General features: G+C 39.9%; 1 protein-coding gene and 1 long non-coding RNA gene across 2 annotated transcripts; both read right to left on the bottom strand.

Moving 5' to 3' along the window:
* Positions 1–4,739: 4,739 nt before the first annotated feature.
* Positions 4,740–9,034, bottom strand: LOC124170093. Its single transcript, XR_006867302.1, has 4 exons — positions 8,817–9,034; positions 7,752–7,834; positions 7,568–7,644; positions 4,740–4,784 (listed from the first exon to the last, which is right to left on the bottom strand). It is a non-coding gene; the product is annotated as an uncharacterized LOC124170093 (long non-coding RNA).
* Positions 9,035–15,377: 6,343 nt separating this feature from the next.
* On the bottom strand, positions 15,378–49,781 carry LOC124170023. The gene is made up of 8 exons (XM_046548708.1): positions 49,714–49,781; positions 45,973–46,075; positions 38,962–39,148; positions 34,055–34,193; positions 28,792–28,933; positions 25,131–25,476; positions 20,562–20,759; positions 15,378–15,655 (listed from the first exon to the last, which is right to left on the bottom strand). Exons 1-7 carry the CDS (start codon positions 49,779–49,781, stop codon positions 20,620–20,622), a joined length of 1,125 nt encoding a protein of 374 aa, XP_046404664.1. The 3' UTR covers positions 15,378–15,655; positions 20,562–20,619.
* Positions 49,782–65,104: the final 15,323 nt, after the last annotated feature.

Genomic DNA, 65,104 nt, shown 5'->3' with positions numbered 1-65,104 from the left:
GAACTACTGGACATTAGTATGCGGGACATTGACAGCACCAAGAATGTTGAGGAAAGATGGGATGATATTAAAACGGGAATAGTCAAAGCGGCGGAGAAGTCAATTGGTTACGTTGACAGTAGAAGGATAAAGAAGCCGTGGATAACGGAGGCAATGGTAAATGAAATGGAGGAGAGGAAGAAGTGGAAGAACATGGACACAGAACAGGGCAAAAGAATGTATAGGGAATTGAATAATCGATTACGACGTGAAACTAAGAGGGCAAGGGAGGCTTGGTGGAAAAGACAGTGCGAGGAAATGGAAAAGTTCCAGAAGGATGGAGAAGTAGGCGTGTTGTACGCCAAAGTTAAGTCGCTATCGGGCAGCAAAAGAGGACAAGCCATGTCTAAAATTAAGATGGGAGGATGCTAACCGAGCGAGAAGAGGTACAGGGTAGGTGGAGGGAATACGTGGAGGACCTGTATGACGGAACGAACAGACCAGAGAGATTGATTCTAGAGGAGAAAAGTGCTGCGGAGGAGGATAATCTTGGGCCGGAGATATAAGCTTCAGAAATAGAGAGAACACCCCGTGATATGAAGGCTAGGAAAGCAGTAGGTGTGGACAACATCCCGTGTAAGCTTCTGAAGAATCTAGGGAAGGAAGGTAAGAAAAGGTTTTTCGAACCAGTGCGCAGGATCTATGAGGAGGGATGTTGGCTGGAGGATTTCGTGAAGACGGTTTTAATTCCGCTTCCGAAAAAGAAGAAAGCCGTGGAATGCGGAGATTATAGGACTATCAGCCTAATATCCCATGGGGCGAAAGTAGTGCTGAGGATATTGAACAGATGAATGGAGGCGAGGGCAGACGAATATTTGGGCGAAGATCAGTTTGGTTTCAGAAAAGGGAAGTCAACTCGTGATGCAATAGCAATAATGAGGTCCCTCGTGGAGAGGAACCTAGAATATGACCAGGACGTATATGTGTGTTTCGTGGATTTTGAAAAAGCGTTTGATAGGGTGAACTGGGTAAAGTCAATGGATATTCTCAGGAGAATAGGTGTAGACTGGAGGGATAGACCACTGATTCGTAATCTGTATATGGCCCAGACTGCGCAAGTGAGGATAGCAGATGGAGAATCTGGGTGGGCAAGCATTGGCCGAGGTGTGAGGCAAGACTGTCCTCTATCGCCGCTGCTCTTTAATGTGTATGCTGAAGAGATGGTAAGGGAAGCGTGGGATGAGTTAGAAGCTGGGATAAAAGTGGGAGGAATGATGTTCAAATCAGTGAGATTCGCGGATGACCAGGCGTTGATCAGTCAGTCAGCAAGGGGGCTTCAGGCCCTAGTGGATGCGTTATACGAACGTTGCGAGGAGTATGGGATGAGGATTAATTACAAGAAAACTAAGGTAATGCGGTTTTGTAAAGCATCACGAGCGAGGAATGTGAGACTCAAGATAAAGGTGGGTGGTGATAAACTTGAGCAGGTTGAGTAATTCAACTATTTAGGCAGTACGTTAGAGGAAAACGGATAGAGTAGTAAGGACATCAGGAAGAGAATAGCATTAGCGAAGGAGGCGTTCATGAACAGGAAGGAGCTTCTGAGAGGATCGTTGTGTGAAGGTTTAAAGAAAAGGTTAGTGAAGAGTTTGATTTGGAGTGTAGCTCTCTACGGTGCGGAAACGTGGACACTGAGGAAAGAAGACGAGAGAAGATTGGAGGCATTCGAGATGTGGGTATGAAGAAGAATGGAGAGGGTGAAATGGACAGAGAGGAAAAGGAAGGACGAAGTGCTGGATATGGTTGGCGAGGAGAGGCAGCTTTTAGATTAGATACGCAGGAGACAGAAGGTTTGGATGGAGTTAGTGCTTAGCGGTGAGGGGATATTGAAAATGGTGTTGGAGGGTAGAATGTTGGGGAAACGAGGGAGGGGAAGGAAAAGAATAGGATTTTTAGATATATTGAAAGAGAGTAGGCCTTGCAGTGAATTAAAGAAGACAGTGCTTGAAGGAAAGGGAGGCTCCCAGATCACTTCACGAATACTCGATGGAAACCTACCTTAATCGGTAGAATACTATAATAATAATAATAATAATAATAATGTTTGGCAATGTGGACGGCCTCACAAGGGGGGGTATGTGCCCCCCATCTGTATCCGCCACTTGAAGTATTGCCGAAATATTAGACGGCCTCTCCACAATACCATCGATTCATCTACACTTAAGTTCCCGTCCCGGCAAGACAGCAGTTTCCATTATCTCCTTGAAACTGTCTAAAAGAGGTCTTATGGTATAAATACGGCTGTATGTCACTGTATCTCTCTGTTTGAGGGATTTCTTACAAAATGTAATACTCATAAAATCCAGAGAAAACGATCCCTTGCCATAGCTTCTCAAAATATCGGTATACTGAAAAACTTACTGGTATCATAATATAACCGCAATAAATTTTTTTATAACCATGTTTTTTCATGAATAGAAGAAAAAATTCTTCAAGAAGACGTCAATTCCAAAAAGAAAAGACAGAATCACTTTCAAATAAAAACTTATTCACCAAGAGTCTCGTAAAAAAAACACAAAAAATTCAAAAATCCATAGAAAAAAGAAAAATTGGAGTAACCAGAAACGGAGCACACTATATACAGAAGCTAGGAACCAACTATGAAGAGCGGCCTAGTGGCCGCAAGCGTAAGGGGCTGAGCGTGGTACCGTTAAAACGCATGAGAAAGGACCCAATGCCGTGTCATTCATTAAAGACATCCGCGCGGGTGGCAAGGCGCGGCTGTCGTTCATGAATGACATCCGCATTGAATGGGTTGCCTATGAAATTTGGGTGACAGTATAGTTTTATCGAATCTCCAATTTTCATCGGATCTTCACCAAAATTAGTGTACATAACCTATTTTACATACTAAACAATCCTAGGGGTGGGCGAAAGCGATTCGAGGACAAATAAAAATTTAATAATTCATTACTTATCTTGGTGTCGGATGGGTAACTTATACATTGCAGGAGCCACAGATATATACACGCAGAAGTATATATCTGTGGCAGGAGCCATCATAGATGAGAAATGACGATCGAAAACTGCACATGTTTGGAATTATAAACAAGAAAAAAATATCCCTCGAGCTGGTCCAATACATAACAAAGTGGGAAGTAGAAGTGGGTAAATCACTTTCCGGGCATATGTACGGGCTGGTCGACTAGAAAAAAATATTCCTCGAGCTGGTCCAGTTGGTAGGGTGGGAGACTATAGGAAAGTGATGGTTTGAAGGCGAAATCCGGATTGTACCTCTTGTAAAGTAATACCCTAATTAGTTTGTATCAGAGGGTTTTGATGTAATTTTGAGGGACGAGTTAAAATAATCTCGCTTATGCCGTATTAAGTTCGTCTGTCGGAGTCAGTCGACACATAAATAAGAAAGAATCCGCCGTGTGCTACCCAACCCACCCCTCCGGTCCTACGACCGTACACTAGGAATAAGCCGTCCATTTGCTAGGATTTTACAAAATGTAGAGAGGAAAATTTGCATCCTTTACAAGACACATCATGCCCCGTCTATACCCAAACCTTAGCAACAGTTTGTTTTCGATCGTCTTTTCTCATCTATGATAGCTCCTGCAATGTAAAAGTTACCCATCCGACACCAAGATAAGTAATGAATTATTAAATTTTTATTTGTATTCGAACCGCTTTCGCCCACCCCTAGGATTGATTAGTATGTGAAATAAGTTGTGTATACTAATTTTGGTGAATATCCGACGAAAATTGGAGATTCAATAAAAGTATACCGTAGCCGAAATTTGTGGGTCGTATGAATGTTAATATTGAATTATTGCCAATTGTCTCCAATCTTTGCGAGTGATTAGCATGAAAAAAATCCGAAACATTCAAATAGTTTATGTAGATACGAAGATTAATAGCTTCCTCGTGTGGGTGGTTACATCGATGGGCCGAACTCCCTCCATGTGAAATCTCCACGAAACCTTCACATTCTATTGTCAAGTCAATTCTATGTTCACGGGGAAAAATACTGGCATTCCTATATTATAATCCCGTACCCTTACCTCAAGTAGCGATGTCGAGCTAGTCTTTAGTGTGGGCGCGAAGCAGTTATCAGGCGACGCCTCTTAAATTGGTGGCACGCTGCTTAAGAGGTGCCAACTGTGTAATATATTTATGGCCTGGCCGATCTAGTACCTACTCCAAGGATAGATGGCGTTAGTTGTCACCGGGAAATTCTAACCGGGCTTCTTCCCAATTCTGTTTAAGTTTTCGATTTAATTTTTTTGCATAGATATTTCAGCCTATAACAATTCAAATTACCAGCAATTAAATAAACTGGAGGTAATTTGAATTCTTATAGGCCAAAATATCCATAGCAAAACCACTTCATCATTATTAAGCAGCTAAAGCAGCTTGTTGAGAATTATTTGTCACTTTACTGAGAACTTGAGAATTTAATGAGCATTCATTCATCAATCATTACAAAAGATGATGATAAATCATATTATCGATAAAAATACCCCTAAAGCAATGGAATAACTCTAAAGGCAATTATAGGCAAAGTTGAAAATAGCATGCGCTGCTTTAAAAAATTCAAATAATACAATATTGTCAACACAAAAATTTAATTAACTCAATGATGTGCAGCTACACAGTAACACAATTCATGATAAATAATGAAAAAAGTACAAAAATATGAAAAATATCAATTTTCCTTTTTAGTCTTGCCAGAAATTATAGCTGTTCTTCACTTTTTCCACAATGATGATCCCTGATTGCTAATTCCAGCAAATAACCTGAAAGAAATGAAGGACACGAATGAGACATGGCAATCACCACCATTCTCTCTAAGGTAAAAGTAATATTAAAATCCTAGGAGAAGGGAGAACCAAACTTTTTCTAAAATAACACATTGGTCACCAACTTAGTAATGCCTTTACACTATCATGTTTTTGGTTTAGGAACAATTGGAACAATTTAATTGGGCCTCACTTCATCATTAGGACCTAACATGATGTCTTGGGAGCCCTACTCCCACCTTTTTGGAATGATTTTGTAGGAATACAGAAAAATCAATTTAAGGTTGTCATGAAATTAATACATTTGTAGTAAAAATTTAAAAAGCAGGTGATTTGGTAAAAATTAAAAAACATCAGGAGATACTGTAAATATGAATATTTGCTAACACACACTCAGGAGTTAATACAAAGGAGCTGAAGATAACTCATCTGTCACCTTAAAGACTAGGCCGAATGCGACTAACTCTTAGAATGAAAAATTCAATCGCTGTCATTCAAAGGAAAACTGAGTGTATAAATATTTTTTGTTGAGATAAATTATGTCACCATATGCTTAACAGATCCCTGATAAAAATAAACTTCTCCATTGTGGTGAGGTGTACCCTCCAATGAGGGTAAGGGAAGGATAGGTGTACCCTTCGTATACCCTTCAGCAAGGGTAGACGAAGGGTATTTTAGAACATTGGTGGGTAGGCCCTCTCCTTCCTGGAGGGTACGGGAAGGGTTGGACTAATATAAAAACTAAATTAAACGAATGGGGATGAGTTGTAACAGTGATTTCTAAAGTTATAAGACAGAAAAAAAATTAGCCTTTACATGGTCTTGAATCCAGAACCTACATATTGGAGGATAATGAACAAGTGCTTTAACAACCTCAGCTATCGAGGTACTTGTCAGATGTTGCTTCTCAACGGAACTTATACTACAAAATCTTAAGATGAGATTCGCACCCAGGCCTATGTGGAAGAAAGCTGTGACTTTTTTCTACCTATTTCGTTTCAGAAAATAAGATCGGCATTCAAGTACCGAACATCACTCTCGCGATGTCCCATTGTCAGCCACACCAATATGTTACATCCTAAAAATGTGAAAGAAAGAACTTCTAAATGAGCTTTTTTTCACACAATTATAGAAACTATTGTGTACAGTGGCATAGCCAGGAATTTCGTTTGGGGGGAGGGGGGGTCCAAAACCAGGTGGGGAAAGTTTTGAAAAACAGGATACTAAATAAAGGGTTTTCAACTAATTCAAACACTTTTCATAATCGAAAAACTTCGATAGTTAAAGAAGTACATATTTTTTAAATTCATTATTTTTCAATATTTTGTTTTCTTTTATGAAGGAAAATGATTGTTTTTATATTTCGGGCGGCGGAGGGTCCAAATCCCCCGGGACCCCACCCCTCCCCTATGAAAAAATTGTATAAACCTCTTTCAAATTTTTATACATTCTTATACATTGCCATGGTAATGTATAAAATTTTCAAACAGGTTTATACAATTTTTTCATAGGGGCTGGCTATGCCACTGAATATGTATATTATTGTTTTCCTTAAGGGAGTTTTAAAGATTAGTTGTGTAGCCCATCTATCTTTGCTTTCAAAGACTGCTTACGTTCTTGTACAGAACTCAATACTCTTTAGCAGGTGAAAGTAGCTCAGGAGACACTTTCAGGATATGTTTTCCTCAGTTATAAATGCTAAGTCCCAAGGAAGGGTAAACGAAGGATTTTTTTACCCTTAATGGTGGCTACCTTACCCTTAATGATGGCTAGAGGAAGGTTACACAGATGGTAAGGGAAGGAGTTCCAAGGAAGGGTAGACGAAGGATTTTTCTATCCCTCCCTTACCCTTAATGGTGGGTAGGGCGTGGGTTGTGCAAGGGTAACTACCCACCATGAAGGCTACTACCCTTCCTTTACCCACCATGGTGGAGTTAATTTTTTTCAGGGATATTAGTCATTAGTGTATCATAACCTAAAAGGCGTTAGTGTAAAGGCATTACTCATTTGGTGTCCACTTAATGAAAATGAAACAGGAAGAACTGAATGATAGAATGGTTCATCAAATTGTTGGCACACTCTTTGAGGAAATATCCTTATGAAATACTTCTGACTTCATGAAATTGTAATACTAAACTGAATCAAAAATTTAAACATATGAAACAGTTTGATCAGAAGATCTGAAGGAAGAGTGTCAGAATTAAAAATAACAGAGGACATAACAGAGGTCATACTAAACTGAATCAAAAATTTAAACATATGAAATAGTTTGATCAGAAGATCTGAAGGCAGAGTGTCAGAATTAAAAATAACAGAGGACCAAATGTAGTTGTGAATTGATTTCTCAGCTGCTTACAACAATGAATATGTTACTGTATTCATGAAGTAACAAGTAATGGCAGAATACTTGTATTCATAGAATAGCTGAAGTCATCAATAAGTTTGGTTTAATGCATCAAACTTGTCAAAAATTTATGAAAATTGCATGCAATATTACAAGAGAATGACAAAGAGTTTGAGAATCCACATTCATATAATAGTTGATAATCATTCTGGACAAAATTTTGTATGAAGTGGAATATACATGCAAAAATACATGGTGACTTCATTTCAGGCCTTGGTCAATATACTTCCAAGACTTGATACTAAAAATCCATCAATGAATTCTTTAACTAATCGATAGATACTTTTTAAAATGTGAGCCTCAACATTCGATCAGAAAAGTGTGGAAGGAATGGAGGGATTTAGAAAATTATTACATTTCCTCTTGACTTACTTACCTTTAGCAAAACAGTAGATTCCTAGACCATAGATACGGCATGCCATCAGAGGTAACTGGAATACATCAACCGGCTTGCTGCAAGTAATACAATGGATATATTTTAATTGGTGGCAATGATGACAATTGTTTCAGATCTAAAAGTTAATGTACATATATGGTTCAGTCCCTTTGTAGTAACATACCTTTGTTTCAACAGCAACAGATTGATCATCCTCATATCTCTTTCATGCCATCTAGAGGTAGCCAGAATGCATCAAAGAGCTTGCTGAAAATGAAAATGATTGATGGCAATAATGAAAATATTTAAATGCCCAGCTATTGAGTAGTCATTTATGAGCAATATAATTTCAATTCATACCATCATATATCTTCATAAATGATGGTATGAATTGAAATTTATATATTTCATTCATACCATCCTAATGTGTCATAAGAACCAATTAACTGCAACTACATTTGTCAAACAGCAACTACTCATTTGTAAAATTTTCAGTGGAAAACACTCTAATCCTATATCTAAGGATTATTTCACATCTGTTCAGTTATTTCTAAGCTAAAATTCAATTTACACTCCCAAAATTTACTATACGAAGAATGACTGATGGAAAATAAGAATCACTTTATAAATGGACACTAATTAAGTAACAACAGAAACCCTCCTCCTTTTTCCGGGCTTGGGACCGGAAACACAGGCCCTGAGATATGAATACCTCCACTGCAAAAATAGGTCAACAATCACCCAGCGAATCAAATCTTCATATAATACAGGAGGTCCACAAATCACATGAACAAGTTCTTATACTACAGCGTATATTAATGGAAATACTTCCATGCATCTCCACCGATGGCTCAACAAGTTATCACTCTGCCTCTCCTCCTTTTATAGATAAAATAATTGTGTTCAGTTGCTACATGCAATTAAAACGGTACGTGGAAATTGCTGATGCAATGATCATGTTAACAAGTTACACTCTGTAACATTTCACCAATCTTGCAGAACGAATGTCGGACACATATGAATGACAATTGGTGAAAAATAACGAGGGTATCTTGAAAACGTTGCATCAACAACGTTCACCACCAGCATTTCCAACAACCCCATCAAGTTAATAGACACATTGGAATGATTATCGAATGAAAATCAAAATTCCTTGAAGAAAGAATTACATTATTAGCTAATATGGCTTGAAAACTTAACAGATTATATCAAATAATTATATATATGACTGAATGAAGAAAACACTCACCTGGAAACAGTTCGCGGAAATCGAAAAAACTTGCAATCTTTCGATTGACAACCCCTAACTGCACATTTATCTTGCATTTTGAGGCGTTAAATGTCACTACACTTCCAGAAAATTGTCAATTAACAAACCTTTTCTGCGTTAAAAGCAAAAAAGAACACGGCCCACAACGAGTATGACGACAACAACAACACAGCTTGACACAGCTGATGGACGGAATGGAACGGTGCGCAATGTCCGTTGAAACGATTCAAAACATAAACACATGTGCGAATAAAAATATTACTTTGCGTTATGTAATAATGTCAAAAATATCAATAAAAATAAAAATACGAATATCTGAAAGCACTTCATCATTAAAATTGAAAAAATATATTTGAGTTATAGCTTACTCCAACTATAGGCAGAGTGGCGGTCGGTGGTACCTCTTCCCCCGGGCCTGATAAACGGCCTTGCTGCTACGACACACTGCCGCAACAAAGACTAAACCTGTTGCCGCCGAATAGGGGCTTCGTTAACATGTGGACAATGTGGACCATAGATGCACATGGATGCACATAGATGTCCAACTCCACGCAAAACTTCTTGACTGTTCTTGTGGTTCTTGACAGTTAACAGTTTTACTACTGTAAGTTCAGATGGCAGCAGCATCGGCATTTGCCGCCAAATTCAAATCACTAAAACAAGACCTCCCTTCCCATTCCATTATTTCAAGTCTTTTTGCTTCAACTCAAAATGCCCGCAAACTCGTACGCACAAAATAACTGATTCTCAGGAGCGAATGGGTAGTTTCATAGCATTTTTATTTGGAGGAAAGAGCCATCAAGGCCTCAGGGCAGTAGGTTTTTATCTTAGGTTATTGCACATAAATTAAAATCGAATATAAAAAAGACAAAATAATATTTATTGTCAGTAAGTACATTATTCATAAGAATAACAAACTTAGCCGAATAGTTCTGTGCTACATAATTTTTTCATGATGAAGTTCTGAAGAATGATTCATGAACTCCTGGATAAGGAAAGAATAGCAAGAAACACAATCACAGTACATCACTTGTAATGTTTCAGAAATTAAAGGAGAATTACACCTCCCTATGAAAAACACAAGAAAGTTATGAGAAATGCTAGGACTTTCAAACAAAATTAGCTAAGTGAATTGGCCATAACTGAGTATTGCACTGTTAAACAATTTTTAGACGATATCCACAAAAATCAGTTCTGTAAGACAAAAATGGAAGCAGACGTGTAACTATAGGGGGGGAAGGGGTGTCGCAAATGCTTGCGGAAAAATTTCCCCTATCCTTGAACTTCCCTGGTAACAATGGTCGAAACAAGTTTTAACAAACTAGTAAATACGGCTCGAATGCCCATACATACATATTTGTGATCTCGCGGCCAGAAGAAAGTGTCGCCGCATCATAGTTGGAGGAACTGGGTCAACTCCCATCCCATCGGTGTGAAAGTAATCCTGCAAGGGGCCTACGTTGCATGAAATCGGATGCTATTTTGTGGGTTTATTCGAATGATATTTACAGGCCACCGAAATTGACGTGGAAACATCAATTTCATTTTCCGCAATGAAGTGAATATTTTCGTTCCGGTGCTGATGCTGGTTTTCGATGCTGGTCACTTTTTCAAGGGAATTTGATGGTGTTCTTGAAGAACTTTCATCCACAACAGTGGGTAGGGGAGCGGGATGTTGAAGGGGTGTATTTTTTTTTGGAAGTGAAAAATTAACGCGGCGACATAGCCCAAAAGACTTTAATGTTCTTTTGCATCTTGAGATTACATCATCAAAACCGCCAAATCTATTACTCATGCCCTGGCATAGATACGGATTTATAAATATCCATTCATATAAAAAATGGCAATAGACCCAAATACGTACATAAAAACAATCTTCTCAAATGTTTTCCAATTGGACTTTTTTCTTTTGGAAAAAACGGTCCTTCGTGGAAAACCTATGAAACGAGTTATTAAGAACTATTTATTCGGCGAGGCCTTACTTTTCAGATAAAGTCTCTGAAGCAGCTCTCAAATATGCTTAAATTTTCATTACTGCATGGGAGGGTAGAAGAATGGAATGGTTTACCCGAGGAAATATATGGGAGCCCTTCAATATTAAATACTCGGATTTTTATGACGAGGCTAAAAAATTGAAATGTGAGGTTTTAGTATTATGGAATTTATATTTTTGTGCTGCATGCTACCATATCCTATGTTACCTTATATTATCTGTCTGTATATCTCATGTTATCTTGTAGTTAGTGGAGAGTGGGCCACAGTGAGAAAAAAACCACTATCATTTTTCATATTTTCTCCAATTTATATAATGTATTACTGTCTTGTCAGCAGGTAACTTCTCTATTTACCACACTTCCTTCTCTACTTGCGACGATGTAAGGTAAATTTGAATGGATCCGAAGTTATTTAACTTCAAAAATCCCTGCGTGGCCCAATGTCGGCCCACAATGAGATATTTATTTATTTATTTCCATCGCCCCGAAAACAGCTCACAAAGCCTTTTACATCGGAGGGTATAACATGAAACAACAACTATCACACACAACCATGCCCTGGATATGGCAACCTACCCAGGCGGGACTCGAACCCGCGACCTTCGGTTTGGCAGGCGAGGACTTTACCCCGCCGCCACCGAGGCCGGTGAATATGGTAAAAAAGATATGGTAATTAACGCAACAATAATAAATTATGATAGACATTTTGTTTGTAAATTTTACAGATAAAGGAAGTTAATTTATAAACAAACCTCTTTTTAAATACTTATGATGAGGTTATAGCACTTAAAGTTAAATTTAACACTAAACTTTTAAAAAGAATGGAGGCTTGCTGTATTGGTAAAGTTTTTGGCACAATCATCATATCTAAAAGTCTAATAAATTAAATAACTAAGATAAGAGGAAAATACAAAAACCATAACTTTTCATTCTATTATTTCCTTCATTTTTTTCAAGCCAGCCTAAATGTTAACTGGAGTCATAGCTTTTCCATAAGCAATTCCAACACTATGAGTAACTAAATAAATTTGTATTGGTTTTCTTGGATGGTGTTACATTTAAGAAGATGATAAATTTTTTTTTCAGGCAGGAAAAGATTAGATACTTACAACTTCATTAGATCTTTTTGATGTAGACTTTCGTGGGTGGTGCAGCAAGCGTAGCAATTTGTTTTCAGGTTGACCTCCGCATCCATTTATCTCAATGACGACAGTTTCACCGGCAAATCGCATTACTTTCCCCGACTCATACGAGAGGCTATTGAAATGGCGAAAAACATCCACATTCAACAGGGAGGACAGCTATTCACTATCAAACACCTGGAAGACACACTTGCCCAAACGGACGAATCAGAATTACGCACATAGCCCCAGCCAGGGGCTACATAATGCGGGCAATAACCTGCATCAAACACTTTGAACTTTCCATGTAATGTATGTCAGCGGGTGTATTCTAAATGGCTCTGATGATGAGTTCATGGCGTCACTGGCTCTTACCGCGTAGCTCACCCCTGCTCCGATAATTGTGGACCTCGCACAATCCTCTCAAACGTGGCTCGCTATAACACTCCGCTGAACGATTCTATCCATGAAGAATCGATTCTCCCTGAACGACTTGAACCAGAGCTCAAATGACGTCACAAACTCAGGAATAGTGGGACTCGTACATTTTTTCATTTTAAAGCAATAAGAAAAATGACTTAATGGGAAAAACTTTTTTGTAATAACTTTTCTTTCCCATCCACTGATGGAATGATCTCACAATATTTGAGATTTCGAGTCAAAGTGAATACATAGCCACATTGGGTGTTTTACAACACACACGACGCAAGTCGACTTGCGCGGTTTTCTTGTTCCCTTCTGTGTGTGTCACCGACTGTTGTGACACAAGTCAAACAAACGATTACGCGCAAGAATGGGAGAGTTGTAAACAGTTACCGCGAGTCGACACTAGTCGACGTGTGAGTCGCATGAATGGAAAGCACCCATTAGAGTGCACATTGCATTGAATTGGGTTGCCAACGCGAGGAAGTGATTGTTGAAGGCTGGTAAGTAATCTCCAATGCACTTAAGTGAACAAAATTCATTATTTTGGTTTGAATACTGGCTTCCATTTTTACTTTCAATGACGTTTGCCTGCATTACACCAATCCAAATTACTCAACTGTATTTCTGTCCTCCTTATATCATCGACTTGTTTCATCAATTGTATTGAATCGGCAACACCGATCTGTTCATAAAAAGAGTCACTCATTCATTAAATTGTTTTCGAAGAAAATATGCATCATTAATAGAATATAAATTTCTTTCAATGAGTTCAAGAACCGGGAAAAATTTACGAACAGACTCAACCTTAATTATTATTATTTTGTAACACTCGTGGTCATGATTTTAGGTCAATATGTGAATCATAACAGTCTCTAGGTGGCAAGATTTATTTGTAACCTAAATTAATGCTTCACATAAAACTAAAACAAACTATCAATTTACAAAATTACCACAATATACAAAATAATCACACATATTTTGGAGTAAAGATTATGAAAATTACACAACTAGAATTAAACAACACAAAACAATCATAAAAACATGGTAAGCTGTCGGAAAATACACCATTTTTTTTACACATTTAAAACTTCAATTAATTTCATTGGATCTAAACATTACTATTGAAGCAAATGAGTAAAATAAATTTTTATAGTTGAAAAAGATAATCGGAGGCCCATATAAATATTCAGACGGGACAATGTAATGTTATAGTTTAAATCGAAGCTATTGCAAAAATTTAATTGACTCCAGAAATATACCGAGGACAATGACTTAATATGTAGCAAAACATGGTGCTGTAAATGGCCCTTCACATTAAACCCAGTTTTGAAGGACAAAATACCATTAACATGGATTAATTTCAGTCAAATATTGCAGTGCATCAATTGTGACTATTATTTTTTACAAAAAAAAAGATGACTTAAAAATGGAATGAAGCATGGATTTGGGAGAGACGCTTTTACTTGAAAAGAAATTGTTTACTTAGTAATCTTTCATAGAATATATATTTAAAACATGGATTCCTTAAATTGTCCAGCGCTCACGTGATAAACTTACGTAAAATCCTGGACCAGAACATTGGCAATGTGACGCATCTCCTAAATAAAAACGATTTCAATTCATATTGGCACCAATCCTAAAAATGCTGCTGGTACCAATGCCTTCGATATTACAGAAATTATAATTTTAGCAACAAACATTTTTGGTATACGTTTCAATGCATTAAACGCTTGATTTGTCTTTTCATATTTAATGTACACATTATATATATTTATATAGATTCAATATATTAAACAGCAGCATTATAAGTTGCAAGAGAGATTTTCATCAGGGGTCCCACTCTAACTACATTACAAAATTCACTGTTTTTTACTCCACGTTTTCACGGTCTACACGTCATCAAATCCACGTTCTGTCAAAGAGCCATTTTAGGCGGAAATATTGATCACGTAACAATCACCTGCCCCACGATGCCTGCACAGAATCCTCCGTATCTAATTCATATGCAGATAGTATCCATTGACTACCGCTCCGTCGCTCTTCGTCAATGGATACTATCTGCATACGAATTAGATACGGAGGATTCTGTGCCGTCTGGGACATATCGTTTGTAAAATTCAGCTCCGGCTTAAGGTCGTGAGTGGTAAAATGGAGGGACTACACTGCCAGGGAAATGAAGGAGAGTCTGAATTTTTTTAACTGTCAATGAACACTTGGGTTACTGGTCTTCCAATCACAGGCTCAAGATCACTGTGTCGTCATGGCGCACGGACCAATAATTGCGCTCCGAACATAGGATACGTGTTGAGATAAATGCGAGGACAGAGTGCGCTTGACTGACCTTGAAATATGATTGACGTATCCATTTTTCTTTTGATCTGTCAATCGTAGTAATAAAATCAAGTATGAGAGATTTTCAACGTTTATAGACGAAATTCACGGCTTTTTCACGGTTTAGTGGGAACCCCCTTGTACGCAGTGCGTAGCCCGATGCGTTCACCCGTTACATCCATGCATAGAGTGTTAAATATCCCAGGCGAAACGGAAGTGTTGAGGAAGTGTTGGGGAAGCGTCGGACGGAGTGTTCGGGAAGTGGCGGGCAAGTGTTGGGGTAGCGTTGAGGAGGTGTCGCGGAAGTGTTCGGGAAGCAGATTATGGCCCACTTGGAACGCTTCCGCGGAAGTGTTTCGGAAGCGTTCGGGGAGTGTCGACAACGGTCGCGGTCGAGTGTCGGGGAAACGTCCAGCGAGCGTCGAGGAAGTGTTTCCCACGCTTCGGAAGCGTTCCGGGAGTGTCGGGGAAACGTCCGGGAAGTGTTTCAACCACGAAGTGGCGAGGAAGTGTTCGGCAAGCGAAGGGTCGACAGTCAGGTAGTGTTGAGGAAGTGTTCGGGAAGCTGCCGGGAAGCGTTCACGTACCGTTAAACGCTTCCTGAACACTCCCGCAACACTACCCGGACACTTCCCCGAACGCTTCCTTTTCGACAGGGATAGGAGTCACACTTTTATTTGCTCCACTTAAGTTGTGAAAATTGCCCTAAATGACCTTCTCCACCTCGTTCCAACTTTGTCCCTCCAACTCCAACATATATATATATTTCTGCTCAAAGATGCCACCTGAATCCCTCCGACAGTCTTTTCTCTTGGATTTTTTTTCGCTTCCCCACGATGACCACAGCACCAAATCACTCAGCCACGCCGCGGCACGCCACCTGCACTCCTCCCGACTCTGACGCTGGCAATTCACACACAAACCACACCCCATCCAACACGCTCACCTGAAAAGGCAACCAACATCAATTAATACAAACACTTTTTTCCACATTCAAAGCAGCATTGAATGCATTCAATGTATTCAATGCCCGATTTTCATTATACTGCTGACCCCCGATTATGGGGCTGCGGTTTATCCGTGTTGCAGAATACACAGGCCAACAAAAAAATTTTGTTTGAAAACTTTTTCTATTTTAACAGCTGATCTTTACAGATTTTTATGTGCCGAATCCAAACCTGGCCTTAGATTTTTTGTATCACCCATAGTTTTCAAGCAATACGTATCTAATATTTAGTCTAATACCCCTATAAGGTATATAGGGAAATCTATGAAACACTGTCACATCGTAAAATTGTTCGTATTAACTGTTCCCTACATCGTGATAAAATTGTTTCCATTTACTACAGCCTGATAATGCAGGGTTCACTTGTCAACTGGAATTGGTCTACATTTTCTTTCCCTTTTTTCCTTGAAGCTTCTTGCGTAGCTTTTTCTGCGATGAATCGCTTGCTGAACTTCTCGGTGAAGTACCAACAGTAATCCCCATTATCTTCCTTCATTAGACCTACTTTTTTAATGTTATTATAACTATAAAAAAAGCAGTTAAATTCTTAAAAATATTGCTTGATTTCATACACTTTTTTACACATTAAATGCATTCAATGCCCGATTTTCACAATCCCGCCTGGGTGGATTGCCCACCACCCAGGGCATGGATGTTTGTGATCGTCAATCAAGTCAATAGTAAGAGAGGACAATGTTGTCCTAAATTCGCTTGAAAAATAAAGACAAAGTTATTATCAAGTAGACGAAGTTAATTTCCTGAAACCACAACCTTTGTTTTTACCACGTCGAATTTTAACAGTGTATTAAAGCATCCTTTAGGAACACCATGTCACTTTACAACATAAACGTCCTTTTCAAAAGCCTCACACCACCTTCAAACTGGTGGCATGATGTATGGAGGAGGCGACGGACAACTTAAGTCATTTGCACCATGAGGGAAGGGTATGGAAGGAAGGGTGGAGAGAAACCCGGCGTCGACATTAGGCTGCTCTTAACGAGGGGCGCCAAGGGGATCATGGCTTGATGTCCCATCCGACGAACGGAGTGTTGCGCTTGGAATGTCCTCCACACAACACGCGAGCAGGGATCGGGCAGTCTCCGAAAATTCTCCGCTGCTGCCAGGATTTGAACCTGGACCTGCCGGTAGGGAAGCCAACACTCTAGCCACCACACCAAACCGATCCCCACCTTGGAACTAAGGCTTGCATTCCTGTTCCGTAAAACTCTTTTGACTATGAACGCCCAACAATGAGAGGTGTTTAAGTGCAGTATGGGGTCTACCGCTGCATCCACGTTATATAATACAGTGGAACTTGGTTATAACGGCATCGGCTGTAACGTCAACTCGGGTTTAGCGTCACATTTTATACAGACAAGCCAAAATTGAACATTTTATGTTGTACGAAAACCCGTTTATATCGTCAACAAATATTGCGGTGCTCGGGTATAGCGTCAAACATTTTGCGGTTCTTAGGTTCCAAAAGTGCTTCACTGCTGCACTGCTTCAACACTCAGCGCGCTTCCTAGACGTTTGTTGCGCAACGGAGAGAATTTATATTTCTGAAAGGACCGTGCAAAAGAAGATCACAGATTTTTTTCGACAGTAAAGTAAGGTTTTTATTAGGCTATAAAATATTTAATCGTGAATATCATTTTTTTATTAACGTTTTTTATTATGCATATTCCAATGTACGAGTAGATTTCAATAAACAGTGTTGTATGTATATAGCACAACATTTACGTTTTTACTTTGTCCTTCCACTCAGATTTAAGGCTGCTTTTTTTATAACGTCTCTCGGATATAACGTTAAAAATCTTCTGGTCCCTTTGATGACGTTATAACCAAGTTCAAGTGTATTTGCGTGCCCATTCTCACCAGATACTCGCCGTGCCCACTGTACTTCGATCGACATCATCATCTCCATACACACCATCCAACCTTTCGAGAATGTTTCCTACTGTCTCATTCTCACAACAAAAAGTAACTCAATAACAATGCGTTGCTTTTGACGGACATCGAGTTCAACCGCCTTCTTAAAGTAGAAAGATTTCGTGCTTTCCCGGCGAATACACTAACTGGAGAGCTCTCGGGATCGCCACCGGGTCAGGAAATGCACAACTGCCGACGTTTCGACGCCCAACTCGGCCATCGTCCTCAGGGATAGGAGTGTCGAGGGAGAATTTTTAGATTTAAATTTTTTTGCTGATACTAGATCACAAAGTGAGAATGCACAATTTACGTATTTCAGACTTTCATGACAGCTTATGTTATTCAACATATTCCCTTGAAAAAGCAACAGGCATCGTTTGGGGAAACGTTGAGACCACCCAAAAATTGATGCTTCGAAATATGTTTTCATTGAACATAACGAGCACATTGCAAAATTTTAAACAAAGTCAGCATTCTTCCGCGAATTCAGCGCCAGGACCTTCGACTCACAAGCTTATCGTAATATTTTGCTTCCCCATATCTGATAACAACACCGGACACATTTTGTATTTCGATTTCATGGTACTAAGCCATTCCTAAGTTTAAAGGGACTGCCTTATCACTCACGTCTTGAATTTGACTTCAATGATTACATGACGATTGACGATGCGAGTTATTCTCCGAGGGCATAAACTCCCGTTCCGTTAAAAATAAACGCTTGCCACCAAGCAGAGTTAAGCTAATAGCTATTCAAGTTCAAACCGTGTTTAATTTAAACCCACTGACAATGAGATACAAGTTGAGTCGGTTCTAATAAGCAGATGTGGGGTAGCCCGCGGAATGAGACAATGCATGCTGCTTTTACCATCGCGTTGAATCACCATCGACCAACGTCCATACTAGAAGAATGACTATCTTTTTTGGATCAACTTGGAAGCCAAAATTTTGGCACGGGAAGAATTTTAACGACTCATTTCGCCGTTATATTTCACTGGGGCGACGGAAAATATAGCGTTGGAAAAATTCTAGAAAACCTTCTGTCAGGGATAGATATTCCGCAGTTCAAAATTCCGGGTTAACGACCATCTACTGTAATTACAATTAATATGTTATAAACAGCGTCGATCAATAAGTCGAATAATAAACGACAGGTGATACTATTAATATCTCCGGCGATCATCTGTCTTAATCAAAAGTAGTTACGCATACGATTGTCGTGTGTTTTACGTTTCGATATCCTTCTACTGCTTTTTATACTTTACTAAATTTGAAATAAGAGCGACATTCGCATTCATAAAGGTGCCTGGAATATTACTGAGAGGGGCCACGGGGAAGCAATAATTAGATTCGCGAAGTTTTTAGTTTCACGCTCAACAGCGTGACGTCATTTCAACCATTCCAGTATTAATTTTTGCAACTAATTGATACGAATTAATAACCTAACGTCATATTGCTCCAGTCGAATTTTGTAAAACAAGCTGAAAGACAACTGCGTGAAATCAAGATTAGCGGCCTCTTTGGGGCTGGGGTTATGCTGTGCAAAATCGAAGAACTGCGTAAAATCAAGAAAAGATGTAAAATCGAAGTTTCACCATTGCAATTCACTATGCTTTCCGGTCGGACTTGGGTGTCGCTGCGTAAAAACGAGACTTGGTGTAAAATCAAAGTGCGTAAAATCGAAGTTTTACTGTACTCCATTAATCAGCAAAATTCCTGTTTAAATGCTTTAAAGGAAATCACAAATACTCACCAAAATCCTGACGAAACATTTACTTTGATGTATCTTTAAAACACTCGTGTGTTATTTACTTTCTTTTAATGGCATACATTTTTGTTTTTTGATGGTGGCTCAAATTCTAGTTTTATGACCTTGGAGACCACCTAAAGCACCTCCTTCTCTTTTTTATCTATGTTATTCAGCTGTAAAATCAAAGTGTAGAAGTAAATAAAATTATTACTATCAATTTAATTATCATTATTATTCACCGCGTTGAACTTACACTCATTATGTCCCCTATGTACGGACTAAAAGTGCTGCCTGTGGTGAACAATTTATGAGTCTACTTTTGTACAATAAGCTCCCTATGGAGCTAAAAGCTCCCATGAGTCAAGGGGTATTTAAAAACAAGCTGAAAGACTTTTTACTTTCAGGCTGCTTTTACTCTATATCAGAGTACCTGTCACAGTAATATTATATATGCTCACCTCACTTTGCTGTTTGTGCCTTATATCTTTTATTTGTACCCAACCTGTGTTTTTGACGTGCCTTATACAATTTATGTATTACATATAATTGTCTTTCCGGCAAATAAAGATTATTATTATTATTATTATTAGCGATCTTCTGCTGACCCTTTATTTCACTCATCTTTATTGATGCAATGACGATTTTTCGAGTGCCTACTTACACCTTTTCTTATTATATTAGAAATGCTATAGTCACCTACACGTCACTTTTACAGAAAAAGAATTTCAAAATTTCATCGAGACCGCTGAAATGTGCGTAAAAATGGAATCACTAATGTGCATAAAAATATTCCGTGTGGGAATGCTTTTAACTTGATGCATAATGTAATTTTCTCAAAATATTTCATCAAAACAATTGTCATCCACTAATTACCTATTTTTACTATGCATTTATTTAAGGTGATCCCTGAAAAGTATTATCCAACCTTCATTGGGCAGAGAACACTTATTCAATGAATTTTTTGCAGCATGCAGCACCTTTAAGTTATTTGAAATAATATTTTTTATTCATAAAAAGCCATAAAAATCACTACAGACCCCTAAAACCTGAAAAAAATGGCAGGTCCTCATTCAGTGTTTTTCCTCATTTGGTGTTTGAAATTTTGTCCCCCCTGAAAAACCTTAAATCAGGATTCTACTGCATTATTATTCACCGTGTCGAACTTACACGGGAGAGTCCCGTCCTTGGCTCCCAGAGCGCCCGCCCCTCGCCTCCCCTTCCCCCTTTATGTAGACGGTGGTGGTGCATCGTCACTGCTCCCGGCAACGGCAGCGCCAGCAGGGGGAGTCACGGGCTCCTGCCGAGATGGACTTGCAGCAGGAGAGGCCGGCACTGCCCTCTCCTGGGAGACAGTGGAATGCGGCACTGCAAACAGAAGACAACAACAGCGTAAGGATTGCAGCAGAAAAATTTAACCATCTATCAGTCACTTCACGTTTCGGAACACTACAGTGAGTCCTCGTTCTACGTCACCCCGTTCTACGTTCATGCCATAGCTTGGCATTCCCATCGTAAAAAATGCCCCAGATATGATATGCTAAAATTTTTTCGCGTAGGAATTGTGAGGTCTAGGAGCCGATATTCACTTTTTACATTGTTTCTTATGGGATATTATGTTTCGATTAATGTCATTTCGTTTATCGTCACATTTTTCAGGAACGGTAAGTGACGTTAAACGAGGACTCACTGTATATGTAAAATTTGAAGATATTATGTAGAAACATATTTACGTTAAAATATTTCTTGGAGTGTATGTCAACGTATGTTATGCAAAAAAGTTATAGCCAATGATTCTGTTTATTTTAAACCATCATCATCAGAGCTTAACTTTGTACCATTCCTAAAATAGTGTCCGTGATATGCTGCACAAGAAATAGCGATGCAGAATGTGATGCAACTGACAGAGGATTAAGAGCGACAGGAAGAACATCATGTTAAGAGCCCCACTATATTTCCAGGTCTGACATAAGCGATAAATAAAGAGATATATTTTGCCAAATGGACAGATGAACGAATTTCCTTTTTCCCCGAACCATAAAGGACTATAATAAATACCAGTACTTTATGTACAAAGTTAAGCCCTGATGATGATTTGAAATAAACAGAAACGTAGGCTATAACCTTTTTTGCATAACATACTTTGACATACACTCCAAGAAATGTTTTAATATGAATTAAACAAGGTCAAGAGAAGGGAAAAAAAGAAAAAAAGTAAATAATAAATATATTTACATGAGAATAAAAATGTTGATATTATGGCACCATGAGTTTTAAGGTGAAAACTGGTAGCCGATATATATCGGCACCATGAACAATTTAAGGGCGCAAAAAATAGTCATACATCCAAATATGAAAAAGCAGTGATGATGTCAGGAAATAAAAAATTATTAGGTAATAGCACCTCTTAAAATTGTATCAATCTCATCAAATCTACAAATACATACTACGCCACAAGCCGCCTAAAAGGCGTGTGGTGGGCGGTTTTAGGGTCATTCCATGACAACAAAAAAGTTTACATTTCTTTTAATAAATACCAGAATGTTATACATGTATAGCGAAGGCAGTGTTAAGATTTTTCTGGTTTTTAAAGTGAATTCTGCGTGATCTTCTGTGTGGTAACTGTAAAGATGTAACTAATGACTATGACAATTGCAATAATACACAGAATCAACCGGGTCATTCCACGTCAACTCAACAAGGGTCCCACGCCCACCATCTCAGATTTTGATCATTTTTTCCCTGTTGTTAGTCTCAACCTTAGTTAAGAAAAATCCAAAATATTAAAGACCCTTGCGAGTATTTTCCAAGATATGAGTGTTTGAAGTCAATGAGGCATATACAGAAATTCTGCACACCGGTCAAATTATTCAAAACTATCATATTTGTGCCCCTGTAAAACCTAAACCAAACGAGTGAAGCTAGTAAAACTTTTAGAGGCTATAAACATGCTGCTATAGTTTTTAAAAATGTTATCAAAACGATTTTCACTTGAACACTTTTTTTTCTATAACTGTTCAAAAATTGCACTTTTGAAAAAGTTCGAGAAATAAGTGACATTTTCAAATACATGTAACAATCACATACATCAAATGAAAGCCATAAAAATCTCTGTAAGCGTGGTAAAGACCAACAACTTTAATATAAATCGAGGTTTTGGGCATTTTTGAATTTATTTGTTAATAAATCGTATGAAAATGATCATTCTGCTAGTGTTTTTTGTTGTAAAATGCCACTATTTCAAATTTTAATAACAAAAGAGGGACACCAATTAGGTAACAGAGTATTTTGATATAACTTGCACTATCCTCCTCCTTTCAGGAAATTTAAACCTGAAGTTGCTCCCATGATGGATAGTGCTACTATGATTTATTTTAGTGATGGTTGTAAAATGGCGGGCTACAGCACTTATGTTTCAGGGCTTCCCCCAAAAGGGGAGTTGTATTTGAGTATTGAGGTGCCTGTAAACTCATATCATTCTTTCAATTTAGCAGCCAAGCTATTTTTAATTTCCAAATAGTATAAAATGGCAACATTTTAACAAATAATTGGATTTACTAGATACTTGCAATTAGGCAAAAACTGGTTGAATATGTACCTATTTGAAGGATAAGTACATACCTCTGACTTCTAAGCCTGATATTAAGCACCCCCCCAGGCCTTCTCACTTGCAGTGACTGTGGAATCTGGCAAGGTACACTGCCTTCCTGTGATGCTCTGGTACATGCATTAACACCCAATGTCATCATTGAATGTCGAAACCTTATCTAGTACTACTAGGATAGTAGTACTAATAGTACTAGATAAGCAGATTTGATTCGGTGGGGGATTATTGAGCTCTTTTGCAGTGGAGGTGTCAATGTCTGTGCCGACTTTGTCCGAATTCATTACATTTTGTGCGAATTTATTCAACAAATTCCTCCGATGAGGAGATATCATTTGAACAGTATGTACATGCATGTTTATAAGTTTATGAAATATTTAGGAATCACATATTCTTAAATAATTACCCGTGAATTTTTCTATAAAAGGACTTAGTAAAAGGCATTCATCCAGCGTGACCTGAAGGTGTGAAAAATATTTTCAACTAAGGTTAACAGAATTCTTGAATTTTTTATTATTATTTAACTATTCTTGCTGACTCATTAAGTATATTAACAGTTTAATAAACATTTTTTGCATGATAAAAATTATTTAGTCTTCTTCTATCACTTCAACGTTTGTTTATGCCCACAAATGGGACAGTTCGCCTAAATGGTGCAGCCGCTTAATTGGAGCAAAGTGTGCCTGTTCTGATACGTCCCAATTAACCGGAATCTACTGTATTTTGAACAATTGCTCTTGAAAGACCATCTTGAATGGTCTTGAACCTCATTTTAGCATTCAAGATTACTTGTTACACGTTCCTTGTTCAAGACATCTCGCGTAGCGTGAAAGATGCTTCAGTGTGTGCTACTTCAATGTTTATTTCTCTGAGCTACGACATGCATTGTTGTCTTGGGTTGAATTATGATTTCAAAGTTAAGTGCGAGAATCTTCACAGTGGAGAATACACGTTCTTTTAAGCTTCAAGTAAGTAATCCATTTAACAACATACACTATGAACTCTTTACATCGTAATGGAGGGGACCAAAATTTGGACAACTGCAACCAATCACTGCGACGGCGAAATCAGTTGTTTGAGGCATAACACGCACATTTCTCTCGTAAATACGTGTACTTGAAATGGCATTTGATGGATTAGAATTTTTACATCGGACAGAAATGCACAATAGCAGTGAAAATTCCGAGTGGAGTAAAACATTTTTTAGCAAGGCGGCGTGTTCCTTCAGGATATTTGAAAGAGATATAATCCGAATCAACAATATGACCTTAGTGTTTCGATACAGGAATAGTATTCCTGTAATAAGCTTATATCTTTTTTGAATCCATTAATGAATGTCATGATTCGCAAAAATCCAGCGTTTCCTGGGACATAGGCAACCCGGACAAACTTTCCCGCATTGATCGTTTTCCCGCATTCATCGTTTTTTTCATCCATCCCCCTGAAAAACGATAAATCGAGGTTCCAATGTATATATATTTTTACAGACTTTATATCAACTCACCAACCTGACTGTTTGTTTGTCTGGTACAAATCTTGTAACTCAAATTTGACTCACTTCCTGTGAAGCAAAAACGCTGAAATTTTGCACACTTCTTCATTTCCGATGACAATACATGAAAATATAACTTTTTCTCTCCAACCCCCTTTTAACCACCCCCCAGTCAACCCCCCCCAAAACATGTTTTTGATCTAAGAAGTTCCAAATGGTCGATTTTCGTGTTTCGTGGCATTTTTAACATAGGGGTAGGCATTTAAAAGCATAGGGGTGGCATTTTGAAACATAGGGGGCTTACCATTCACTGAAAATTTAATAAATATAGTGACTTTTTTAATACGTCACTTTTGGTTTTTCGGGGTCACTGAGTTTTTTTTGCTTTGTGTCATATATAAACGTTGCTCATCCCCTGTAATCTAAATATAAAGGCTGGTTTTTAAAAAAAATTTTTTTATAAGAGCTTATTTCTTTTATTTATATTCTTGACGGGTCCTACAAATGTATTACATACCTTGTGGTACCAATAAATATATTATTATCATTATTTATCAAACGACAATTTTACAACATGAATTTGAGACTCCATGCACTCCGTGTTAACTGGTGGTTAGACAAAGGGCATGGCAGGTGAACTCACCGCTCTCAGCCTTGTCGGGCACCACCTGGTTGGCCTCCTGCATGACGTAGGAGTAGGCGGGAGGGGGGGCAGCCATCAGGACATCAAAGCCAACGGCCACCTCTCCTCCTCCGCCTTCCTTCTTCCCTGCAGCCTTCTTCACGGTGGGCACGGCATAGCGAGGGTCACTGATGGCCGTCTCGTAGTCGGGCAGAAGCAGCAGAGCCTCCTGGTGGGAGAACGCAGAGTCGGGAGCCACAGGCATAGCCTCGTGGGGAGAGTCGATGACGTGGACCGTCCTCAACTGAGCAATGCGACGCAACGAAAGGTACTTGTAGCAACGCCACACCACATTGATCAAGTAGGCCTGGAAGACAAGAAAACCATCCCATTATACTCTCTCCATTTCATCTTTGGGGGTGAGCTGGTGCGGCTGAATCAGGTGGAGGTGAGGGGAGGGAGAGTTTCTCGACGCGTGACTTAATCATAGCCAATCAGCAGACAGTGGGCGTGGCCTCGGTCAGTCGCTCTTCGACCTCTGTCGAGTAAACATTTTCCCTACTACATACGTACATATATACGTGTGGACGTTTCCTGACCTGGGAGACAACGGGCGTATATATACGTGTGAGATTTTCCCGGCCAGGAGATTGAAAGCCGTACATATACGCTATCCAGCTCCCCCCCTTTTAGGACGGTCGTGGGTTTACGACGTCTTTGTCTCGGGACCCAACCCTAAGGGGTTTAGGATTCACCCTCAGAATCTAGAAGCATGTACCTGGACCCCTCGTCTTTTATAACCCCTCTTAGCGGTAAAGGACAGCGGTCATACAATTGTTTATCCAGTCAGTTTTCGAAATAAATATTTGTTCATTTCTCAAGAAATATAAACTAAGAATTGAATTCTTCGTCTTTTGAGCAGTGTTTACAATTTTTAAATGAAATTGTGCAACAAATATTAACTTATATGTCGAGTTCTGTATAAACATCAACATGGAAATTGTTGCTGCATTAAATGCGTAAATATTGACCTTAGAACTTTGCTTAAAATTTGACAATGCTCAGAAAAAAATTAGGAATTCAATTCATAGTCTGCAATTAACGTGCAAGCAACAATTATCTATTTGCTAAATACTTATAACCAATACATAAGTTGACCGCAAACCAATGCTGCAGGTATGGTCGTAAACCCGGAAAGGAGGGAGCACAACTTCTCTCGGAGCCCGAGATAATGCAAAGTCCCTGTGTGGAGGGGTCGAAAAAGGTTCAGCGAGACCCTTCTTAACGAATGCCCTCCAAAACTGCTCCGTACCACATGAAAGAAGAGTCTCTTGGGGCGAAGTGAAGCAGTCGTGCCAAGACGAAAACTCCGCCGTCTCGAAAGGGTTAACATAGCGAATCTGTTTGTGGAGCAGTGTTGCCAAAACCTCACCCGTTCTCCTCGTATTTCGTCTAAGTATTCCTTCCACCAACGGTGCCGCATTCAGCGTGGTAGCTGACGATGCCATGGGCCTTACTTAAAAGGTTTAATTAGTAGGTGAATTGTCTTGGTGCCACCCTTAGCACAGAAACTGTTAAAAAAAAACTGTTGAAAATTTCATGTAGTTAATTTTTTACAGTAACCGTTGAATCCAACAGTAACTGTCAAAATCCAACAGTAACTGTTAAAATCCAACAGTAACTGTAGACAATCCCACAGTAACTGTAGACAATCCCACAGTAATTGTTGAAGTTCAACAGTAACTTTTAAAATCCAACAGTAAATTGGGACCAACCTTTAGCAAAAAAAAACAACTTTTGGATTTTAACAGTTACTGTTGAATTTTAACTGTTACTGTAGGTTGTGGTTTTCGGGAATTGCTGCGTAGGTAACATTTTCACACTCAACGTTTCACTGCTCCTACTTGGAGCGTTATCAAGAGAGAATGTGAGGGAAACCGTTCTCGTCCCGAGCTTATGTTATAGGTTTTGTTCACCCATTGTTGACCCGATTTTGAATTTTTGCAGAAGGCAATTGCCGTTGGTCATTATATTGAGCCAGGAACCCTCTCCATATGAGATTGCAGAGGTTATATCCATCCTCCCTATTAAAGTTATTAGGCCTTTTGGCTATCTCGACGGATTCACGTATAAGAGGCAAATGATATTCTTCTGTCTTGGCCAATACCCATGTAGCGTTAAACGTTATTTTTTTCATCAATTTCTTATTTTAAAACACAAAAGTAAACTCTGAGTCTATTCTATGTATGTCCTAGGTGCTGACTTCAGCACTCAAAAAATTCCACAAATAACCAATTATAAAAGTCGACATACTTCACCAGCTCCCTTTACTTGAATTAACACTTCTTGCATTACTTAACAAGTTACACACGTACAGCAAAACCTCTGTACATCGTAATGGAGGGGACCAAAATTTGGACAATTTGATGTATGGAGGTTCACTACTCGTATTTTTCCATAGCGAAGGGTGCACATGTGATCACCTATGCCACCTCTACGTAGATGCAATTATGTAGCAAAGAGAGCCGTGAGCTGTTCCGGATTTCTGGATTTCCTGGTTTTCGGATTAGAGTTCCTCAACTGTACTTCATATGCATTTGACAACGTCGTATGAATAGGGGATGGTGTAAGGTGCGTTTGGGGGACAGAAATTGCTATTTTTTATTAACTTTTATCCAGTTTTTTTAGAGCCTGAATATTGACAACATCCATTTCTGGGCCTGCAATTTCGTAAAATTTTCCGGGGAAGGACCCTTGAATCCCCTATTAAACCTTTCCCACCAGCGCTTATTATCGGAAAACGTTTTCCGTGCTACGAGTAGCATAAGAATATCTGAAACCTCTCTGTACTGAGCTCTTTTTTGTGGTGGAGTTACCCTGCAATTCTAGTCCCTCTGATCTGGAACCCAACTCAACGGGATATTTGTCCCTTACCCCAGCAAGTGGACTAGACACTTTAACCCTATCTCAGCCCACATCACATGTAAACAAAAGGGTTCCGTGAAGAAAGCAGCCAGAAGGGATGACGAGATTGAAGGATCCAAAGGAAGAATCCATTGTTTTGGCGATTCGAATAAAAGGATTGTTGTGGTGGCTCAGGATTATTTCAGTACTCCATATGCACGTGACAACGTCGTATGACTAAATTTTCAGACAATAAAATCTTGTCTGAAATTTATGGCATAGTTCTTCCAGTATTTATAACAGACTTGATGAAGTAAATGGAATGCCTTAAAATTATATGTAAAAAACGTGGCCCAAAATGCAGCTAAAACGTTGAAAGTTGGTTTCTTTAGGATTTTTTAACAGAAACTGAAAGGAAATAAAAAAAAGGAGGTAGAGGACTAATGGATATTCTCAACTGTATTAACCGAGAGAAGAAAACTAAAATTTAATTACTAGTGCGGGGGTTCATTAGGAATATTAAAGAAAATAAGTAATTTCTCACACAAAATACTCGAAGTAGATCAATGTCCTGAAGGTTATTCCTTATCCATCTCATCTCATGTGAAGAGTTGAACCAATAAGCATACTATGTCATATTTTAACAAATTTTGAAATATGAAAATAAAAACACCTTCATTTAAAGGCAATTCCATCACATAGGTGACTCATTCACGTATCCAGGCTGTTGGCCGTCCGTCCATCCGGAGGGAACAGGACAGGACAGAACTGGACTCACCTTGAGCGCAATGGAGATGGTTGTGATGAGCACCAGGAGGAATGCGCACGATTGCGGGCTCACGTGGTCCAATGGCACGGGAATGAAGTGACAGTCGATCTGCTTGTCCTGCACACGACACAGGAAGCTCAGGATTGACAAACTGCAAACAAGGCATTTTGATTAGCCTCTCCACCCTTCAGTGACTGTAAACTGCAAACAAGGCATTTTTAATTGGTCTCTGTAAGCTGGAAAGCTTACACTAACAAAAGCCTATGTGGTGAATTCAATTGATTCGGCTTTTCATTTGTGAAAATCCATGTTGAAATGAAAACACACAACCTTGGTAACTTTTCACTGGAAACAACAACACTAAAATTACAACCAGGAGCACATAGGCAGTGGACAAACACGCCATCCAGTCGGCGAGAAGACTGTGGATGAAGAAGGAACTGCAATTATGGTACGTATTCCAGGAGGGATAGCATCGCACAATGCAAATTCCAGCCACACTCAGAACCATGTCATGTTCTACATTGGACTGAATGGACTTGGTTCGACGACTATGTACGACAATGAAGTGATGACATCGCCCGGAGAAAAAGGTTAGTCATTTTACGGAAAATTGAGAAGCTCCGTAAAACGCAGTTAAGGCCTTTCCTGTGAAAAGTTACCAAGGTTGTGTGTTTTCATTTCCTACGTGGGGTATCGTAAGTACCCCATTCATAATTCATAAATTATATGTTGTATTTTAGTATTTCCTGTGATTCAACACCATGGCTCTCTTTTCCTAATCATACAATATGTTAAAGCACTGAAGGAACAACTCAGAGAAAAATTTTTGCTTTGCAACAGCTTTGGAACCCTTTTGAAACTGCTTTGGAACACCAAAATCTGCATTGGAACTGCTGTGAAACTCATTTCCACTCATTTGTACAAAAAATTAGAAATATGAAGACGTTTGTCACTCATTTGTGATCCCCTTTCGAACTCCTTTGTAATTCTTTTCTTAATCGTATAATATCTTAAAGCACTGAAGGAACAAGTGACTTTGTACACTGTCATGCGCACAGGTGCCAAGTTAAATATGTACTCCAATGGATGAAGTTCAACATGAAAAAATATTTGAATTACAATTAGTTGAGATTCGAACTCGAATCTCCTGGTTAACAGTAAGTTGTGTTAACCAGTTCCACCACCAAGCCATTTTCTCAGAGCGAACTTCGGGATGGGTTTCACCGAACAAGATGTTGACGTGACAAGTCCACACTGTGGCACATGTGGCGAAGGGTTGTGCTTACTAAGCCACTGTCGGGGTGAAAAACCCTTATTTTTTCCCCAAATATTGCCTTTTTCGAACCCCAGCTAAGTCAAATATCTTTTCATGGCAAACTTCATCCGTTGGTGTATTTCATATAATATCTTGTTTTGCATAATTTACAAATACATTCTATGCTATATTTAGATTTTTACATTGATTTTGTAGAAAATAGCAGTGATCTTACGTAATTAGCTATTGTAACTGAACACTGACTAATAAGCTATGAAAAAACAAGTGCATAAGGAGCCTTCATATCGAATATTGACATTATTGAAGTTATACGGTACACTCCCGATTAATCCTAATGGCTAAGGAAGCGGAGAGATGGTACGAATAATTGGAAAACACAGATAATCAAAACTTTCACTTTAATGTCTTTTAATGTTCATAATTTACATAAAACAAACAATATATTATTATTTCTGAAGTTATTCCGTTATTTTAGAGTGCTTCCTGCACTCATTGAGACCTTTCTTCGCCAGACTGCGATCTTTTTAGTGGCAATAACACGGTTTTACTCGTATTATCAATGCTCCGTGTACGGCCTGGCGTCGAAAACCACGCATCCGTGGCTGTGTGATCACGCATACAGAAAAGTGGTTTGCACGAATGCTTCAAAACCACAGCGCGATGTCGGAAACAACACTTTCAGGCACAATGCCACGTAGTCGCATCTTGCTCAAGTTGCCCTGGTCGCAACTGATGCGGGACGTATATCCGTGATCAAGGAGTGTGGTCGCGCTCGGCGAGGCTAGGACAACAAGAGCACGGAGTGAATGAAGCTAGCATGTGATCGCTTTCGTTTTACGGTGGTGATTCTAATAGAAATAATAAGCCCGGTGCATCCAAACATTCAAATGCAGTAAATCCTGTAATTTACGTCATTCTTTTCAACAAAGATTGCGGAAAATATTGAGCGAGAGTGAAAATCACGCATGGATAATCCGCAACACTGATGCAACGCAGCCGGATAAGACCCAGCGCACACGGAGCGACTATTTTGTAACCACAGTTGGGAATCAGTTGCATCTGCAACCAGTTTGCAACCAAAACAAAACTTCTGTCTGCACACGGGAGTAATGACAAAGGGCTGTTGTAAAGCAGTTTCGTCTATTTTGTAATCAGTGGAGTGTTTATTTAGTGCGGTACGTGTTGCTTTTTTAGCCCTTGCATCGGCCGTCAGCGCTTACTATCGCTGAGTCACGCGAAGAAGACGCTGTGAGCTATTATCAATACCAAAGACGTTAGATAGTTTGTGTTTGTTCAGGACTTCATGCTTCTGTATTGCTCCAACGAGCTTCATGTTGAGTTCTTGATCATTCATTTTGAGATCGACACTACACGGCCGTCAAAATACCACCTAAACACCACGTGGTCCCGTGCAACAGAAGTCTGCAACGCAACTGCAACCACGGGCCCACGGTTGCATGTGACTGGTTTCAGACTGTTTTGAGATCGTCAAAAACCAGTCGCGTAGTGTGCGCCTCCCCACTCAAATACATTGTCGAGGTCACAAAACAGTTAAGCGCGCGCAACTGGTTTGCAACGGTAGTTGTAAAACAGTCACACCGTGTGCGCTGGGCCTAATAGTGAGTCTGCTGTATTAGAATAAAATTTATTGAATACAACTTTTATTCCTGCACTCTCATAGCAAACAAGGTTTTTTTTCTTCCCACCAAGAGCTGTGTGGGGTAACTCAGTAACTCCACACAGCTGTTGGCCTAAGTAGAGACTAATAATATAGTGGTTGAGCTCAAATACAAAAAACATCAAAGAGACGAAATAAAAAAATCAAATAAAATCAACGGTATTTGGGATTACTGAGTTACCCCGCACAGTCACCAAAGTCACAGTTTTGATGTGGTTTATAGAACCATGTTTTTGACGCAAAATTTTCTAAAATCTTATGAAACATATGAGTTTAGAGAATTTCCAATATTCCCCTTAGGACAGTTTTCAATTAGTTTTTGGAATCCCCATGACTTCTTTAGTAAACCTGCAAATTTTCATAAGAATCGGATGAAAACTATGGCTGAGACAAATTATTTCCCTCTGGAGGTACAAGTGCCTCTTGAGACCGCATTCATTGAAAAACTGCAGTTTCACCCAAACTTCAAATGGCCGTGAAAAAAAAACTATTAGAGATAGCCAAGAAATATTTTACACTGTTTTATTCCAACATGGAAGGATGAAAATTGGCAAGTTTCATCAAAATCCGAGTCGGTGGGTGTCATGCCTGGATGAACTGACATGGAATGACACCCCTATCAAACGAAGGAAAGTTTCCAACCTTAGCCAGTTTTAATAGGTGATTATTAAGACATGTTTCCCTGAGCTCAGTGCCTCATGCATGCATTGGTAATCTCAGACGATGTACAACTCCTATCTACTTGTATAGAAACTAGGTCCCTGTGACGTCACATGGAGTAGCATCGCATGGGCGCCAATCTTGCCCTTTTCAAATGAGGATAAAATTGACTGTGGCCATTCGTCTAAACCGGTATTTCAAAAACCAAATAATTTGAATATTATGAATACACTAACGGAGAGTAACAATAGCAATCAATGCCTTTCATTTTCTTTGATGAAGGAAACTTCCCTGTTTAGGTAAGGTATGTTTTTCTACAAAACCTAAAAGAAACGATCATACAAACTTCGTTATTACAAACCTTCTAGTTTTTGGTCCTGTGAACTTCTTAATAACAAAAGTTTAACGTACCATGCTTAGTTTTAAAACTTGGTTCCCACTCTAACTAAATTATAAAATTCACTGTTTTTTCCAGGTTTTCAGGGTCTAAATTGTATCAAATTCACGGTCAGCTGACGGGCCATTTTAGAAATAATATTGATCACATAAAAAACACAGACCGCACGTTAACTAAATATATAGCAAACGCAATAAACGCCGGGAATACAAACGCAGCAATGATAGTGCTCTCATGACGTCGCCTATCGTTAGCAAAATTCAGGTCTGGCTAAAGGTTGTGAGTGGGAAAATGGGAGGCAGGCAGGGAAGTGAAGAGGTGTTTGATTTCTCGCCAGGGTTAATGATCACTTTGGTCAAAGGTCTCCCAATCACAGCCTTAAGGTCTGTGCGTCGTCATGGCACAAGGACCAATAATTGCACTACTAATATATGTGTGCAGATAATACAATCATAATAACATATAATAGAAATTGAAACAAAGAGATAGAAACATAAATGCAGGACGATGACACACTGCAGGATGATCCCAAGAAGAGGAAAGGAACCATATAGGTCATATACATTTCAAATTCACATTCACACAGGTCGCCACAGGCGAATATACAATCATAATAACATATAATAGAAATTGAAACAAAGAGATAGAAACATAAATGCAGGACGATGACACACTGTGGCGTGGAGATGGAATGAAGGCCGAAAACACATGGAAAAAAGTTCACCTGAACCGGGAATCGAACCACGGACCTTCTGCTTTCCGGGCAGATGCTCAGACCACCGAGCTATCCAGGCTAATCTAATCTCCAGTGTTTTCGGCGGGGGTTTATACACCAAATCCCCCGAGGTCTAGCCCTATGATTTGGCCAAGAGATGGCTCTGGGCGTAGGTGCCGCCACGAACGAAGAATTCAACGTGGACAGAAGAAGAAATGGAATTAAAGATCGTCACAATCACACACACAGTAGGATAGATATAGCACATGCGTTTCGGGGAACGCTGATCCCAAGAAGAGGAAACGAACCATCGAGGTCATAAACATTTCAAATTCACATTCACACAAGTCGATAATAAATGCGTGGACAGTGTCTGCGCGTGACCTGCCTTGAAATACGATCGACACATCAATTTTTTTTTGTTCCATCAATCGTAGACCTAAAATAAAGTATGAGAGGTTTTTACACAACTGCTGTAGGAAAATAAGGAATATTGAGACATGAAACGGGCTTGACTGAAAGCAACATACACTCTTCACTTACCATGCAATGCAGAAGTCAAATACTTGGAGACAGAAGTACGGCATGAGGTACGACGGCTTATTCCTCACGGCACCGTAGACCATCAGCACCGTGATGATGAAAGTGCAGAAGGTGACCACTATGCGAACATTGTGAACATCTGTGGAAAGACACAAACTTCAATCCTCTGAATTCAACAACTAGTCAACGTAGTGGCTACAACCCCATTCACAACGACTTAACCCTTTTGGAGATGGTGGACTGCAGAAAGGGAAGATTTCTATCTCCCAAAATATGCATAAATATTTTTGTGTAGACTTTCGCGGTGTGGTCAGTATAGAGCGTGGAGGTTATCGGGGTTACTACCGCATGGATTCATCTCTGCAGACGACAGTTCCCTCGGATCATTAGGGAAGCTATAGGGATAATGAAGACACCGAATAACCTCAATAGGGAGGACGGATACCAGCACATCCCTAACACATGGGGAAGAGTCCTCAAGAGTAAGCCAGGAGAGACAGGAGCCGGGAGATGCGGACCAATGAGAAGCCACCCGGGCCTCCTGAACCAGCCAATGAGAAGACATCGGCCTCCGACGGGATGTATAAGAGACGGGCTATCTCCACTTCATTGACCTGAATAAGCCTGCTGCAATGCCGACGAAACTGTCGTCTGCAGAGACCAATCTACGCGGCAGTAACCCTGAAAACCTTCATGCTCTATGCATATTATATGTATGTCGTTGTGTGACCTCTCAGGCTAAGTATCTCTCGGGCTTTGTACCTGTCACTTTTAAAAACGACTACACCTTCCTCTTTGTTGAAAACATCCTTGTTTCACCTTCCAATTTATAATGGCACAGTGGAGATGCTATCGTCAAGTTATTGACTTAGGCTCAGAATAAAGGAGAGTTTGATCTGGGGAAGAAGGTAGCAGAGAGGCAAGATCATCAATGTACAAGTTAAACAGGTAAGGACCAAGGACACTCCCCAGAGGAACCCCAGATGTCAGAGGAGACCAAGGAGAAGATAAGCAAGAAAGAATAACCCTTTGAGTTCAGTTGCTAAGGAAGCTAGTCAGGAGACTTTTGAGACTACCAGAAACATTAAATAGTTCAACTAATTTGTGGGGGAAGAGGAGGAGGATTGATAGAGTCAATAGCTTTGGAAAAATCCAGGAAAATGGTGTCTAACTGTGATTTATTATTAATGGAGTTTATGGCATTATGCTGAAAAACGGATAAGTTGGTCATGCATGAGCGGCCCGGAAGAAAACCATGTTGATTGACAGAGAGATGAGGGGAGGTGAAGAAGCAGTCGATTTAAGATTATTCTTTCACAAACAGATGAGAGAACTGGAAGTAAGGAGATAGGTTTGATGCCTTCCCTATATAACAGTTTGGTGGATATGCTATTGGCAATAAGTTACTGACTTAAGCACTCAATCATCAGACGAGACTGGTCTCTCATCTTTCGTCAGTGGTGAGTCACAATGCAGCCGGCAGTGGGAGTCAAAGTGCCCGTGCCACCAAAGCGCATCGCTATCCACCCATGCTGTCACCAGCGGCTCCTACCCTTCCCGAGCCTTTGGTAATATCCAAAAATTATGGCTATTCTAGACACACAGATTCATTACTTGATATTTGTTCTTTGGATTGATTTGCAATTGGGATATTAACCCTTAGCCAGTGACGTGCAATTCTTGTTACACTACCAGTGACGTGCAGTCTGGGAGACCGCAATAGATCAAAAATTCATAAAATATTGCTACGCCATTTTTATTGTTTTGTTTAATTTTTATTTGAATGCTTAACTATTTTAAAACTTTTATTAAAATGTTTACACTCCCAATAAGAACCAATTTGTCATAAAAAATTGCGATCTGAAGCAGGATAAAATAAAATGATGCCAAAAACACTCGAGTTATAATATTATATTTATGTATCAATATTTTTGCCAGATTCAAAAAAGGCCTTAAATGTTAAAGTTGGAAGGCGAAGTAGTAAGTGGCCATGAAATATATCCTGCTTATTCCTTCTCTCGATGCATTCTTAGTAAGTGACGTGCGGTCTCACAGACCGCTAATCGAGTTCAATTGCAAATTTACATAAATTAATAAAAGGAACGTTAAATTTTAAGAGTGGGATGCCCTTGTTATGCAAAAATATGAAGCTAACGAGAATTATAGATATTTTGAAATCTTAATTTTGGAAATATTCACAATTTTAGAAACGCAGCGGTCACCGGTTAAGAGTAAAATGGGAATAAACTTTGTCAATACATAGAGTGCAACCTCGATAAAACGAGACCCCACGGTACTCAAATCAACACTCGCTAGAGCGAATAGTCTCTTTACCTGAGGTGGAACAAATAACAGCCAATATAACTATTGTGAACACTTACACGGGAACAGGATTGGTGCAGCGACAGAGAAATTTCTATCCGATTAACGTAAGCATAAATCCAGACGAGAGGCGAAGTTGTTTTGCATCACTTCCTTCCTCACTTTAATGAAAACTATTCAAACAATTTATAAGCGCCGTACTGAAAAAAAATCATGCAAGGCATTGATTTGTCAATCATTATGCCAATGCACAACCGAGGAAGCCAATTTTCTAAGTACTTAATCAGTGCATTGACGTGATCATTCTCTTATTTTGATATTTTCCACTGAAAATGTTTTTTGTGAGACTTTTGTTATACAGTGGAACTTGGTTAGTACATTACTCATTTGGACGACGATTTCTTGCGGTCCCGGTACCATCCGAGTGAAATGCAGGTAAAACTATTCAGTTAGTACGCTTAGATAGTTAGTACGCTTGAAATAGTAGTGCTTTCCTGGGTAGCATGCACAATTGCTGGCCATGAAGCAACCCGCAAGTCGTTTCCTAGTGTTTTCAGAGCGTGTAAACCTTCAAATTCATTACTTACTTAATTATTCTCATTCCCAATTGACCTTCTTACATTCATCCCACATCTCTCTTTCTAAGACCCCAATGCATCCAAATGCATTTCTCAACGCGAAGAGCACGCACGTCCTTACTTGACATGTATTGCGGGAGCAGACGATGCTTTGGATTGCCATGCTAAACTTAACGCAAAGATACTCTATCTCGGTTTAAGAAATAGAAAGCAGGCTACATTGAACAATTTTATAAAGAGACTTTCAACTGTAGAATTCACAAATTTGCTTATAATGATCTTTAAATGCTTATTAATCATCACATTAATATCGATGTATCTATCAACATATTCATTGATATGGGTTCATTTCAAGCACAAATGGGTACGGCTGTTGCCGGAATTGATGGTATAGAAAATGTGGCACAATTTTTATGATTTTTTCTATTGGTATTCACATCATTTTCTATGAGTAATCTCTGAGAAAGAAGAAATGTCCCAACTAAACTTGTCCTATTAAAACATATACGACAGATCACGGGAGGAGGATGACTTTTTTAGCAGTTGCTTCTGGGAAATCTATGAAGAAATTGTTATTTTCGTTCACATGGTTTTAATTTGGCAGTTTAGCACTAATTTTCTTGATTTTAAACGTGAAAAGAGTTCAGGAAGGTGATCCTACGAGAATTTCAGGCATAAATTGTAGTTGAAAAAAAATCAATGATACTGATCATAATTTCCTATTACTGATCATGGTAGCTTAGGCTCTTTGGGGTCTTCCTATTTTGTAAATATTCAAATTTGCATTATTTCTGACGTTTGGAAACATTTTTAGTTGGTTATTCAACCGGAACAAATAAGGTAAACATGTATGCCTGCGGAGAATCTTAGTAATTATCATATGTAATCTTGGTATACATAAAAGTACAATAGGTCATGTCACACTTAGACTCTAAATAGTCAGATTTTAGACTTATATCATTTTTAGTGCTCCTAGGGTACCTTTAAGTCACTTGATTTACAGAAATAACCGCTGATTATGAATATAATGTGACGGCTCAGACAGGGGTTGATAAGGTAGTGGTTGTATGTAGTTGAGAGGTTGTGATCTTGTCATGTGTGCATGGCGTCACGGTGAATGGTGGCGTGTATGGCACCCTACCTCTTTCTGTACTCTATCTCTGTTTAAGAAATAGAAAGCAGGCTACATTGAACAATTTTTTTTAAGAGAATTTCAACTGTGGAATATAAAAATCTCCTTATAATAATCTTTAACCCGCTAACGCCTGAATTAAAAAGTTTTTGCAAATTTTGTGGCAATCGTTTACCTAAATGTCAATGAAACTCATTAGTGCCAAATTCAAAGTCATTAGGTGCAAAATTTATTCTTTCACCCCTAAGAGTTACACCTAGCGGTACCATATGGTACCACCAACATATTGTGCATCATAAAATCCCAGATATAAGGCTCATATCAAATAATCATACTTTATACGAGATATACAGGCTACAAAAATCATAATTACATAATAAAACCTTTGCATTAGCAATACATAGGGTGTAACTAAATAAAATAAAAAAATGCTTGCTCTAAAAAATTCTGTTTATTTTTTGGGCTAGTTGATAATTCTCAAATTTCAAACTGCTCTAAATGCGTTAAATACAGTTTTAAAATACCAAAATTTTCAGAAAATATCATTTGAAATGTTCTCAGCAATTTAAAACTCTCAAAAACCCAAATAAATTACGATAAAAAATAAGAAAGTTACATTTAACACTGCACTACCAGCTGGTACCATTTGGTACCATTAGGCGTGAACGGGTTTAGTGCCTTATTAATCATCATATCAATCAATATATTCATCGATATGGGTTCATTCCGAGCATGAATGTGTATGGCTGTTGCTGGGAATAATGGTAAGAAAATGTAGCACAATTTTTATGATTTTTTAAGACAACCAATTAATATACTGAGGGTCATCGTCATTTTCCACGAGTAACCTCTGAGAAAGAAGGAACCGCACTTGCCCTTTTTGTCCTGTCTGTTGAGGTAGCCGTTGTACCCAGCAGAGTAGGAGTCGTACTTCATGGGAAGCGATTGCCTCTCGCCAGACTCCGTCCAGCGGTTCCCCTCCTCCGAGCTGCCACCCTCTGCCTTCAGCAGCGGCTCCGTCACCGTCTCAACCCCACGAACCACTATTTGCTCCCTGATTATCTGCAGAAGACATTACAGAATCATGATCTTGTTTTTTCCCGGCGTATGATGCTGGTGAGGTCTTCTTTGGGTTTCCAGCCGAGTGAGTTTAAACCTTTCACTGCCAACGGGTCGATACTGTTTGATACATTTCTTGCAAAATTCGTCCAACTCTAATCTTGTTTATGCAGTGGATGGTATTAACATAAAGGCAACAGACAAAGTAAAGTAACTGGGAGTTACGATAACCTCGAACCTCACATGGGGAACACATATAAAGAATATTTGCTGTATAGCTCTGAAGAAATTAGGATTTGTCAAGCGTATTGTGGGAAGATTTTCGGATGAGAAAGTTAAAGAAAGGTGTTATTTCGCTCTCGCCCGATCGCACCTTAAATATGCAGCGATATCAAATGTTATCCGATGCAGAAGTACTTAATCCGCGAACTGAATAAAACTCAAAGTAAGGCTGCGCGATTCGTCAGTAAACTGTTACGGGCATACAGACAGCGTTACCCAGATGTTTAGCGAATTAGGCTGGGAGCCACTGGAGACTCGGAGGCTGCGCGCTAGGCTTAGATTGCTTGAACAATTGAAAATGGATATCTTTAAAAGAGACGCAGAGAACATAATATTAGAGCCACACTATATTTCCAGGTCCGATAGAAGCGATAAATTAAGAGAGATTTTTTTGCCGAACGGATAGATATGCGAATTCGTTTTTCCCCCGAACAATAAAGGACTTTAATAAATGCTTGTCCCAACCTCGTTAGAGCACTTTTTTTTTATTTAGCTGTAACCAGCTGTTGTCCTAACACCCCCTGCCACACGCCTTTTAGGCGGCTTGCGGGGTATTTTGTAGATGTAGATACGTCGGCATTCACTGTTTGAGCGATAACTGCCACTGGGGGCCGACTAATTTCACTCTTCTTTCATGATTGTGGCCTTTTCAACGACTGCAATTTATGCAAACCCCCATAATCTATCTATGGTTAGAAGATATAAATACAGTAGATTCCGTTTAATGGGTCACTTGGGGCAGCCACTTAATTGGGGCACATCTTGAAGAACAGTACAAAATAGAGGAATATCCCAGAGTATTCTCCGCTTAATTGGTACAGCATGCCGCTTTATTGGACCATGAGTTGGTGACATAGACTTTATACTCGTGACGAAATTGAAATTTTTTGTTTTCAAATTACTATTTTTTATATTTTACTCCTTTGATTTAATCTTATTTTTCAAAAATGTTCGTCTTCTTGCCCTATTTTGAAAGCTCTTGTTGTTATACTATCCGCAAGAGAATAGGAATTTTCTTTAATAGGACTTAGTAAAAGACATCCATTCAGAGTAGCCCGAGGCTGTGAAAAATATTTATAACTAAATTGTTATAATTCTTAAAAATGATAATAAATTAACTAAACTCGCTGACTTATTAATCAAAATTAATAGTTTAATGAACTTATGTTGCATTATAAACATTCTTTAGTCTTCTTTCTATCATTTCAACGTTTTTTTTTATGCCCATCCACAGGATGGTTTTCGTAATTGGGGCAGCCGCTTGATTGGGGCAAAGTGCTCAAGTCCCGATAAGTACCAATTAACCGGAATCTACTGTATACATCTTAAGAATTGGGAAAAAATCTGCATGTATTAAATAACTGAAATTTTTTAAATCTGAAATGTTGCAAATTCCGGAAAATATCCTCGGCAGCCTTCATACATCCCACCTGAAATGAGCTGGCAGTAAAAGGGTTAATTTGTATTTATTCATCTCAATTACTCACAAGGAGGAAAAACAGCACAAGGAGGCCTTTACATTGGGAGCTCAAATAATAAACAACAGACGATCACATGTCCTGGAAGGGGCAGTGGGAATGAAACCCTTAGGGCGGGCTCGCGGGATACACTCCAGGAGCAGGGACTATAAGCGATCAGCTTTTTTCCTCTGCCACCAGAAGGGGAACGACAGGAAGGAACAAGGAAAGGAGGCGCCGCCGCGATGAGAGCCTGACGACGCCTCCAGGGTAAGGACGGGGAAGAAAGGGCGGGGACGAGGAATCCTGCACCGTCACAAGGTGGGCAGGTCCTACCATCAGCGAAACCAAGCTTACACAATAGGGTGGTTTCCTATTATTTTTTTATTGCCTAAATCGAAAGATTATTACTCCTGGAGTACGTATTTCACGCTTTTAGATTTTTAAATGACAATATCTATTTTTCGCGATTAAATGAAAAGTGAAAATTTACAAGCGTGCGAAAACGCGACGCGTTAGTAGGAATGATGGGAAATCTCTCCGTACGTCATATTTCTGGTTCCCCCTCCGCCCGGTGAGGTGACCTTGAGGCGAGGCTTAGCGCTGATACGTCGCAGGCTGCCAGCGGGTAGCCTAGTGCCCTGCCGCCTGGTAGCGCTTGGCTTAAATAAGGATTATTAATACCTTAACAAACGAGGAAAACTTTCCGACCTTAGCCAGTTTTAATAAGTGATTATTAAGACATGTTTCCCTGAGCTCTGTGGCTCATGCATGCATTGGTAACCTCAGACGATGCATAACTCCTATCTTCTCCTATAGAAACTAGGTCCCTGTGACGTCACGTGGAGTGGCATGGCATGGTCGCCAATCTGGCCCTTTTCAAATGAGGATAAAAATGGACCATTGCCATTCGTCTAAACCGGCATTTATAAAACGAAATAATTTGTATATTATGAATACACTAATGGTGGGTAACGAATCGCAATTATTGCCTTTTGTTTTCTTTGATGAAGGAAACTACCCTATTAATATGCTACCAATTTTAGTAGATTTTCCTATGAGGAAGAAAAATCTATCGATCAAATTGGTAGATTCCTGGAAGGGGCAGTGGATTCGGGGGTCCCAGGGCGGGCCTCGCAAAGGATACACTCTCGAGGACCGGGAACCAAGTCCGAGACTTATACGCCCGTGCCACCATGAAAGGGGGAGGATAGAGGAAGAAAAAAGGAAGGGAGGCACAGCCGCGATGAGAGCCCGACGACGCCTCCAGGGAGGGGATAGGGAAGGAAGGGAAGGGACGAGGAATCCCGCACCGTCACAAAGGCGGGTGGGCCCTACTAACAGCGAAACCAAGCTTATGCAATTAATGTGCTAATGACCTTGGAGGATTATTCTATGAGGAAGATTAATCCAACGATCAAATCGTTAGATCCTAGAAGGGGCGACCTATCCGGGCAGCACTTGAACCCGTGACCTTCGGTATGGTCGGCAAGGACTTATCCCCTCCGCCACAGAGGCCTACATAGTAGGCCAATGTTTCGATGGCTGCCTTTAATAGACATTCTTTGAACCATAGATTTTGTCAAATAAACTTCAAGTTTCATTTTTATTAACTATAAAAACATGTATTCACCCTTTGATATTATCCACTATTACACATTTTCATAAAATTCGTCTCCATAGACGTTTGATTCTGAAATCAGCCTGATTTTTCGCAAAATTTTAAACTTTAGGGCACGGACGGCAGTGGTTAATATAGTCGAATTTGAAAAAGACTTTATGTACAACATCCTTATATCATTTCGCAACTTACCCACATTGGGCAAATTTGATGAGGGAAAAAAAAACCTATTTTCGGCCCACCCTAATGGAGAGTTTACTAACGTTATAGCTGTCGTTCTTGTAGCGGTTGTTTGTTGTTGTTGCAGTTCCCTATTCTACACGTCATCAGAAAACTCTCGGAGGCCAGACCGTAATTCTATGTCTTGCAGGAAAATTTTACAAAATTTTAATCTTATCTGATTACTGCGATAGATGAGAAGTTTAAAACACCCAAAATTACATCAACGCTTCTAAATAATATTATATTTCTGTTGAGGATGAGTCGGTTCTTATATTTTTTCGGTTCTCAATACCGGTCCGGTTCTCCCCAATCGGTTCTCAGCTCTCGATACTCCATTCCAAGCATTAACTCTCCTTACTACCAGAATTAATGGCAAATTTAAACATACAACCACAATAAGTGAATGAAAATAATTTTACTAAATACGTAAATTAACATGAGAGCTCTGTCAAAAAATCCTTAGATCCACTCCGTAATTTTATTTGTCAAGCAAAACATTTTAAATAACACATTGTTAAAGAACACATGATCGACCAATATGTCACATTGCATCAGGCAGCCACCGGTTCTTTCTCTAGGTTTTTAATTTTAAAAATTCATCATCTTAACCCCATCTGGATCTAATCTATTGTTTCTTTTGGCAGAAATATTGCCTGCAGTACTATTACAGGCATACACAGAAAACATTAGTGGTCAATATTTATCCTGAAGGGTCACACTAATATGCATGGAGCAGAGTTTACATGAGTACCGTGAGAGTGTCAGAGAGTACCGTGCATGATGGAACAATTCGCGAATGAACATTCATGCGCACAATCATTCTGTAAAAATAAGAACAGAGAGTAAGTTCACTGTAAACCCCTATCCCTATCATACCTATTTAATAGAACGATCACTTAAATTCAGTAATTAAATACATGGGTCATTCCATGTCAACTCAACCAAATTTTGGGGGGTCCCACGCCCACCATCTCAGATTTTGATCATTTTTTCCCTGTTGTTAGCCTCAACCTTAGTTAAGAAAAATCAAAAATATTAAAGACCCGTTGCGAGTATTTTCCAAGATATGAGTGTTTGAAGTCGATGAGGCACACACAAAAATTCTGCGCACCAGCCAAATTATTCAAAACTACCATATTTGTGCCCCTGTAAAACCTAAACCAAATGAGCCAACCTAGTAAAACTTTTAGAGGCTATAACCATGCTGCTATAGTTTTCAAAAATGTTATGACAACGATTTTCACTTGCACTATCCTCCTCCTTTCAGGAAAATTAAACCTGAAGTTGCTCCCATGATTGATAGTGCTTCTATGATTTATTTTAGGGATGGTTGTAAAATGGTGGCCAACAGCACTTGTGTTTCAGGGCTTCCCCCAAAAGGTGAGTTGTATTTGAGTATCGAGGTTTTTTGTAAACCCCTATCATTCCTCAAATTTTTCAGCCAATCTATTATTATAAGAACATGTTCTATTTTGCTCGCACGATCCTGTGAAAGATCACGTGATCATTCGCATGATCATAAAGGGTTATAATGTTTACACAATAATTGGTGGAAAGGGTTATAATGTTTACACAATAAAAAAGATTATTCCTATGAAATTTTAGCCAAAGTGAAATAAAAGGAATCTACCCGGTATAGCTTCCCTGTAGACATTCTTCAGCGGGTGTTAATAGTGGCGTTAAGCCATTGAGACTAGTAAACAATTATTTGTGGTAGACTACTCCATTTTTGAAAAAGGCTATTACGGCTTACAGCCGGGTGGTCTCCCTCAATTCTGCCGAAGTTTCGGAACACGAGTCGGGTGCCATCATGAGGGCTAATAGCCCGGATGATGGAACAAATATAATAAATAATACATTTAGAATATATTTGCTGGGAAAGCATCAGATTTTACTCTGTACTTGCTTTGCTCTACAATGTATCACACGTCACGACCAATTGGTTCAACTATTTCCTTTTCCTGAGTTCAACATTAAACACAAAATTTGAACCTTCAAGATTGAACCATTTTTATTGAAGAGAAAATTAAGGCCCACATGGCTAAGCTATTACATTATGTAATGGTGATGATAAAATCTGTCGAGTGATTCATTTATTAGCTTAATTATTAGCTGGACTGAGTGGCCACACCCCACTTGTGAACATTCAACTCAACAAATCATAAAATGAATGAGTGACAATCAGTGCTGTTCGAGTCTCTCGTCTCCGCAATCGAGACGAGAATTTCATATCTCGGCATTGTTGGGGACTAGACTCTCGGCGTGGCGAGAGTCTCGCCTGGATCGAGAGTCTTGACGAAAATCGAGAAGTCTTGCCCCTTCGAGATTTCTTGACAACAGTCGAGACTCCCGGGCAAGGTGAGAATTTCCCATGAATACCGCATTCAGTTGATGATAAAATTTACTAAGGTATTCCTTACGACTTTTATGGATATATTCACATTGTAAAAATATTTTATTTAATGAATCTGCCCTCTGCGTCCATTTTTTTAAGGAGTTTGCACGATGCTAATAGAGTTCCCGACGAGGGATTTGGAAAAAAAATTATTTCCTTTTCCCGACCTCATTATTTAATATAAAATTTGAATCTTGGAGTGTAGGTCTTTAAATTGAAATGTGAATTTCGCCAACGTTTCTGCTTATTTACAAACCACTATCAAGGCTTGAAATGAAATTGAGCATATCATTTTGATGCATGCTAAAGGGTTATATCAATGTTTCTTATTATAGTAATATAATAAAAAAGAAACATTCACTTTTAAATTAACTAAAAAGAAGAGATCACAGTCTAATTCCATAGAATTTTACATATCTTTTAGCAATGTTTATTTATGGTAAATAAAGTCCATGGTTACTTGTCAATTTTGGTTTATTAAATAATAAAATATGCTTAAGTTGTCAATGTCGATCTTATATATAAATATTTTTAGTTTTGGTAATAAATAGGATGCCTTAACATAATCTATTTTTTTAATTATTTTCAATGTCTAAAATAGAAATAGTTTTAATTTATTCGGGGATCTCGAAAAATCTCGAAGGGGCGAGACTTCTCAACTCTTGTCAAGACTCTCGACCAAGGCAAGACTCTTGCCGTGCTGAGAGTCTCGGGTAGTCAAAGAGTCTGGCACAGCCCTAATAGTGACACTAAGCCATTGAGACTAGTAGTAAACAATTATTTGTGACAGAGTACTCAGTTTTTGCTTTGCTCTACCATGAATCACACATCAAGACCAATTGGTACTCACCGAATCCAACTGCTTCATGCCTATTTCAATCCTGCTTCCAACTTCAGCATTCTCGCCAAATTCGCTGCTTAACGGTGTCGGGAGGGCTGGGGCCAGATGCATCCTGTCAACGCAATTATTACAATAATATTTATTCCACACACAGATACAATTTTAAGCTGTACATGTATAACCCTTTGCCAGATTTGCCAGTACTACGAAAATATTATGTTTTACTTTATCCGGGCTAATAATGGGGAGAGTTTGCACGAACACAGTGTTAAAGTGTAAGGATCAGATGGACCAATTGGTAGAGGTCCGTGAAAGTGGTTTTATTTTTTGCTAAAATTCGTTTTAAAACCATGTGATTTCGGTGTTATAGAAAATCTTGGCGGTGTTATTATGATGTTACATTTTTCCCAGTGTATAGGCGTTTTATTATTTTATGGTACTTGTTTCATTAATACCTATACTTTTATTAAGCATTTTACTTAACATTCAACACAATTTCGATAGCACAAAATTTCTGATAAAACAACATGAAAGAAGTGGTTCAATTTATATTGGTTCAAGGTATATGAATGGTTCAAGTATGTAGTCTTAGCAAATACAATCAGCAAACGGCAAAATCCCCACTACCTTATATGTGTATACTTCGAGAGCCACTCCGGGATTTTTGCATTGTCAAGTTTCTCTACACTAAATAAAGCCTTTAAAAATGCTTCTGTAGTAGCAACAACAAGCTCCTCCTTTCCTTTCTTTGAGTGAGTGACCGTGTGTTCAAATGATAGCTGTCGTTTTGTGGGTCCCCTTTCTTTCGCACGTTTATGAGTACTCAGGCAAAAAAATCTGTGCTGTGACTGCACTAAATCTGCACTGTAACTGGACTAAACTTTGCGTTTAGCACAGTTACAGTACACTCTTCTGTACTAGACTGTACTATGGCAGCTAGAATTTGAGAAGAACTGTACTGTAACAGTGCTGGATCACTGTGCTTGAACTGTGCTAGAGCTCAGACTGCACTGTGACTGAGCTGGGTAACATGACTGGAACTGTACTATAGCTCAAACTGGACTGTGACAGAGCTAGAAAACATGACTGGAAGTGTACTGTGGCTAAAAGTGTACTGTTACTGGGCTGGGTAACTGGACTGGAACTGTACTATGGCTCAAACTGTACTCTGACAGGGCTGGACTTAAACTAGTCATTGACGGGAGAAAGTATTACCTACATTTACTATGGAGGACGTGGGTCCACAGCAGGACACGTGTCTATGTGCCGCTCCCGTATAACCTCAGTTTTAGTGGCTAAATCATTGATTAACTGACGCTGATTATGTCAGTAACGTCCGTGAATGTTCCCGCTGCCGCCTACTGTGAAAATATTCAAGATCCAACAAATTTTGGCTTTTTTGTGGCGTTTTTAGTGTTTGCCTCAATCTAGCCGCTGCCGAGAAATTTCAAAGTCCCACCAATCTTAGGGGGTGGCTTTGCCCCACCTTGTGATTCTATGTGCTTCTAGTGCCATTTATTCTACTGCTCCTGTGAAAGTTTCGTTTCCCTACGTGCATTTTTCTTTCAATTACAAGTGTCTTAAGTTTTCAATTATACCGAGTTGGTTTTTGTGTTATAATTCCCTGTGTTATTGAAAATCCGTCCTGATTGAGGTTAATCAGTGTTTCGGAGTTACTTTTCCTTTATATTTCACCCCTTCAGTGACATTCTATGCCTTATTTTTGGTTATTTTTGAAGTTTTGTGTTTCACGCTTGAACATGTGACGAGTTGTCGATCGTGTTCCAATAATGCGTTATTATTTATTATCAGTGCATTTCCAAGTGTTTATATCCAGTGTAGATTATCAATATTATCTAATTATACTAATCTGTGTGCCTTTTATCTCGAAAAGTGAAAATCTGGGGTTATTTTCTGATGTTTTTCGTAGTGAAGGCGATCGTCCTTTGTTTTTGTCGACTGATGTCTCCTTATAACCTCCCTTTTGAACCCAAAAATTGTGTTCCGGATCGGATTGTCAAGGTCCTGGTGTTATTCCGAACGTTTTGTGTTTATTAGGAGGCCGACAAATAATTTTTCAAATGTTAGTGATTTTTGAGTTGAACTTGCTGCTGTGGACCTCCGTCCTCACTACTCAGAACCCGCGAATCGACTCCCCTCCGACCCCGTTGCTGGTGACTTGTTTTTGCTCACCATAGCGTACCAGATTGAAGGACACTACCTCCCTACACGCACGACAGTGCACCGGTGAGCTAAAGACGGTGTAGGCAGGTGAGAGACACTGCAGGCCCTTAGGCCAACAGAGGATGATACGTTAAAGTCCCACTCGGCCACGTTACGGAAAACCTCCGCGAAATGTAACACCATGAATTTATGTAAAATGAAACATCATGTAAAATTCACCATGTATTATTGAATTTCATTGTAAGATATTACATTTTATATTAAATGATTTTATATCTGAATTGGCTTTCATGTCATTTGTATCCAATATCAAAACAGGGTTTAGATCATTCCCATTTCCTTAGTTTTTTGGGTCTTCTTCAGAGTTTATCCATGGCTTTGGATGAAATTTAGTCAAACTTCCAGTCAGCTTCTTTGTGTTCATTGAAGTGTCAAAGAGGATTCGGTTGGACATAAATATCAGTCTGGCCAAATCTGCATCGCTACTTCAGTGGATCTGATGAAGCCAGCTGGAATGTTGGTGATTTTTCATAGAGCCATGGATAAAACGGAAGAAGACCCAAAGAAATCACTTAGACTGTACTGTGGTGACTGCACTCTGACTGTGCTGAGGCGACTGCACTCTGACCGTGCTATGGCCACTGCACTCTGACCGTGCTATGGCCACTGCACTCTGACTGTGCTGTGGCCACTGCACTCTGACTGTGCTTTGGTAACTGTACTTTACTGTACTATGGCAACTGTGCTGTATTGTTTCAATTAAGTGCAGTCTTAAGTGCATTCCCAGTCCAGATATTAAGTGCAGTTAGAGTATAGCTTTAGCTTATTTAGAGTACAGATTTTTTTGCCTGAGTATCGCTACTGATGTGCTTTAACAAAGTGTCACATCTTTTGAATTAAAATCTTTTATCACAAACTTTGCACAGTAATACTCTGTCTTTCACATAACATTCTTCTCAACTAAATTCACTTACCCTGGTGTGAAGAGTATCACTAGCTTTTGGCATTTTAAAATTCCTATCCTTCGTTCAATATTTAAAGCTGGAACTACGATAAAAAAAGTCTAACCCCAAAACACAACCTATCACGGTGGTGTTTTCAAACTGAGTGCTGGGTAGCTGCAGTACTGTATAACTTACAAATTGTCTGAAATGTCTCATGTCGTGGGTTCCCTTTTGATACCCCTCACCCAGGTGTTGAGGGAAGGTGGGACAGCAGCTAGATACAACAAAGTCGCTTAGTTTTGATTACAGCTGTTGCCTATCAGTCAGGAAAGGCAGAGAGAGAAGCGCACATAACAAAACATAATCGGATTCAAAGAAACTTGAAAAATTATTTCCCATTTATCGATCCTGTAGCATCTAGAATGAGACGCTTTCTCACCTGAAGAATTAGGTATTAGATTTGGCCAATGTCGAAATGATTTTTTTGCATTGTAGCTCAGTGGAGAGCAGAATATTTGACGATCCATCTGCAAATAAGGAGAATCCCCTCTCATCCTATCCTTTCTGTTCATTCCTTCCCTTCTCCCAGCTGCTAGCGCTTCGTGCTTTCAAATAACCTTACTTGTCAATGGATGTCTTAAAACGAATCGAACCGCGCAGTTGACGCACGGTGCCGTTGACGGCCGCCATGGTCACCACGGCGTTCATTTCAATCCGTCCCGGCGGTGCGCCGTGTACGGCGCGAAATACAGGCAGTGCTACATTGAGGCCGCTTTCTGTCGAAACGACTTTTCGCCGGCCGCCGCTCACGTCACGACGCCGTGAAATTCAGGCCGCTTTCAGACGAGACGACTCTGCCACGCTGTGGGCCGTGCCGTGAACGGCGGCCCGGTCCCAGCCAGCGGCCGTGTTTAAGTCAACGAAATTGTTACATTAGACCCATACTCAAGGTATTCCTGCAACAAGTTATCCAATAACGCAGTCTAATGCGCCGCGGTGAGTCGCCGGAATTACTGCTCGGCATTGACGCGTATCGGGCGTGTGAGCTTGTATTTCCGGTCCTCCGCGGCCACGCTAAATTTCTTTCCGCGCATTTTTAATTCATAATATCTAATTCTTCAGGTAAGAAAGAGGCAGTGATAAATTTAACGGCAAATTCTGGCGGATAAATCACCACAGTGCGCGATATTACGCGGATGCGCGAGACTAAACGAGCCTATTGACCTTGGAATCGTAATGAGATAGAGCAAATGAACGTCGGCAGCGTTAAACAATGAAGGCTTATGTTTTAATAGATTACGACTCATTACATATGATTTTTTCGCTAATCCACCTAAAATCGCAAATAACGCAAAATTTCGTTTTAAATAACCGATTTCGCGTTATTTCGTGTTATTTCGCGTTATTTCGCGATATCGCGTCTCGCGAAATTCACGGACCTCTACCAATTGGATAGATGTGGAGTACGTACTAGATAGGAGTAGTAGATAGGGTACGTGCAGATGTCATCCTCGTTAATGCTTGTGTGACCGTGGAGTCTAAGTCCGTTACCCTGAATTTTGTGTGACCGTTTCCCATTCATCCAAAGCAAAGGAGATCCCTCCCTTGGAGAACCAGCGCTCACCAGCCAGTCACCAAAGGTCTTCTGCGGTCTTGGAAAAGGTACATAATATTAGACCTAGTCATCTTGGTGGAAGTCTTTCTAGCAATCACGGGAATAAATCTGTTGTAGAGAGTGAAAAAACTGTTAAAAAAACTGTTGAAATTTTCAACAGTTAATTGGGACCACTTTTGAATACAACAGTAACCGTAGAAAATCCAACAGTAACTGTTAAAATCCAACAGTAACTGTTAAAATACAACAGTAACTGTTAAAATACAACAGTAACTATAGAAAATCCAACAGTAGCTATTAAAATAATAATAATAATAATAATAGTTTTATTAGCCAAAAGAACCAATACAAGTAAGTAAATGGTATAGGCTTCGTCAAGTATAATACATAGTTGGTATTTTAGATAATATTCACTCAAAAAAACAAAGACATCTTCCTAAAATAAAAAAGTTACATTACAAATTTCAAGCACACAATAGTGAAAGCTGAACAACAGCCATGTATACTTCAACACTTACTTCACAGCACAAAACCTTAAGCACAGGTATACAATTCTCATTTAATAGGTTAACACATCAAACTACATACTTTCTTTACAATAGTTAATAAATTCATCAACACTATACAATGCCTTTCCAGTCAGGTATCTTTTCAGATTTACTTTAAAATTATTTACAGAAGACAAACTTCTCAATTCTTCTGGTAAAAGGTTATATAGTTTTGTACCCTTATGTATAGGACCATTACTACTCCTTTTTGTTTTCCTGGGTAGCACATGTAAACAGTCTTTGGTTCTGGTCATATGTGAATGGAAGTCAGCATTTTTTGGGAGAGAATTTATACGTTTTTTTATGAATAGCATTAAGTTCAGAATATAAATGGATGTTAGAGTTAAAATTTTGTGTGCCTCAAAGTGAGGTCGACAGGATTCTCTATATTTTAGGTTTAGCATAATTCTTACAGCTTTCTTTTGCATAGCGAATACCTCAGTGCTATTGCAACTGTCACCCCAGAAAATACAGCAGTAACTGTTAAAATTTCAACAGTTTTTTCGCTAAGGGTACGTGCAGATGTCATCCTGGTTAACGCTTGCGTGACTGTGGAGTCTTAGTCAGTTACCCCGAATTATGTTAATGTTGAATAATTTTTTTTTTGACACTTTGATATTTATTGAATTTGAGCTCAACTCAGGAAACAGTGGTGCGCAGTGATGGACCTCGATGCACTTTCTCTGAAAATGGCTCGTCATTTACCAAAGGGCAAAATCCGCATTGTTTTAAACCTTATGCCACTCTGAGCAGACAGATTGTTAAAGTGTAAGGATCAGATGGACCAAATGGATAGATGTGGAGTATGTACTAGATAGGAGTAGTAGATAGGATACGTGCAGATGTCATCCTCGTTAATGCTTGTGTGACCGTGGAGTCTTAGTCCGTTACCCTGAATTATGTTAATGTTGAATAATTTTTTTTTTTGACACTTTGATATTTATTGAATTTGAGCTCAACTCAGGAAACAGTGGTGCGCAGTGATGGTCCTTGATGCACTTTCTCTGAAAATGGCTTGTCATTTACCCAAGGGCAAAATCCGCATTGTTTTAAACCTTATGCCACTCTGAGCAGACAGATTGTTAAAGTGTAAGGAACAGATGGACCAATTGGATAGATGTGGAGTGTATTCATTGAAATGCAGCGATTGCAATGGTGTATACGTGGGGCAGACAGGAAGAAGTTTTGAAATCAGGAAGAAAGAACATTTAAGTGCTTACAAAAATAACAGAGATGAAAAAACTAATTTTGCTCAACACTTGATATGCAACTGCCATAGGATCAATTTTAAAATTATGTGAATTGGACTCTAGGGAGCAGTTTTAAAAAATTATTGAAAGTCAGGAGTCTAAAAAATGAATATCCCTACCCATCCTCTTCCCCTATTCTATCGTCTTTTTTAACGTTCATCAGGTAACTAGGTCACAGTAATAAGATAAACAGATCATAATTTGTGCCTGAAGATGATGATTATTCATCGAAACCCGGGTTGTGCTATGTAAAAAAGAAGTGGTATTAGTAATACAGTCCGATCCGGATTTAACGTCTTCACATTTTACGTTTTTCAACATTTAACGTTTACTTTCTGGGGTCCCGATTCATTCCCTACTAGCACAAAGTAAAAATAATCCGTATTTAGTGTTTCCGCATTTATGGTCGTGAAAATTTTTCCCACACAAGATTTTTCTGTCCGATTTAACGTTTTTTCACGACGGCTCATGCAAATGATTATCCAAATCTTCGAATTTCTGCTCATCAATAAGAAGTCTCTCATGAAAGTTTACCAAGAGTCAATAGAATCTACCGGGGACCGCTTCTTCAACTGCTTTCTTCCGCGAATGCAGTGCTGGGACCTTCAACTCGCAAGCTGGGTGATCTGTCTTCTTGTTAAGTTTCGCACCCCTTCTGATCCAAACACCAGGCACATTTTGTATCAGATCCGATCTAATGGAGCTAAGTCATCCCTTAATAACCTCAAACTACCTTATCCTTAACTTATTGAACTTGACTTCGATGATACGTGACAACTGATGAGACGATTTATTCTCAGAGGGCCGCTACATTGATGATTTTCCCATAATGTTTTCACTTGATGGCTTATGCCCCTTTCAACTCTACTCCCTGAAATCCAAAATGTGCGCACAGGAGGCTTTTTAAAGGCTCATAAATCCCTCGTTTCACCGAGGCAACAGAAAACGTTAAGTTGGCAGAATTCCAGAAAACCTCGCTTTTACTAGATACATATTCGGTAGTTTAGAATTCGGGATTAGCGATTGTCTGCTGTCCCTTTATTTCACTCTTCTTTATTTCATGCAATGACAATTTTTTCGAGTACCTACTTACACCTTTTCTTATTATATTAGAAATGCTATAGTCACCTACATGTCACTTTTATAGAAAAAAATTAAAATTTCATCGAGACCACAATATATGTATTAATATTATTTCTTCTCAGAGGAAGCCCTCAGTTGCCGGCAGATACGAGTCCGATGGGGAGGAGTGGACTCCAAGAAATTTCTGGGGGTCGGACTGGGGGTCGGGTGAGAGCAACTCGGATGAGGACGACTACGACGACGACTTCTCGCTGTCCTCTAGGAAACGTCCCAGCGTCTTGGCCCGGGAGCGGCAAAAGAGCCGACACAAGCGCCGTAAGGCCGATCGAGGGAGTGACGGCGATGTGTCGCCTCCGTCGCCGAGGCAGGGTGGAAATGCCTCGGACGGCGGGAACGTACTTCTGACCTCGGCATCACCTGGTGTGGATGTGGGGAACCTCATCACTCGACTGCAAAAGTCCTCTTCCGGAGGTTACATCGTCATGGTCAACCCAGGGAGAGCCCCCACACAAAAATTGTGCTTTGTTTCCCAAACCGGTGGCGGCACGGCGGGTACCGTGAACGGCTCCGTGCCTGTGAATCCCGGTAGAAGTTCTCAGGAAGCGGTCCCAAGCCACGGCATGCGGTTGGATGGATACAAGGACCACGGAGGGTCAGCATCCGTGGCTGTCAGCAGGCTGCGCAATCAAGCAGCAGGTGGCACGATTGATAAAACCTCCCTAAACCTCCCGGAGGTCTCTCGAGTCGGCACTTCTCCTGCGGTGGTCGATGACCTCAGTGGAGACCCGGGGGCTGAAATGTCGAACGATGTGGCCAACGTCCCTCTAGCTGTTCCGCCATCGGAGTCACCGTCTTCCGTCATTAACAGAGGCCGTCCAGTCGAGGCAAACGATCGCGTCGATGTGGATACTGTTGCGATAAGGTCTGATGGCGGTAGGGAAGTCGAAAAATCGTCGGATAGCCTCTGCAAAGATGTTGTAGGTGAAATTTTTGGGTGGACCTCAACGTCACCGGTGAGGACCAAGAGTGTTATCGAGAGAACGGGCAGGCAAGTTTCCCAGAGTGGCGCCAGTTCAGATTTGGGAGTTGCCTCCGCGCTGATGACGAGGGAAACTGCTTCGAGAACCTTGTTTAGCGATGATTTGAATGCAGGGGCCAATGGTGTTGAAGTGACTGGAGGTGTTGCAGTTTTGAATAGATTTGTTCCAACTAGTGGTAGCTCGGAGGAGAAAACTTCATTGAGCACGAAACCTTCGGAAACGGTGAACGTACCATCTGAATCTTTGAGGAGCATTGGATGTGTGAACACTCAGGATTGCCATTCATTGGCTTCCGTAGAACGTTCGACTGTGGTTCCCAGCACAAGCTCAAATCTTTCAAGGCTACCAAGTGCAGTGACTCCTGGAGCAAAAGTATCAACAGATGGCAGTCAAGGGAAGATCCATTCCTTGTCTGACGTTGAAAAGAATGACCACCGACAACAATACCCGAAGCCTGGGGGTTCCGTCAGGGATTTAGTTCAAATAGCGACCCCGCACAGCGATATTACCTTGCATAATTTATTGCAGAGCGCTCAGGGGAACCCAACAGGCATAGCCGTGGTGGAGTGCCCCATTTTCACCACAGCCAAACCTGCAAGCAGGACTCCAGCGAAAAACGTAGCGGTAATACGCCCAATTGTTGACCAGACAAAGTCGATGGGGAGAAGCGGGTCAGATTCCAGCACTTTGGTCCACAATGGCACAGGGAGATACAGTACCGCTTTACAGAATGTGGCTCCTGAAGGTGTTTCTGGCGGTGGTAATGTACGTGATCCATCTGCAGTCATGCCGCAAGTTGTGGGCCCAAGCGAAGAGGCTATCACCTCTAACGATACAATCGTGCCCTCGGAAGGGATGAGGTCGTTGGGTGAAAATGGGGTCGGTTCACTGCTTGAATCCGCGCACAACTACCAGAGTGATAGCTCCCCTTCGAGCGACCTGGGTAGGGGGATCCCTAACACACCCGTCTTCAAAGAAACCCATCTCACGGGATACCATCCCGTTGCTGGAAGTTCCGAGAGTCTGGACAGAGTGGAGGGAGTGAGGCCGTCCAATCAGGAGTCTTTGAAGAGCATCCCGAGGCTGGTTCAGAATATTCCTGGCAGTATTGGTCACAGTTGTGAAGGCACAGTCATCGGCCCCGCCATGAATCCACGGAAAGGCCCCGGATTTGTGGATATCAGTTTGGATAGTGAAACCACCAACATACAACGGCAAGGGCAGAAATATCCAGATTCTGTTCGTAACAGCTCTGATGGAGCACCTGTCAGAAAACCACAGGAATGCCAGAGACAACCTTGCTCGGTTGTTAAAAGTTCCGACGGTACATCCGCGAGGAACAATATAATAATGCTGGAAGGGCAGAATAATTCAGGCTCAGTTAGGCCCAGTTTAGATGGTGCAGCCGTCAGGAATCTGCAGGACGTCCATGGACCATCTTGTTCAGTTGTTATCAATCCCAATAGCACGATTGCAGGGAACAATACAATACCACAGGCAGCCCAGAAGGAGACAGTTCCCAATGGGTGTAGGTCTGATTGCACAGCCTCCTCAACCGTCGCTAAACTCATTTGGGACTCAAGGCAAGAAGAGGCGGTGTTCAAGTGTCTGTGGTGCAGCGATATGCCCCTTGGGGTCACGGCGCTCATCCATCATATTCACTACAACCATCAGGACGTGGTGGCCGAGTTCACGATGGCGCCATTGGGTGCTAAAGGGACTGTGGGTGAGGGGAAACCTCAGCAGATCGTGGTGAACGTGTCGAAGGGCGGGGGGAGGGTGGAGGTGGTGGGGAGTGGTGCGTGCCAGCCAGCGATTGTCCAGAGCATCTCGATCAGCGGAGGAGGCGAGGAGGCTTGCGAGAACATGTTGGTGAAGTGTGTTTGGTGTGGGAAGATCGCTCACAGGTTCATGGACCTCACGCAGCACATGAACGAGGAGCATCGGGAGGAGTTGCTGGTGCTCATATCCTCGCAGCAGGTGGGATCGACGGACACGTCGCCCACGGGGAGCCGTCCGACTCCTCTGAGCTACGACTATAAATGCGCTTGGTGCGAGAACGTGTGCCCCACTTTGTCCACCCTCGAAATTCACATCAGAGTACAGCACCCGGAACAGTTCAAGCAGAGCAAATGTTTGGGTGAGCTTACTGCCCCTTCTGCGGCGGAGCTCAAAGTGCACAAGAACAAGGTGGGTACGCAAGAGTTATCGGGACGTCAGACGCAAGGAAGCACATCCCTGTCGAGCAATTCTGCCGCGTGTCTAGAATTTAAATGCAGGTGGTGTTTGTTCGTGGCCAGGTCTACGATCATTCTCGAAGAGCACATGGAGAAGAATCATGCAGATCTGATCTGCAGAACGCTGTCGCACCCCAAGAAAGCCCAGGGGTCGATGCCGAAGCTGGAGTCTGTGGAATCCACTCACATCAGTGTTAAGCAGGAAGAGAAGCGGAAACTGGTTCCCATTCCGGAACCCGGCAATTTCAAGTGTCGGTATTGCCCCGAGGAGTTCCGTTACAAGAGTGCGTTGAAGGAACACAAGAAGGTGTTTCATAGCGTGAGGGGCCTCCGCTTGAAGAGGACAAGGTCGAGACAGGAGGGAGGAAGGCCGTCCGCCAATGATTCGAAGCAACCAGCAGCCAGCACCAAGGTCTACAAGTCACCCCGTGGCATCTTCATTGACTCGGCGGCCAAAGATGATAAAGTGAAGATCATCCCGTCTCAGTCGAATGCCCTGGGAAATGTTCGCGGTGAGGGTTCTGGTTTGACGGAGGATGGAGGAGCAAAAATCTCTCCTGCTGATGGTTCGTTGGGCTGGCAGCGACAGGTAACGGACGGATCCCGCAGCTCCGCCGCAACGAACACTGGTGGTGAAACGCTCTCTGCGGATGAACAAACTGTAAAAAATCGTGAAAGTGAACCGTCCACTTCAAAGTCTGAAGCTTCGAAAGTCTCGGAAAATCGAGCGGTCAGGTGTTCCACGTGTGCTCTGAGTTTCCCGTCCGTTGTGGAAATGCAGAGTCACGTGGTACGGAGCCACTCGGAGGTGTCAGAAGTGACGGGGACGGTATTGAATGGAGGCGAACTGAAAGCCACGAACGCTGGTGGGGGGGCGGAGAGGGGAGGAGCGGAGGCCAAGACCACCAAATGCCGGATGTGTAACCTCCAATTCGCAATGCACTCTGAGTATGTGAATCACTTTGCGAAGGTGCACATGCCGGAAGTGAACGAGAGGCAGAAGCAGTTGCAGAGGGACAGACTCAACAAAGGCGTGGGGGTGGCCAGCAATGCTCACACCTTCTTGTGAATGTTTCTCTTCTCTTCCACGCGTGGCTAAGAGCTTTGTTGCTAAAGGATGAAGTTATATCCTCGGCTCATTGGATGCTAACTAATTTTGCGACAAGTTTGCGACAAGATGTTCTATTGGCTCCGGCATTTCGGGCATCGACTTGTCACCCATCCTGAAGGCTACTGAATGAATGCTTAACCCTTTCACTGCCACCGGGCTGATATATATGAGCTCTTGCTGGTTGAGTGAAAACTGCCGGCGGCCAATTTATCGGCCCGATTATCCTTGTAATTCTTGTCAGAGCTCGATTCGAGCCAAGAGCTGCTAATTATTCTATATATATTGGCTGTACAACAAAATTCTAGGCAAGCTAGCTTTGTTGCTAAAGGATGAAGTTATATCTTCGGCTCATAGGATGCTAACTAATTTTGCGACAAGTTTGCCCGTTGAAATAAAAAGAGTGACTTTCATGTCCAAGAAAGTACGGTAGTGCGGTATCTGCTGTTGCAATCGCAATTTTCTCGTGTCAATATGAGCTTAGTATTTTCAGAATAATAAAATATGCCATTTCAGGAAAATGTACAGGAATTGTAATCAGTATGCGATCTATTTTTATAATTGATGCCAAAAAAATGTGTGTGGTTGAGAGAAGTGGGTGGCGAAGTGAGGGGTTTTTTTTTTATGGGGTGGTAAACCCCCCCTTAGAGCCCAGAGTAATTTTTAAGTTTAATCCAAATTACTTAGTTTTAAATTTTATGGGAATAGTGTAAGGATTAATAAAAAGGCCTTGGCAAAGCAGTAAAGCTCACCATTTAGAACCATTTATTGTAAAAACATTTCTGGGGGATTGCCCCCGCACCTTCCGCTTATCCTGGCCGATATTCCATACCCCCCCCCCCGGTGTAAGTTGCACCTAAACCCCCCTTCTAGCCTGAATTCGTAGCTGCGCCCCTAGTTGAGTGTGTTTCGTAGGTCTGTTTGAATTTTTTAAGTGAGACTTTGAAAGCTTAACTCAATTTGTTGAAACAGCGTGTCCCATTTATCTTGACCACCCGAAATAACATTTTGTCTGGATGCAAATTCAAACATTTGTCAAGCAAATGTTCATTAGCCGTCAGGGGGACATTAATCAGCATGGTTGCCTCTCTTGTAGCTTTGTTATTTACAAAGATAGGAACAGCGGTATGTCTTTTTAAAATGGCACCCTAGACGTGGACGCGGTTGTGGTCCCGGGCTCAAAGTGACTTTTGTGTTATGTTTTGAATTGCTTGTCGTTTGTTTACTGCCAACTCCAGTATGTGGACGATTTTCTTATGTTTTCATAACGTTCTGTTTATGTTAATGGTCCACTGTGCTACATTTTTGAATAACTCTTTGGGAGAGGAAATGAATTGCCGAATGAAAAATATAGGGTGCCCTTTAAAAGAGACATACTGGTGTTCATACTTTTGTAAATAACAACGCTACAATGAAGGCAATTATTCTGATTGATATACCCCTGATGGATAATGAACATTTGCTTGACACATTTTTGAGTTTGCATCTGGACAAAAAGTTATTTCAGGTGGTCAAGGTAAATGAGACACCCTGTATAATTAATTATGGAGTAAAGAGGGATTGTCTTTTAATTTTTAATGTATGAGTAATAAGGCCACGGTTTTATTTAGTATTTTTGTTGTGTTGAGAGTCTTAACACGTTGCATACCGGGATATTTAAATTCATAGGAATGCTGATTCTGGGTGGAGGTGTTGAAATTAGAAATATGCCTTTGGTTTAAACATCATTAGAAAGCTAATGTTTATAATATAACTTTACCCAATCAAACGTTATGATGCATCAATTCATTATGAATAACGAACAACAACTGAAAACGTACTAACGAATACGTGTTGTACGCTTTAAAACTTTTTAGGCTGACCCGTTAAAATGACGAAAATCTTCGTCATCCCTCCAGAACGTTAGGGAAAAAATGATGAGAATTCTCGCCATCCGTACGCAATGTGTTAATTAAGTTTCTTCACCCCATAGCCTCTACCAAACTCTGCAATCTATTCAGGTGGATGACCCAGCATTTATTACGTATTTGACAAATTTTGGTCACTAAGAAAGCCAAAGATCCATTTTAGTCTCAGTAATTTTTGCCAAAGCCAACGTTTCGTTAAGGAGGTTAATTGAAACCATGTGATCAAGTCTGGGCAGATTGTTTTATACACACTTGTAATCAAAGAATCACCAAGATATGTGAGTGTAAGGAATTATGTTTACGAAGACGTCTGGGAAGGGTGACCACCAACAATATGATCCTTTATTTGCAGTAAACTCTGTAGATTGGTGATTGTTTTTCGGGTTCATTCCACATTGACTCATATTTTGAGGACGACAGATAGAATGATTAGATTGTTATTTACCCAATTGTAATTAAATAATTTGTAAAGATTTTCACGTTTTGAGGAAGTGTGTTTATCAAGATGTGTAGGAAGGGCGACGTGATATTTTCTTTGCCGTAAAATCTTAATTATCCATTTTAATGAATGCAAAGTGAACAGCAAATAATCCCTAAGAAAGAATCTCAAGAATGGAATATATGTGCCTGGAGTATAAACGTTTTATTTTGTGGGATGCAATATATTTAGTATTTGTCTGAGTGTACCAATAGTCAAGATGACTTGATTTCGAGTTCACTTGACGAGAAAAGACTGCGACCTCTTGTGACAATTTACGGACGTCCGCAAACTCCCGATTATCCGGTGTAATGATGGGGAGAGGCGGCGCGAATAATCGGAAAACACGAAAAATCCAAACTTTGACATAAATTTCATGTAATTTTCGTAATTGAGGTAAATCAAACGATCTGTTATTGTTAATAATCCATGCAGGACAGTATGAATTTCATCTACCACAACAAAGTTGGAAATAGCCATGAATGTCATCATAAAACCTTAAAAATCACTCAAACTTGATTGTTGAGCTACGATTGAAGGATCAAAAGAAAAATCGATATGTCGATCACGTTTCATGGTCAGTCACGTGCAGACACTGTCAACGCATTTATCTGCTCACGTATATTCGAGGCTCATATATTGGTCCGTTTGTCACGACGACACATTGGCCTTAACCCTGTGATAAGAAGGCCGGTAACCTAAGTGTTCGTTAACCCTGGCGAAAAATCGGGCACTACTTCTTCACTTCCCTGCCACCCTCCATTTTCCCACGCACACACTTCAGCCGGCCCTGGATTTTGCTATCGATAGGTGGCGTCGTGGGAGATACCACTTTCCTTGCTGCGTTTGCAATCACGGCATCTGTTGCACTTGTTATGTTTTTAGTTCACATGCGTGATTGTTACGTGGTCAGTATTTCTGCCTAAAATGACTTAATAACAGAACTTGAATTTGACCTCGTTAAAATCGTGAAAACCTGGAAAAAACGTAAATTTTGTAATAAAGTTAGGTTTGGGAACCCTGATATAGATGTCTCCTGCGTTGGTGGCAGTTACAGTAGAATACCGATTATCCGGATACGGTATACCCGTGTTTCTGATTATCCGTGCATGACTTTCACTCTCGCTCAATATTTTCCGCGATATTTATAGAAAACAAAATGGGACGCCAATTACTGCGTTTGAATGTTAAGATAAACCGGGCGTATTATTTTCCATTAGAATCCCCTTCGTAAAACAAATGCGACCGTGTGCTAGCTGCTTTCACGGAAGTGTTTCTTATTACAAGTATCATATTTCCAGGTCTTATATAGACCAGCAGGAGTACAATCATGTCAGCATCGCTAAAAAGATGGCAGTCTCGCGAAAAAAGCTCCTAATGAACCCGGAGGGAAATCTGAAATAACACAAAATGTACGTAAATAATAATAAATTGTTCTATTTTCCTTAATGATAAATATAAAAAAACGCCGGTCTAAGTTTGGATTATCCGTGTTTTCCGATTATACGTGCCGACTCTCCCCACCATTAGCCCGGATAATCGGGAGTTGCTGTAGTTAAATGTGATGGAGGTTGGTTTTTCCTCGCCACCATGTCAAATTTCAATCAACTTACTTTGACTATTGGGTGTTTTTGGAAATGCGTTCAGGATCCATGCCTTAACATACCCATGTATTTTTATGCATATAATTGTGACGAATTGAACTTTTTTTAGTTTTATTATTGTTGCTTTTAGAATATTTTTGATATTTTACGTGCAGGGAAGGGAAAATAGCTGTGAAATGAGCAAAGCGGGATAGTTTAGAGTCAGCTGCTTTTATATTCCGTGATTCCACCATTGCAGAAAAAATTTACCCATTAAAAATATATATTTTTTATTGTGTCGAGGGGATGTACCTTGCATTTTTATCCACCTATGGAGAGAATTTACATATGTGTATGTATTTTAGTGACTGCTATTGTTCTCATTTATTCAACATTTTTAAGACTGTTAACATGCATTAAATGTGTGACTTCCAATATATTTGCGATGATTTGTTGCCAAGATATTGTTAAGACCGTGTGTTATTTGTATTATATATTTTTAATGTTGATAATTGGCTGAAATATTTTTCACATTGTCTATGAGCAAAGCACCTATTATGTGCAAATTTGTTAAATTTAACAAAATTGATACCAAGTATCGAATTTATAAATAAAGTCTAAGTGTGTACAATAAACTGTGGCACATTCATTTCTTGTGATAGTTTAGAAGGTGACTGATATTTTTCATCATGGTAGTTGAAAGTACTCTTTCAAAAATGCTTTAAATTGGAATCGCCCAACAAATCCTTCAGTGTGTTGGCCTTGAGGAAATAATTACGGGTTTTACCGCTGAATTATTCATAGCTGCGGAAATTTTCAGAGCCATTAAAAATTTCTCTATCAGGAATATTTGTCTGATGACCATCTGATATCAATTCTTAAAACTCAACTCGCATAATCTGGAGCCTGATTCAAATGAAATTTTTAAGTCAAAACGACAGTGTCAACCGTCACGTTGTTTTGTTTGCAAAAAACTGAAGGCTGGAATTTATTTAGTTTACCTTAATTTTTTCAAACAAGGCATTCTCTCATTTTTCCATGATCATACTCTAATTATTGAGGGAATTACATTTCTGGCAATGGATTGCTCTTTATTGTTTTATTATTCATTCGGACCGCATAAACATGTGAAATATGTAATGTAACCCTTGCATTAAAAAAATTGGAGACCCCCGATCTGCTGTTTGTAAAAAAAAGCAGGTCACCGAAAAAGGTGGTTTCCTATCATTTTTTTATTGCCTAAATCGAAATAGTATAACTCCTGGAGGAAGTATTTCACGCTTTTAGATTTTTAAATGACGAAATCTATTTTTCGCGTTTAAATGAAAAGTGAAATATTTCAAGCGCGCGACAGGTAAGTATGAATGCCGGAAAAACTCCGTGTGATGTTGTTCTGTTTCCCGCTGCCGCAAGTGAGGTGATCTTGGGGCGAGGCTCAGTGCGCTGATACGACGCTGGATGCTAGCAGGTAGCAGAGTACCCTGCTAGCTGGTAGCGCTTGGCTGAAATAAGGATTATTATTCCCCTATCAAATGAAGGAAACTTTGCGACCATAGGCAGTTTAAATAGGTGATTATTAAGAGATGCTTCCCTGAGCTCTGTGCCTCATGCATGCATTGGTAATCTCAGACGATGTGAAACTCCTATCTACTCGAATAGAAACTAGGTCCCTGTGACGTCACGTTGGCGCCAATATGGGCTTTTTCAAATGAGGATAAAATTGGCTATTGACATTCGTCTAAACTAGTATTTCTAAAACCAAATAATTTGTGTATTATGAATACACTAATGGTGGGTAACGAATCGCATTCAATGCCTTTCGTTTTCTTTGATGAAGGAAACTACCCTATTTGAGGGTATCTATCTGCTAAACATATTAGCAATTTGTTTTCTGAAAACTTTTAATAATGGATCTGGCTCTATTATATGAAAATTCTTTAAATATTGAAACCTAAGGGACTACCAAGTGCTCAAAGTTTGGGAACTTTCTTTACGCGCCAAAAACTTTTACTACTTTTTAGAAAAAATAAGTTCAGGAGATACCACGAAGCGGACAAATTTTTTTAAGTAATTGGTCCAGCGTAGAAAAAAACTCTCTATACGTTTTTTGTTGCATTGAAATTGATTGCCTCGTTTCGTCCGTAGAGCTTCTCAAACAGGTGTCATGGATTTATTACGGGCAGTCGAGTTTCGTACTGTGCATCCTTGGAGATATGCATCCTAAAATGTTCACCTGTGTTATACGGTTGCATCAGCTCCTTGAAGTCTAATGAACTCGGTGGAGGATTTAACAGGTTGACATCACTTTACACACCCAATTTACTAATAACAGTAGATTCCGGTTAATTTGGACATATCGGGACTAGTGCACTTTGCCCCAATTAGGCGAACTCTCTCATATACGGGCATAAACAAACGTTGAAATGATGGAAAGAAGACTAAAGAATGTTTATAATGCAACGTGAGTTCATTTTTTATTTTAATTTCATTTTAAAGGAATATAACCACATACAGCATATGCCATTTTATAGTGGCCAGGTATATAACAATATATAAATTAGAGGACGAAGACGCAATATAACATGTAGAAAACAATAATTACATTTACAAAACAAAAGGGCATATAATACTATTAATTTGATTAATTAATCGGCGAGTTAAGTTAATTTATTATGATTTTTTAAGAATTATAACAATTGAGTTGAAAATATTTTTCACAGCCTCGGGCGACGCTGAATGAATGTCTTCTCCTAAGACCTATTAAAGAAAATTCCTTTCCTCTTGCGGATAGTATAACAACAAGAGCTTTCAAAATAGGGCAAGAAGACGAACATTTTTGAAAAATAAGATTAAATCAAAGGAGAAAAATATAAAAAAATAGCATTCAGAAAACAAAAAAAATTAATTTTGTCGCGAGTATAGAGTCTATGTGACCGACTAATGGCCCAATAAAGTGGAGAATACTCTGGGATGTTCCTATCTATTGGGTTCTGTTCTTCAAGACCTGCCCCAATCAAGCGGCTGCCCCAAGTGGACCCATTAAACGGAATCTACTGAACTTCTCATTTTATTAGAAGGAAGAAATAAGTAAATCAGCAGGTTAACACACTGCGTGCCATGGGCGTAATATTACGTCCTGCCAATCCTTCTAGAGGATTGCCATG

Source organism: Ischnura elegans, chromosome 13 (genome assembly GCF_921293095.1).
Source record: "Ischnura elegans chromosome 13, ioIscEleg1.1, whole genome shotgun sequence".
NCBI lineage: Eukaryota > Metazoa > Arthropoda > Insecta > Odonata > Coenagrionidae > Ischnura > Ischnura elegans.
Note: the sequence above shows the minus strand (reverse complement) of the source record. Positions and strands in the feature narration are given on the sequence as shown.

What these genes read in the sequence shown, in the direction of transcription:
- LOC124170023 (XM_046548708.1), bottom strand. Translation starts at nt 49,781, where the DNA reads ATGGCGGCCGTCAACGGCACCGTGCGTCAACTGCGCGGTTCGATTCGT. An exon ending in TTTAAGACATCCATTGACAA is followed by an intron (nt 46,076 to 49,713) that starts GTAAGGTTATTT and finishes TTGCGTTGACAG; the next exon opens with GATGCATCTGGCCCCAGCCC. An exon ending in TTTGACTTCTGCATTGCATG is followed by an intron (nt 28,934 to 34,054) that starts GTAAGTGAAGAG and finishes CCTTGTTTGCAG; the next exon opens with TTTGTCAATCCTGAGCTTCC.